At 37.5% G+C, this 72,089-nt stretch overlaps 1 protein-coding gene across 1 annotated transcript; it reads right to left on the minus strand.

Annotated features, from left to right (window-relative positions):
- Window positions 1–17,098: 17,098 nt before the first annotated feature.
- LOC149812783 (ferredoxin-thioredoxin reductase catalytic chain, chloroplastic-like) lies at window positions 17,099–45,673 on the minus strand. The gene is made up of 6 exons (XM_089991666.1): window positions 45,299–45,673; window positions 40,507–40,619; window positions 21,890–21,939; window positions 21,710–21,781; window positions 18,996–19,056; window positions 17,099–17,449 (listed from the first exon to the last, which is right to left on the minus strand). The coding sequence occupies exons 1-6, from the start codon at window positions 45,420–45,422 to the stop codon at window positions 17,405–17,407; spliced, it is 465 nt and encodes a 154-aa protein (XP_089847792.1). The 5' UTR covers window positions 45,423–45,673; the 3' UTR covers window positions 17,099–17,404.
- Between the last annotated feature and the right edge of the window lie 26,416 nt (window positions 45,674–72,089).

A 72,089-nucleotide genomic window follows, 5' to 3' on the forward strand; every position in this document is an offset into this window, starting at 1 on the left:
CTATCCATCGCTAATCTATCTCCAATCCATCGCTAAACAGTTTAACGATGGATTAGTGATGGATATCGTCTGTCGCTAGTCTACGATTTTCTTGTAGTGTGCCCACATACCAGTTTTTGAATATTTTTTACCTCGATAGCTCCCTATTTGCCTTCTTGATCAAGACTTTTAGGCATTATTTTTCCTTGCCGTTTGACCAGCCTTGGCCATTCATTGCTAGCCATTTGGACATTCTAATTGCTCTTTATGGGCCTTGATTACTAGTTGTTGGGTTGGGGCCTTTATATACCCCAACACTCTCCCATTCTCTCTATCATTACGGCCTCTCCTCTCCTCTCCTCTTCACTCTTTTTCTTATGAGTTTGCTCTTTCTCTTTTCATTTTTCTCTCATGTACTCCATAGAACTCCAAGCTATCTCTCATCTCTCCTAGTTCTATACTTTCCTCTGCTCCACTTATACAAGCTTTCTCCCTAGTGCCCATGGCACACCATCTTGAGGGCAATGCTTGAAACTTGATTTATTTGCTTCATGTATTTTGTCCTCAAGTGCCAACACAAATAGGCCCACTTTGGATTGATATGCATATAAGTCTGCCATGTCTCAACATAACAAACACGAGAAAGAGAATATGTGTAACATTGTGATTTTGAACTTCTCGAGTTTGGGTTTGTAGGTATTACTTCTCAGAGGAAAAAATATAAAGTGAGTGCAAAGTAAACATGATATAATTTTTTTTCAAAATTAAAACATTATCATTTCATAATCAAGGTCATATCAACTATATCATCTAACTCAAAAGCACATATTTACATAAGATTCAATAAATAAAGACAATAAAGTAAAAGTCTCTACACAACTTTCTGGCTGCTTGCAAACATCTGTGGATGAAAGCAACTACGTTGACCTGTCTTAGGTAGATCTCCTAAAACCTACAATTGTAATTATTAAGGTGAGTTTAAAACTCAATAAGAAGTAATTATAAATCATTTAAGACTCTAACTTACAACAATAGTGGGCTCTAAGCCTCTAGTCTTAGTTTAATTTTTATCACAGAACACACAAGTTTATCTCTTTTATTTTTTTTCCATTAACTTTATAAAACTCACAAGTTAACATTCAATTAATGCTAACTAATATACTAGATTGGCTATAACAGTAATAACCTACTATAAGCATGTCAACCCATGTAGAATATCCAAATTCTATGATGTTAGTCAAACAACGAATCACTCTAAGCGATTTTGACATGAATTACTAGGCATTGCAATGAAAAATGACCAATTTATAGCTAGCAAAAGAGTCAAACTGAGGAGTTATATCTGCCTCTATGGTTTATAGTTTATACTATATTATGATCTGCCTAGAATCCCACTCACTGTGAAAATAACTCCTAAGATATTTTATGCAACTCTTACTTTCCCACGTAAACTATCTCAAGTTTGTTTTCTCTCTATCTCAATTAAATTTCTTAGAATATTCCTAGAGTTATGATATTACAAATATCTAAGCATGCAGAAGGTGTAGTATCTATACATTGATGTAGTGTCTCTACATCAATAAATCATCGATGGCCCATGCTTATGGCGGCTCTCGCTCTTATGGCTATCAAGTAGCCCTTTCCATCTGTCACCACTTTCAGGATTTATGTGATCAAGTCTAGCATGGTAAGATAACTCGAATCTCATAATAAACATAACTGAAAGAATGGACCCAAGAAAATTACTCAAATACTTAATTATATTTTTATGTATATAATTCTAAGTTTTTAAGTTCAATATATGTATTTTTGTCTAAAATATAATATTTTTTTAATCATGCATATCATATTGAAACTCAAGAGTACATAGAATGATTTTTTACACGATAGCTAACTCATATGTATTCATTCTATTTCTCAACGATGCATAATTTCTAGAAATACAACTACATAACATGCAAGGTAAAGACTGCATTATCAAGTATATATAATTTCATGTAATTATCTCATAAATTCAGACAAAAACCTTGTTCATTATTAACTATACATGCTTATAATATCTTTAATTTTGAATGCAAACGCTGCACTCTAGCATGCAGTCGAATCTCACATAGCTCTAATAGTAGAATATGATTATCACACAAGTATGTTTATATTAATAAACATAAATTATTTATATTTTATCAAAATTACCAAAATATTCCTTCTGAGGTGGTCTATCAGACCTTGATATATGTGCCCATAATTTGATCATAACCATAAGATATGCAGATTCCTCTCAGCGATAAGAATCAAATGCACCAAACCTCACTCAATTATGAGTTTAAGATGCAAAGTTATGCTCATTTTCCTAACTTGATATCGAGTCATACATACAAGGATAATTTTGTGATTTCAACTCACTGCGATTCAACCTGATTTAGCCCTAGTCAAATTGGGCTCGATCTAAGCTTAGAATATTGGATTTACTAAACTTAATCTGGATCCAACTGGGTTTGGGTTCAGACTGATCTATACTCTAAATTCCATATAAGATTCGCTCACTAAATGGTGCAGATCCATATTCAGTTTGGTGTGACTGGACTGGACCCAAACTATTTCAACTGGAAATAAACTAGACCAATTCAGTTATATTTTAGTCAAAAATATACTGCACAAAATCCAGTTTAATCCCAGTCAGAAATAGACTCAACTGGATCGAGTTCAGTTCTAGTCAAGATCTAGAATTGGTTCAGTCTAGGACAGACTGGACTAGATCTAGTTCAATTCCAGTCGGGATCCAGAACTAAACCACTCACTAACTAGATCTAGACCCAAATTTGATTTATATCTAGAATCGATCTGCTTAGTTGTAGACTGGATCCATACCCAATTTAAATTGGATCCAAAATAAATCTAACTAGTCATAGACTGAATCCAGATCCAATTCTGATATGGATCCAAAGCTGATCCAACTAGTCGCAGATCGTAGAGACTCTAGCAATGGTGCACTCTTGATCTAACTAGTCATAAACTCATTAATAATGGCAACCCACTGCACCATTTTTCTCGAACTGAGGCTAATTTTTAGAGACTCTAGCAATGGTGCACTCTTGAGAATATGTTTTACAAACTTCAGCTCAAGCATTGTCCCCTTGAAGGAGCCGATGGGCTCCGACTCAAGCAATGATAAGAGTCACGTGAATGTACAAAGCTATTTATGGGAGGACATTTCTGTCAAACGAATATCTATTTTATGGGAGAACATTTTCGTCAAACGCATATCTACCTTTTTTATAAGTTATTTTATTATAAAATCATCATGAGTAACATTGGCATATGAATTATCATGGGTCTCAAGATATTCCTTCGTACACACTGGAACACCCAAATTTGTCATCGAGGGAGAACACACAACACCCTCCCGAGAGTGAGGGGGGTTTATATAGGAAAAAAGAAAGAGGGGGAAACCAAAGCGTTTAAGAGGAAAAATAAGGGGGGGAAAGGCTTTGTGATTCAAAATTTTTGGTTTAAAGGGGAAAAAACAAATAGTGGGTTTGGTGAGACACTTGGGTCTAATTGGACCCTAATCCAATTCACTTTATATATATAGTGAGGTTCATTTGGTTTTAAGGAAAAAAATCAAATGCGTTTAGATTTGGATTTTGGTGAGACCCATTTGTGTCTCATAAAATTTAAATTCAACCTATTATATATATATATATATATATATATATATATATATACTACAAGAAAAAAGCATATCAGCGACGAACGCTATTCGCCGCTAATCCGTAGCTACTAATCCATCGCTAACGTGTTTCGCGACGGATGGAGTCCGTCGCATAATCTTAGTCACTAAATTGCGATGAAATTTATCTATCACTAATCCGTCGCTATTTAGCGGCGGATTAGTGATGACTTTACTTTGTCACTAAGTCATCGCTAATTAGCGACAGACTGGCGATGAAGTATATTCAAATATAATCTGTGGCTAACTTTTGGTCGGCAGGTTAGCAATGAATTAGCGACGGGTTAAAGTCCGTCGCAAACCATCGCCTGATAGAAATTGGCGACGGATACAATCCATCGCTAATCCATTGCTAATTTAAAAAAAAAATGAATTATGAAACTCGAAAAAAAATTCTCGTAATACAATTCATATAACCTGCTTATAAAAAACAAAATACATATACAAGTGAAACAAAATTAACACATGTTCTAAGTTAAATAATAAAATACAGTCTTTGTCAAGTTATAATTAATTACAAGTACGTCAAACAAATTAAATACATGACACTAATCGTCGTCAAGATCCGAGGCATCATCCTCTTCATTTTCTCGATCTACCCCTCTCTCCATACCTCCGTCAGCTCCTCTACGTTGATCATCTCCAACATCCTACAAGAGAACCAAACTGTTAATATTTATAAACAATATATAAACAAAATGCTCATATGTGTTATAAAACAGTCAAAAAATTGCATATTAATTCAATCATGCTCATATGTGTTCTAAGGCAGTAAAAAAACTTTATATGTGATTCTATCATGCTCAAATATGTTCTAAGGCAGTAAAAAAACTTTATATGTGATTCTATCATGCTCAAATGTGTTCTAAGGCAGTAAAAAAACCTTATATGTGATTTTATCATGCTCATATGTGTTATAAGGCAGTAAAAAAAACTTTATATGTGATTCTATCATGCTCATATGTGTTCTAAGGCGGTAAAAACCTTATATGTGATTCTATCATGCTCATATGTGTTCCAAGGCAGTAAAAAAACTTTATATGTGATTCTATCATGCTCATATGTGTTCTAAGACAGTAAAAAAACATTATATGTGATTCTATCATTTTTGTTCTCTGATTTACTTAATTGTGCACCAACAACTTATCTAGAGCTCAAAGCTATAAACTAAATATTGAATAGGACTTACAAGCAAACCAACATACTATATCGGGCCCTTGGTTCTTGCAATACTTTATCAAAACAACAACCAGTCAACCATTTAATGAAGAATAATTTAAAAATCACAAAAATTTGATGTTGTGTGAGGATACTTTCATAAGAATGCCGTTTGAACATCAACATAACATTAAACAAGTCCCAACTTAGTAATACAGAAAATTAGTAGCATATTTTTAGGATATCTTTTTGGAAAATCCCTCTGAAAATACTACCGTTAAACAAGATCGTTTCATACATGATTGAAGATGCAGTTCACAATTCATGGAAAAGGATGGACTATAATTGAGGACCAGGCCACTGTGTCCAAAGGTAACAATTTACATTGGATTATGGAACATCACATTAAACAGGGGAAAACAATAAAACTCTAAAAAACTGATCAAAGAATATCTTTGATCCAAGTTAAAATTTTCATTCCATATTGACGGACCATACAACTTCAAAGCTCTCCAAGCCTTGTCATATCTACAGTTCACCACTTCACAACACATTAACGTGCGATGGTAAAAATTTTGACAAGGAGAGCCAGGCATGAAACAGTCTCCACAAAGTGACAACCACCACAAAGAAATGCAAATAAGCCAACAAAAAATCAACATGTAGCACTCAATTTCTGGATCAGACATGGGAAACGTCTCACAGAAAAGGGGCAAAAGAAAAAGAAAGAAAGAAGAAAAGGCATAAAAGCACAAAACAATCAATATTTAGCAATTAATTAACATACGAGTAAATCAGGATGAGACAAGACTAAAAAGCCATGCACACCAATGAAAAATCACAAAACAGAGACGAGAAACCAAAACCTACGAGAAATTCCCATGTAAATAAATCACGATCAGGCTTCTTACCTTATGCAAATCGTCAGTAATTCCACCACCACAGCCACCTATCAGCCTCAAACTCAGGAACGAACTCCGCACCTCTCTTCTCGGTACAACACCCTAACAGGCACCCAATACAGGAGTCAAAATAAAACCCATCCTTAAAACCAAAAAAAGGGAAAAAAACTAAACAGAAGGCGGAGCCATCTTCTACAACCGATCGTTGCCGCCATCGGTTTCACCAGAGCCATCTTCTGCAACCGAGAAGGTGGCGGCTCTGTTTTTACAACATCAAAAGGGGATTTCTTCCCTTTTGCTTCCGCTGGGAGGCCGGTGGTGCAGGCTGACGGCAGTTGCCATCGCTATCGACCGACCGTCAGGGCCAACTGCCCAAGTTGGCGATCGACAGCCATGATCGATCGCTGGTGGAGGGAGCAACCTCGACAAAAACAAAAACAAAATGTGCTAACCCTTACCTTTGCTGAGGTTTCCGTCGTGGGTCATCCTCCGGACAGGAGGGTGACCTTCATCGAGGGTCGCCGATTCACTGGCAGCCTAGCGTTTCACCAGAGAGAGGGAGGGGGCGGTCGACGGAGAGCGGCGCGAGTGAGAGAGAGAGAGAGAGCGGTGCAGGTGAGAGCAAAAAAAAAAATTCATGTCGTAGGGCGTTTTACATTGACATTTAGCGACAGATGGGCGACATAATGTTTTCATCGCAAACGTTGTCGCTAACTAGTGACGAAAAACAATATGTCGCTACATCCGTCGTTAAGTATGATGGGTTTTGCGACATAAAACTTTGGTCGCGAATCCGTCGCTACTTAGCGACAGATTTGGCGACAAAATGTTTTCCGTCGTTAATTTTATAAATATTTATGAAATCAGCGACAGATGGTTTGCTCTCGCTAATCCATCGCAACGTTGCGATGAAAAAAATCTGTCACAAAGTTCCGTTGCTAATTAGCATTTTTCTTGTAGTGATATATATTATTAGATTCATTTAGGTTCTAGTTGACTCAAATCCTATTTATTTAAGTGTGATTCATTTGGGTCTTAAATAGATAAAAAAAAACTTATTTACTTAGTGAGATCAAATTGGGTCTCTAAGTGAATTCAAAATTATGCTATTTAGTAAGATTTATTTGATTTTTTAAATAAATTTAAAATACCTTTTTCTTAGTAGAATCTATTTGAGTGTCCAAATAGATCTAAAACAATTTTTATTTTAGAGAGAGATTAATTTGGGTTTCAAATGAATCCAAATCTCTTCTATATCCCGTTTAAACCTTGATATGAGTCTAAACTTTACCCAAATTCATTTGAGTTGACCCAAATCATTCAAATAGTTCAAACTTTAATTGGTGTGGTTGATTCTCGTAGATCTCTACTGAAGTCCAAATCCAAATACCTCATGCACGACTTTATAAAATTTTTAATTAAATATCAAATAACTTACATAAATGTTAGAATATTATCAATAAATAATCACCAATTAATCAAACTATATTAGCTAATTAATTTGCCAAAAAATAATATTTAATTCAAGCTAATTACCAGAATAATTCACAAAAGTTTTTCTTTTATTGATTTAAAAAATCTGAAAAATTTGCAAACCTTACAAATTGTCTTGGCAAAAAAAAACCTTTACTGGTACCGTCGCTAAAGGTCCTTTTTCTTTTTAATGCACGCACGCCACTGATTGCAAGCGGGATCAGCAACACCCGTGCGTCCTATATAACGTCGAACTCTTTGTGAGTTCACTACACCCTACTAACTCTCTCTCTCTCTCTCTCTCTCTCTCTCTATCTCTCTCTCTCTCTCTCTCTATATATATATATATATATAGAGAGAGAGAGAGAGAGATGCACGGATGACCACAGTAAAAAATCTGTCGGTAACTACTGCAGACGTTGAATAGCTTGAATTGGCAGTGTCCTTCATAGTACTGCATTGTGCCGAGTAATTCCTCACCATTTCTTTTTTATCTAAAAAAATTTCTCACCTACTTTCTGCAGCCATGCAGTCAACTCATGATGCTCCTGCACGTATATACCAGCTCCCGCTTTGCTTCTTCTAATGCTAAAAATGAAATCGATAGCATTTCTTTTCTTGCTTGACACGCTGTGTCAGGGCAAGATAGAAAAGGATAATATCCTATGATATATTATACTGCACATAATATGTCAATCCTGTCTGTCCAATTAACACGTCCTGGATGATTAGGATCATACATACGAATGGGTGAGAATGTGAACAGCCAGGATGCATTTGATTGGATGGCTAGGATCAACATATGACACTGAGCATCATAAGTCATATTATACATTAATCTTTTTCTACCTGAAAGTAGGGGTGTCGTTTGGTTTGGACCCAGGTGGAACCAGACTTGGATCAGATTTTTGGGTATGGTATGGGTCCAGCAGACCCAGGTCTAATCAGGTCTAATATAAGAGAAACCATTTCCAGACCCGATAAGAACTGCATGAACCAGACCCAGTAAAATAATATATTTGAGCATTTTTACATTGAAAATTTGCAGGTCTTAATTGGAACTTGGGTCGGGCCCGGTCTGGTATAAAATTTCATAAACTACACCAGGGTCCATGTATTGATCGGACCTTTGAGTCTAGATCCGGGTCTCAATTGGATCTTTTTATTTGTCACCATACCCAGATCCTATAGAGTTTGGTTCAGGTCAGGTCCAGGTAAACCCGACCCGTTGAGACCCCTAGGGGTGACATAATGGTTCTTGAGATGATGAATGGGATCATGATGACTCACTTGACTTGGAATGGATGTTGAGAATCAAAGAAGGTGCATATTGATAGCATGTATCATGTTAAAGGACACATATTCTTCAAGAGGTATCAAATCTGTTGGGAATATTTTCTGCAACGTGGTATGGACCATATTGAAGCAGGACCCACAACATGACTAGAGGACATCCTATTCTATTAATGCTAAATAACTCAAAAAAAAAGCATCATTTATCAGGTGCAGGGGGAATCATTATGGGACTGAACTGGCAGGTAGAAACATATTTAACGTTACATTTCAACACGAGAAATAGGAGATCAGATTCGGTCAAAACCATGACCAAGTCCAACTATGTACACCTCATTCCTGGGTCTGTATCACAAAAGATCCAAAATATCCAGATTACTGCAATTGGACTTGTTTGTTGGAGTTTTTGGGGTTTGGGTTTGGTTTCAGATAAGTATTTTTTTTGCAGGTTCTGTCCTCGGATCCACCTCAAACCTTATTTGCTTGTACATTTCGCATACAAAGCTCTTGTATTCATTTACTTTTGGATGGATCCATTCTTACCCTGATCCGGGTTTGAATTAACTATGATCTTGCCCTTGTTGGCTTGTTTGCAACCTAATGGGAAATCATGTATTCTCACACTCAACTTGAGACTAGATCAAATGTGAAAGAGCATTCTAACTATCCTGCCCAGTAAAAAAGAACAAAGTAAATTTCTAATCCATACTTCTCACAGACATGGTTGGTGCCTTATGTTATTTTGAAGCAATACCCAGAATGCACCCATAGAATGTGAAAGAGGGCATGCAGGTATCATATGCCTCTGAAAATCCAGAAAATCATGGATTCCACATATTTAGTTCCTATAGAAATGCCTAAAATCCAAAAAACTGTGGATTTGTAATGGCCCTGGAATCACAGAAAATCCTAAGATTCCTAAAGTTTTACACTGTAGAAAATTTGAACTTCCAGGAAATCAATGAGCGCTTCTGGCATCCAAAAAGGTGCCCTAGTAAATGTACATTGATATGGAGGACACTCAAAAAGTTGGGTTGTCTGCATTAGAAGTGAACCAATTATGTCAAGTTGGAGACACCTTTTTTTCAAAATGATATTTTGACTAGAAAAATGCCACTCCTATCAAGTGGCAATACAGAGAGATTCAAAATGATTATTTGAAACAATTGATAATGAATATTTTAGGCCACATATTTTTGCTAGGCCAGATTTAATCTTAACAGAATATGTGAGTAACCAAAACACTGATAGATATCTAGCTATGGATTCTCTGAACTAAACTTCAGGTAGATGGCTATAATTACCCCACTCATGAATTGGTTTTGATCAGAAGCAACAGATAACAACTAAATAGGCCTCAAGAAAATATCAGTATTACAATTTTTGTCTTGAGTAAAGAAAATTCACTAAATAAGAACGTTAGATTGGTATTACAAATATTAACATCCATGTTATAACCAATATGACCCAAACCAATTCATGAATCATTCATGTATTTAATGGTTGCATATAAATTATGCATGTTGAGCATCCTAATGCACAAGCAGAAAATCAAGATGCTGTGATCATGTACCAAGTACTCTTTTGAAGCCATAAGCACCATTCACCATTATGTATGATCCAGTCTACAAGGCCTCTAGGCACCTGGCTAGGTGGGTTGGCTTAAGGTGTTCAAGTCAAAGGACATCACGAGTTCGGTATCCAAGGCACACATCTCTTGCTACATGGTCAAAGCAAACATACTCGTAGAGTTTTACATTGCATATACTGAAACAGGGCCACGGTCAATATGGCACCTCTCCCTCTGTAATAGGATGTTCAAACCATAACAGTGCTTTCTCTTGGTTTCTCTGTTGTCACCGAAAAATAAGAACAACTTTGATACATGATATATATATATTCATGTGCAAAGTAGTATTCTCTGATCATGCTGGGGACAGAGATAGTGAGAACACTTGAATTGTACAAACCAAATGGTGGACATTTTAGCACATGAACACCCAATAGCAAGGTGGTGTCATCTCAATTTGCTGAGTGCTCATCGTCAAGAGGTTTTGATAGACTACCAACCTTTAAGGTGATAAACCCCAAAGATCAAATTGCCTTCATGACGTGTATTCTACGTAATACCTACCTCATAAAGACTTCATGACGTGTATTCTACGTAATACCTACCTCATAAAGACTTAGACACTAACCAGGACTCCATGCGATTGCTAGACACAAATTCACATATATTTTGAAAAATAGAACACAAAGACATGGATTTTTAGTTATTTGACTGATAAAAGATAATTTTGATGCATCACGTGTCGTGTCCCCATGACAAGGGACCCTAAGTGGCGTGTTCCTGTGACATAGCCTGAGGTTTTATGACTGTTCGGTAGAAATTTGCATGAAGATTCTTCAAATATTTGTTTTCAAAATGACTTATTAGAATTGAGACTCGGTAACTGTTAGGTGAAGACATAAGTTCTATCAATTCTTACTTCCCCTTATCTACCATGTCTACATGTTTAATAGTGGAAATGTTGGCTCTATACACTCGTGTGTTCTAAACCTCAAGTGAAAAACATTATTTTTTTTTTCATTTTTTTAGATTAGACCGTTCAAATATGATCTACATATTTGGTTAAGTAGGGACTGACCCTTGGATTATGATCTTATGATGTGTATGCAAGTTTTTTCTGAGGGTTGAAAAATCAACAATCTATAATGTATCGACATTTCACCCCTCAAAAAATTATGTTCAAGAGTCAATCTACACTAAATTGAATATGCTCAACATATCCGTAAGGCCAGATCTGGTTAACATGACCTGTCCCTAACCTACGTCTATCCTGTGAGTTCCAACTAGAGGGTTTGAAACCACAAGTGTAGCCAATATTTTTCATCATTTTTTTTTCGACAAAGAAAGCTGGGGTTAGTCAGACCCCCTACCAGTTATACAACCATACCATTTGGGGTTCGAACTTGCAACCTCCCAACACAAGGTGACGTGCACTAACTGCTCCTGCCAGACAAGCAAGCAGAGCCCTGCGTTGGTATTTTTTCACAATTCAATACAACATTATAGCACCCTGAATTGGACTATAAAGTTTGAACCAAGTTTGGAGACCTTTACCTGATCCAAAGGTGATTAGATTACAGCTCTTCTCAAGGCAAAATATACATGTTTATTCTTTTTTATATTTACATGGAGAAACCACGTCCAAGATCAGAGACCTACTCACACTGAATTAGCTTGTCGTACGACCACTGTCCAGGCAGAGTAAAACCCCTTGGGCTAAAGCCTTACCCCAAGTTAATGTTTTTTTAATATTTATGCGGATAAACTGCCCTCATGATCAGAGACCTAGCCGCACTGGCTATGCCTGCCATGCTTACGATTATTGCTGTCTTGGCAGCATAAAACTTCGTGGGCTTATCCCTTACCCCCAAAGAGTCGTCACACTTAGATTTGTGCAAGGGGTGACACCCATGGTATTTAAACTTAGACCGCCTGCCTAGCAGCCTAAGCCCCATCCCACTATGCCAAACCCCTTTAGGGCAATGTCACACGGAGAAACCACCCCCAAGATCAGAGACCTAGTGCCGTTGGCTCCGCCTACCTTGCTTACGATTATTGTCCTGACAATGTAAAACTCTGTGGGCTTACCCCTTACCTTCATATGGAGTCATCAAGCTTCGACTTGCTCAAGGGGTGACACCCATGGGATTTGAACCTAGATCGCCTGCCCAACTGCCTAGACCCCATCCCACTATCCCAAAACCCCTTTGCAGCAAATATTTAAATATTTGCAGCTTGAATTTTTAATCATAGAACTTTTTCCAGCTTGATTTTTTTTTATCTTGCCTGACAAGACCCATACCAGATCAAATATTTTCTAACTTTATGCATTAGGCTCTTACGAAATCTCACTAAACATATTAGGTTTGTTTACCTAACCTACGCCTGCATTATTGTCCTGTTTTGTGATCAAGAAGACAATGCACCAAACACCTTGGTGATCCACTTGGGCAAGGTGCCCAACATTAACACAAGAATAACCATTGACAAAGTATTCAGCATCCATGTTACAATTATTGCCCAGGAACATCTCTCACAGGACCTATTTGGATCCACCTAATCCAATGCATAGTAGTTCAGATATATCTTATTTGTCTGTACCATGTGAAAACTGCTTCAGTTTTATAAATGAAAAATAATCGTACTGTATGACTAATTTGACATGTTTTTTGAAATACTTTAATTTTTGCTACTCTGTATCCAAAATCTTAATGTGAATTACCTCTCAAATATGTAATTATTTTTGCAGAACAATCTATGTTCTCAAATCTATATCTCTCTGATCCGACCTCAAAAACTTGTATTTTTATAGTTGTTGAAAAGCTGATAGAGCGGCCTATAACTTTTCTTTTTTAAGTTAGAATAAAAAACCCTCTAGGGTTTCCATTTTTTACTTCTAAAATCAAAATAGAAGCATGCTCTGCAGACTAAAACATGCATGGTTGTGCCTTTTCTGTTTGTTATATACTGTTTTTTGATCAGCTACGCTAAATTTCTTTTTATCATCTATGTTGAAAATCGCAAAAAATAGAAAAAAAAAAGACAAATCGATTCATTAGCTTTCCAATGCAACTAAGATCACCTTGATCTGATGAGTGATTTGGGAAAAAACATTCTTTGGAAGATATACTATTCGACTATTTCAGTATGCAGAGCATGCTTCTATTTCATTTTTAGAATTCAAAACGAGTACCTTAGAGAGGTTTTCGCTCTGACTTAAAACAAGAAAATGATAAGCATGTGTCTCAACTTTCCAACGACTATAAAAACATAGGTTTTTGATGTTGGATCAAAGAGATACAGATCTGAGAATAGAAACTATTCTGCATAAAATTTATATACAATTTTCTCCTACATATATATAATTTTTCTCATATATATGCATTTTTTCTCTTAAAATATATACGATTTTCTTTCTATATATGCGATTTTTCTCCTAAACATGTATTTTTCTACTAAATATGTGATTTTCTCTTAAATATATATGGATTTCCTCCTATACATGTGGTTTTTTCCTAAATATATGTAGTTTCTCCTATATATTTGATTTTCCTCCTAAACATGCAATTTTCTCTTACATACATAAAATTTTCTAAGTTTAATATGATGTTCACACCTATTTTTATGCGAACTTTTGAGGTATATGCAAACTTCATCAGATATTTGTAAAGTTTTGAAGTTTGAATTTAACAGGATATTCACACTTTTTTTTATGCAGACTTCCTCATTTTATGCATATATTTTGTGCAGACTTCTTCATTTTATGCAGACTTCTTTATCCTCCCATATATTCTATGCGAACTTTCTCATCCTTGCATATATTGTATGCAAACTTTCTCACTTATGTAGAATTTCTGATCATCCTTGCCTATATTGAATACACTATCTTAAAAAAGACATTTCTCCCCAATCACTCATCATATCACAGAGATCTTGGTGGCATTGAAAAGCTAACATTCCGGTCTGTCTTTTTTCTTTTTATTGTTTTTCATAACTTTAGTGCACGTGGCAAAAAAATATCATAGAACAGACAAAAAAGGTGCAGTTGCTTCAGTTCTTCTCTTGTTTAAGGAGCATTGTCAGTGTTATATCTTAGCCCTCGTCCATCAATTTTCAGCAAATCAGGTGTTGTTGAAAAGATATTTCTATCTAAATTATTTTTTATTTTTTATATTTTTTTAGAATCTTTCATTTTATTAGTCAAAACATCCTCTAAAGATGGATTGTTTGGTTGTTTTCGTCTGGAGAGTATGTTTCTATTCTGGTTTTAAAACTCAGAAACAAAAACCCTAGAATGGTTTTCGATTCTGACCCAAAATATGAAAGTTATAGTCCTGTGTCTCAACTTTCCAACAATTATAAAAACACAAGTTTTTAACATAAGATCAAAGAGATATAGCTATGAGAAGAATGATTGTTTTAAAAAAAAGTCATTTGGGAGGAAGTTTGCATGTGCGAAGGGTAAAAAGGTCCTTTCAAATATAGATATTTATGATTTTTGACTTGAAAAGAATATAAAAATTTATAGGGTATTTTAAAAAATGTATCAAATTAGCCATGCAATACGATCATTTTCCATTTTATAAACAACCAAACTTTGCATTATTTCCATATACCTTTTCTCCCAAAATATCCAGAACTTGACTTGGAGTTGTATATGTGAATACATGACAATGGTGACTCACTTTGTAATTGGGTGCAAGCTTATTATAATACAACTCATTAAAATTATGAAAAATAACCATATTATACAACAAAAAGCATGTGTTTCCCAAAAGACCTACAATTTGTCAAAGTCTATGTTCAAAATTGCAATTAGCCAATTGTAAAAGAACCTTTTTAGCTTTCGCATATGCGAAATTCATGAAGTTTGCATGATATATCCCTCCGCTCATTGGGTATCACAAAGGAGGTCTGCACATTTTTCTTTGAACATCACAAAGTTCTTATAATTATATTTGCAAACATCCTACTAAACTCAAACCTTGAAACTTCACAAATATTCATACTAAGTTCACATATATATCCTCCTCAATATGTGAATTTTCTCCCAAAAATGTGAAATTTCTCCCATAAAACGACACTTTGATATTTTACTGAACAACATTTTAGGACTTGTTTTCACCTTTAAAAAGCGACGGTGAAGAAGATTTTGGAACAACAAGGGGAGGATTTCATGACTGAGGTGGAGAAGACATGAAGTACAAATGCTGAGGTGGTAAATGATATTGATGGTCCTTAGCAAAAGGAGAAGGTCTCGATTGTAGAAAATGCATAGAAGAGATAGTTTTACCTCAAACATTTGTTTGAAAGAAGAGAGGGTCCGTGTATAAAAATAATAATCTAATTATCATTAAGAAGCTAAAGATCAAACCTAAAATGTGACGTAGAGCTATGTCGGATTGAAAATGAGCTCTTAGATAAATAAGTACATGCTTTGGGGTTGAATTGCAACATTTGTTGGCTCAAAAGTTAGATTCCAGAGGAGAAAATTTCACCCCAATCATTTGATCGAGAAAAAAGAGGGTTTACAGATAAAAACAATAACCCGACTAGCATTAAGTAGCCAAAGACCGAACCCCCTGATATTAAGTCTTTCCATATTTCATCAATTAATGACCCTCTGACGTAATCTGTCGAACCCAAGTAGAGCACTTCAGAATTCAAGATGCATACCTTCCAATTACATTAAGAAGTTAAAGATTAAACTTTATAATGTTGAGTTATGTAACGTGAATGTTTGTAACATGTTAATTTTTTGAATGAATGAAATGAATATATGTATATGCAAGTTTACTTTTGAATGGCTGAAATGAATATATATGTATGAACATATTCATTTTTGAATGAATGAATATATGTATACAGTTTTCTTATAAAATAAATTTGAGTCTCTCTGCACCATTAGATATATAATCTTCTTATAAAATATATAATTTTAATGCATTATTTTAGAAGTCACGATTAAAGGAGGTTCACATAAATTATATTGGCATGCTTCGTAAGAATCACAAAAAATAAGGTGCAAATATATATTTAAGTGAATGTTACAGAAAAAAAATTGCATAGTCAATAATGACTTTGATATAAAATATATGATTTTACTAAGGTATTTACAAAGTTATGATAATAAAGAAGTTCACAAAACTTGTTTTTGCACGCTTCGTGAAGGCCACAAACAAATATGTGTGAACATACATTTAAGTGACGGTTAAAAAAAACAAAAGATGTTCGCAAGGTTTCCCGCAACTTTGGTATAAAATATGCAATTTTACTAAGGTATTTTTCATTTTATGATTAACAAAAAAAAACCCATAAATAACATAATTTTTATGCGCTTCTTGAAGACTACAAAAAGAAATGTGCGAATATACATTTAAGTAAAGTTTTGTCTTAGCCAATGGGTAAAACAATATATCGCACAAACTTCATGACATTCAGTTGTGTGAAAGGTAAAAAGGTCCTTAAAAATTACCTATTTACGGTTTTGGACAGCAGGTGGATTTTGAAAATTTTAGGGCATTTGAGAAAATGCATCATATTTGTAGTTCAGTGTGGTAATTTTTCATTGAAATTATGTAAATGCAACTCCTAGACTGCACTTTCTGGACCTGTAAAAGAAGAAAAACTAGAAAGCAGCACACAAAGTTTTGACATTTCAGAGCAACACTAACAGAATTCATGTGAGACTCACCAATTCCAATGGGACAGATTCTTGTTGGTAGGATATTCCGTACAAAATGTAGGGTTGACATCCATGGGCACAATGGGACTCACCTAAGTGAGACCTTCAGACCTTCATGGAAATGTCAAGATTGACGTCTTATACTAACTGGTTAACCAAAATCAGCAGGTAACCAAATACCAACCTGATAGCAGGATCTAGTTGTTTATCCGCGAGTAGAACTCAATTCAAAAAATGCTGTAATGGAATCAGAATGCATAAAGAGAAGGCAGTCAGCAATTTCAGAGCCAGCCAGGCATAATAGAATTGGAACAAAACTCATTACAATTGCAACCAGAAACCATATAATTTCTGTTCAAGCCCACATTTCCTTTTTCCATAGGATGAGAATATAAATGATTGCATTAGAAAATTTTACTAGCAGATTTGACTAGGAAGGAATATGGAAAAAGAATACTGACTGTGTCCAGCAAATATCATGCACCTTCCAGCAATTGCTTGTGTAACATGACACTACATTCTTACATCTTTGGCCTCATATAGTGACACTAAGAACCGTAAGCACAAATTATACAAGAATACTCAAGGATGATGACAAGATAGAAAATGAAAGGTCAGATTTTGGAAGTAGCTTCCCTGATTTCTTCCAGTGAAATGGCCTGCATCATAAAGACAACAAAAATAAGAGGCGCTCAACATAGAGACGACAATTACATGCTAACAAGTACTACTTCAGTGACATTTTAGAAACATCAATTGATATTTCTGCAAGTAGCATATATCGTGAAATGATGCTAGCAATGAAGAAACACTTCAGCATGCAAAAATATGGGGGTTGCTACCAGTTATAATATTGTGAACTTCAAGCCCTTGTTATCACAGACTGTACAAAATTCATGGAATATACTTGCAAGAAATTGGGAGCTGGAAATTTGATGCAGGTGGAAGTACATTGCACCTCATAGAACACTTCAAAGCAGCTTTATATCATGAAATATTTTATGCTGGCCTATTATGATTATGCACTACAAAAGCTACAAGCATGGAGGTACATGTTTAAAATCCTTGGAAGCATTAAACACAGTATTTAGCAGATGCATGAAAATGTTTGATGAGAGAAGGAAGACCAACCAAAACCAACAACATCAAGTTCTAGGTTCCACAAGTTTTTCATAATGTTTATTAGATGTTCAAAAGGATTTCAGACAAGCCTGTAGTAAGTTGAAGCAACACATAAAAGAGGAATAGACAGAATGTTCCACCACCAAAATAACAATGTCAAAAGATGAGGCTTTCACAAGTAAATAGTGGAAGATATTTAGAAGAATTTGTTACATCTACATGTTAAATTACTTAATGTCAACTAAATACTTCTAATAAGAACATCAGTTAGAAATTTAAAACAGTGAAAGTGCATGCCCAAATCATTATGCAATGCAGTCACCCATCTAACAAAAAAATGGACGCCATAGAATGCACAAGTATGTCCATAGATGCACCTATGTGCATTTACATCCTTCTTTCCTATGCTACAATTGCACCTGAGTGCTTACAAAATGAAAAAAGAATGCAAGGCGACATTATTGAAAGACAAAGCCCAAGACTATGTCGCCACATTTAAGGCTATGCCTACTTTCCCAAAAAGTCTTGTTTTATCTTATTTGTCCCCAAATACCACTGATTTTAAGTGGGAACATTTAATGGTTGGCATGATTTTGCAATTCTATTAGTGGTTACCGTCTCACTAGTTGAAAGCAAACCCTGCAGGCACCAGTTGGCACCAATCCTGCAAGGATGTCCAAGCAATAGCTCATCTTGGAGGTGAGGAGCACAATGAAAGTAGTAGACACCTGCTTTCAGACAAAGTCTACGAGAAGATTGTGTTCTTTTACATGTGGGTTTCAACATATTTTTCTATATGTGCACTTCTGCAGTCTATTACAGGATTTAGGTGCATACACGTGTATGAATCTAGGAATTTGGTTGTGTTGATGTCATGCCTGTGCCTACTTTGACATTAGCAGAAAGACTTCAGCATGCCAAATTAAAATTTTAACTTTTAGAACAGCCATTCAATGACAATGGTTGATGAATGCACAATCTTCCATACTAAAATCCAATTTGATCATGAACCAATTTTCATCCAAGGCCAGAATTGATTTGGACGTCAGATTCTTGAACATGCATCTGAATAGAAAGCTGTACCTGATCTTTTCCAGCAAAGTCATTATCAGGAGTAAGAAACAGCATACAATGACACTCCTTTCTGCCAAAGGGAATTGCTTATTAGTATATCTAGAAACGGTGTAAGAGGGAAAAAATGTAATCAGATGATACATGAAATGCATCACACCAAAACTTATATTAAAAAGAGTTTTCCAACATGGTTAATATAGTCACTACATATGGAAAGAAGAAAAGGGAGATAAGGAAATGATACTTCAAAATATATTTAAAAAACTCTAGCTTAGAAAATTTTGCTGCTAACACAATCCTAGGAGATTAACAATGGGAACATCTCTCAATATTATCATACATTCTTCCTTTTCTGCAACTAACTTTATTTGTCTGGCTTTGGTCAAGTTGTTTTAATCACTTTGCACATCTATTTGGTCCTCCCTTCTTGCTTCATAAAGCTCCAAGTGGCAGTCCAATTTGAATAGGTAATGATTCTCACCTGGTACTTTCACAAGGAGGGTAACAGCTAAAATTTTAAAAATTGTCCCTATTGAAGCTGTTAGCAAAACACTTGGCAAAGCATGACTAATTGGATTGAAATCAGATATTAAGGTTCTCAGTTGGATGCGTCTTTGGGTGGTTGGATACTGCATGACAAACTGTGTTAGATTCTTGTTTTTGTGTTTTTTCTTCAAAACCCCACCTTTTGTATCAACCTATTTAGCCATTCTTTCCTTAGGAATCCCTTTTCATGTACTTTTCTCATATAACTAGTCTTCATTTCTTTTGTTATTTAATATTGGAATATTATCAATTACCCAAACACAAAGGTATCAGATTCTTCAAGAAATACACCCAAAACCTATTGATTCTCCACAACCTTCAGGAATGCACTCATTGCTTTTAAGGATGTGGCAGGAGATTTTAAACATAAGTGCATAAAAATGAGATCGGTTATTCATGTTACTTAATGAGGGGACAAGATAGTAAAATGACTAAATTAGTTATTGCCATCAAAATTGTGCAAAAGACTAGCAGACCCTTGTCAAATTTTATGCTTTATATACTATATACAGAGTGGACAAAGTGCATAACTTCACACTCTGCGAATGATGAGTGACATAAAAATAACACGCTATAAGATGTGAGCATATGAAAGCAAGCCATAAAATAAGAGATCGTAAGAGTATCCACACACTCGTTTTAGAAAATGTTATGAAAATTTTTGAATTGCAAACATGTTGACCATAGAGGTGCATGTCAATATATTTGGACCACTGATGGCCTTGCCATAATAATTCAAAGAAATGGCCTAAAGCTGAGTACTTGTACCAGCAGTAGTCACTTAAGTCAAGAATACCAGTGTTTCTATTTGCCAGAATATCATATTTGCCTTTGGTAGCGAGCTGTGGATAGTGATACTTTATATCAAGAGTGTAAGGCATATCAAAACACAAATCTAGTAGAAGGTTCCTACCAAAGAGCATCAGCACATTTGGTTAGTGAAGGCTCAAACAAGCCATGTGAGTTGATAAATTTTGCATGCTACTTATTAAATGTTTCAAAGATGGTTCCACTGTACAAACCTAAAACTTTTAGCTCTTTCAACAGAAAAGGAGTTGACAGTAGACAGCTTATTCAAAAATGCCGTTCTTGGAAAATTTATTTATACGAGTATATCCAAAGATCTTTAAAAACATATTTCTCAAAAAAAAAGGAAATTATTAGAAAATTCAAAATGCAAGTATAAATGATAGAACATAAATAAAAGGTCATTACAAGCAACTGGGCAATATAAGGATATAGCCTTGTAATACTACCAACTTATCATTCTAAAATTTTTGCAGTATCATACACAAGCTTAGCAGTATTTTGAAAATATAGAGATTCTTTCGTTCTGGAAAGTCCCTTCAAAACGTTGAGGTATTTAATTTTTGGGATTTACATGAAAGAGAGAACAATTTTGAGTTTTATCTCGAAAAGTAAAACATTACAATAGCTTTGATGAACAATTATTCATTTAGCGAAATTGAGGATTGTCCTGGCATAGCATACAACGTGCAATTGATAGTCACAAGACCTACATGGATAACCCATGAAAAAAGGGACTGGCCAATTTTTTAAATAGACCTGTTTTTAAGCTAAAAACAAAAAATCTAACTTTCTTAAATTATGCAGTAATTAGATTCATCCCCATTGGACTTGTAATCCAAAAACTAAAACTACATGAAAGTTTTAGGGCATTATGGAAAAGCAACAAATTATTCTTAATGATGGGAAGAACTGCAAAGCTAAGCTTAGCCAGAGGAGGTTTAAGAATTAGACACAAGATAATTAATCAGATGCAATAGGCAGAAAGTTTTCCACAGTTATGTACTTTATTGTCCTTTTGTTCTCATGGCTGAAAAATCTTGCCTCCCATGTTTCCCAGCCAAAACAAGAAAATCACATTCTTCAGTGCCTCGAGATTTTCATCAAGGATGTGAACAGAAATCATAAATAACCATGAAGGTGAAAATTTTGGCGTCTGCCAAACTATTTAATGTTCAATGAATGATTTATGGAAAGACATCACATTTAGCTTAGCTAAAAGCTGAAAACAATCCCTTGGAAATGGTGATCACCATCCAGTTTAACTTGTGAATAACTAGAGAAATATGTTGAAGACAATATTCACAGATGTGGACAATTCATCTTGAAAGAATCTTGATTAGAAGACGACATCAGAACAGGAGATTTACCTTTCTCTCATGGGTACGCATGGGCAGTTCCAAAATCCTTGACCAACCTCAGCTGCTTTATCATCATAATGCCTGAAAGTTGGAACAACTATAAATTCAGAAAATTCTAAATGTGAATATGTAGAAAGAATTATCAAACAAATATCAAATGGACATTTCATAAGGGAATCATGTACTTACCTACAAGGGCACAAAGGTGCTCCTACTGAATCTTTGTGGTCAGCCAAACCCTGTTTGTCACAAGATAAAATTTCCCCATTCAGAAACAAAAATAATCCACGAAACCAAGTCCTGGGATAGACATTAAAGTAAATAAGCACAAAGGTAGACTAAAAAGCTATTGCATGATTCCTAATCCAGCAATTATGAATTAAAAGTGATGGAGAAAAAGATATTTAAAGTTGATCTTGGGGAAGATCATAGAAATGCATTAGTTGAATTCATTTTTTATGCATCCTATCTATCCAAGATTTGCAATATACAAAATCCACAACCAACAGATCTACAGGAAAGATATACCACCAAGAAAGCCATATTAACTTGCAGGCCAGAATATTGAAATTGCCTAGTAAAATCAAGAATCTAACAAACTTGCAAATAATGCATCAAGAGAGATCCAGAAAAGCTGACTGGATGCATTTCCAAGTCAAGATTTGAGTTCTAATAGTGCCATGTTCAAACACAATAATATTCCACACAAAAAAAGAGAATAGCCACTGGCAGTCAATGAAGGATCTTGTGAAGCAAACAGACACAGAAATATCCAGTTACTTGTCCTTCACTATTTTTGACAGCCAACTACAGATCTCTATTATAATTATGCTGCACACTTTCCTAACATTATGTGTGGCTCCCTCAATTCATTTGATAAGGACAGCAACAAACAAAGAGGTTCCTCCCTAGTTCAGAATTTTAATGAAAGTCCTTTATTGCTATGAGTCAAGAATAGTGCAGCCCAAGGAAGTGGCTATATCCAGTGTTGTACGTCTCGTGCAGTATCGTGTGATACAGCATGATACATATTGTTACTTTTTGGTTTTACAATACGATACACACTCGTATCGTAGCCATATCAGGTGTATCGTATGATACACTCCTGTATCATGCCATATCGTACGATACGATGAGTGCACTTAAAAAATTCTGGAAGTTGTCTTTTTTCATTTTGGATTTTAAAGGCCTCTTGAAGGCTGACTTCTCCATTATTCTAGAGGCTGTTAGAAGGGAACCCACACATCCTAGGAGTCGTGAGATCGATTTGAGGGCAAGGGATAGGACTTTTATGATTTTCTCAAGAGTGCATTTTCACACATTTTCCCACTCAAGGAAGTGTGTTAAGGTAAAAAATCTCTATTCTTTGATTGTTATCGAGTATTTTTTGAGGAAGATAGCATCGGAAGATATGACATGGCAATGGGGCACTCAAGTAACGAGTGAAAACCGATTAAAAATCAAGTGCAACTATTGCCAAAATTATTTTTTGAGTGGTATCCCTCGGTTGAAGCATCATTTAGTCGAGACACATCATAATGTGCAAACATGCACATCAAGAAAATTTTCGAATGCCGTGAAATGGTAATGCCAACAATTACTTGATGATCTGAGAGGAAAAGACAAGAAAAAGATGAATGAGGCAGAAATGGGGTATGCAGAGCCTTGAGAGGATGTGTATTATGAAGATGAGCTCTCTATTCCTGATCGTACAACCCATAGCATAGGATCAAAAGTAAGAATTCTGCAGCGAAGGAGAAAGGTATGGCTAGTGCCAGTAGTAATGCCACCACAGGCACAAAAAGAAGAGGGAGATCTTTAGAGAAAGTAGAGCTAAAGGCTCTATTAAGAGATTTTTTCCTTCTAGGACTACCTCTGGGACGCAACCCGACATTCGTACTGCTATGACTCCTCAACATTTAGTCAAACAAACTGATGTTACAGTTGAGAGATGGTTCTATGATACCCGCATTCCTTTTAATGTGGTAAATTCCTTTTATTTTCAGGTCATAACCAACATCGAGCCTGGCTACAAAATGCCTTCATATCATGCTTTGAGAGAAAAAGTTTTAGATGTTAATGTGAAAGAAGTGAAGGCATATTGTGATGAGATGAGGCAGTCATTGAGAGAAACTGGGTGTAGCATCATGGAAGATGGGTACATAGACAGAAAGTCAAAGACCTTGATAAATTTCTTTGTGTATTGCCTCAAAGGAACTATGTTTTTAAAGTAGATTGATCTGTTTGATACGCCCAAAACAACAAATGTATTGCTCAGAGTTTTTTATTAGGTTTTGCAAGATGTTGAACCTCAAAATAATGTGCAATTTATTACTGATAATGCAACAAATTATAGGGCAGCAGGTAGAGAATTGACAAAAAAATTTAAGTCATTCTTTTGGACCTCGTGTGCTGCATATTGCATCGACCTCATGCTTGAAGACATCGACAACATGAATGAGGTACAACAGACAATTGAATGATTCTAAGAAATTATTAAATTTATTTACAATCATGTATGAGTTTTGAGCATAATGAGAAAGTACCAGAGTTACCGGAAACACCTATAGAATAGGGGAAAAGCGCTTCCTCGGGACGCGCTTCGGAAGCGCGAAACGCAGCGCTTCCGAAACGCGCGGGGAAGCGCAGGTTCAATTGAGGAAGCGCATCCCCCTTTAAAGAGAAGCGCGCACCGCTTTAAAGGGGGACACATACCCCTTTAAAGGGGGACGCGTACCCCGATAAAGGGAGACATGTACCCCGATAAAGGGAGACACATACCTCTTTAAAGGGGTACGCGTACCCCTTTAAAGGGGGACACTATTGTGGAAAGGTCGAATTTGCCCTTAAAATTTTTTTTTACACATGAATATTGATGCAGTGAAGGAACCGATAACTCTCGCTAATGGATGCCGACGTCGACACTCGTTGATGCAGCGTGAAGATCAGATTCGGTGATGCACTTGAGGTGTAGCAAGTAGGGGCACAACTTCCACGATCGTGCGATGTGCCAAAATGAGTAAAGAGATCACCGTAAACTAACGGTGCTGGACTGCTGATTTTATTCAATAGGCTTTGAAACAAGCAATGGGAAATAAAACCAAAGGCAACAAAGGAAGCAATGAAAAAAAACAAAGGTGTTGCAAACTGACGTGACAGAGAAATAAAGAAATGAAAAGAAAAGCTGATGAATGAGACAAAAAGGAATAAATGCCAACAAGAAAAAATTTGCAGAAAGACAAAATAATGGAGAAAGGGGAAAACCGACTGAAAAAGAAAATGACTCAGCAAAAACCAAAAAGAACAAAAGGAAAAACCAAACTGACGGTTGCTGCAATTCTGAATTCTCTATCTCCGCACGCAACCCTAAGAGGGTCAATTTAAAAGGGTTTGACTGGATCTGGGTCTCGGGTTAAGACCCGGACCCGAGACAAACTCTGCTTGTTGTTCTTGGCCTGCTCTGCATCATTCTCCCCGGGGTGGGAAGAAGTTGGCTCTGACGACTTGTTGGCACCCACGATGTGCATATAAATCAAACACATTGACGATAGGCAACTTGTACCGATATTCCTGGACGACTCCAATTTAAAGCCTGTAAATTGGTCTTGAAATTGACCGTCTATACCATCTGTTATGGCACCCCATGGAAGCACAAGCTGAATTTCTGTCCCTCCAGCACGCGGTCTTAAGGGTTTGGCTAGAATACTAACAATACAAGCATACTTACCAAAAATCAGACCACCTTCTAAAAACTTCACTATATCTGCCCCAGATGCATAGTGGCTTTGCTCACCGTCCATAGAGGCATCCCTGTCCAGGATCTTGTTCCCCAAAGCAATCCCAAACAGAGTCAAAAGCTCATGGTAGCTGCTAACTCGAGCAATGTCTAGTGATCGCCCAACACAGCCAGATTTGTAAACCTTCACAAATGTTTGGTCAGGTGGGTCAAGTCCCGAATTTTGGAGAATTCCTGGTGAGTCACTTGAATCGTCTTGCAACTGTTGTTCACTGAATGGTTGAAACAATTTCTGATGCAAAAGGCGACTCTCAGATTGGTTATCAAACATTGCTTGTGCCTCTTGTTGGAGCATCGTGCAGCCGACATCCCTGTGCAGGCTCGCTTCGATGAACTCCGATGGCATAGTTGGCAGTTGGAGGTTTGTTGGGCATGGGTCGACTGCCTTCGCACTCGGGAGGCCAACCACATTGATGCCCAATCCATCACTCGCTTTCAACGTGGACGTTGAGTGCGCATCCACCTTGGATTCAAGCGCATCCATCCGTGCTTCGACCCCATCCATGCGCTTTGACAGACCGGCTACCTCATTTTCTAGGCATAACATATCTTCTTGCATCTCTGTCAATTTGTTGAGTAGCCGCTTCATGATCTCCTCTCGCGCCTTTTCGCTCATAGGACCGTTCCTCACTTTTTGCGTCATGTCGTTGACGAAGGAGGAGGGGTTGTGCTCTGATACCATTTTGATGCAGTGAAGGAACCGATAACTCTCGCTAATGGATGCCGGCGTCGACACTCGTTGATGCAGCGTGAAGATCGGATTCAGTGATGCACTTGAGGTGTAGCAAGTAAGGGCACAACTTCCACGATCGTGCGATGTGCCAAAATGAGTAAAGAGATCACCGTCAACTAACGATGTTGGACTGCTGATTTTATTCAATAGGCTTTGAAACAAGCAATGGGAAATAAAACCAAAGGCAACAAAGGAAGCAATGAAAAAAAGCAAAGGTATTGCAAACTGACGTGACAGAGAAATAAAGAAATGAAAAGAAAAGTTGTTGAATGAGACAAAAAGGAATAAATGCCAACAGGAAAAAATCTGCAGAAAGACAAAATAATGGAGAAAGAGGAAAACCGACTGGAAAAGAAAATGACTCAGCAAAAACCAAAAAGAACAAAAGGAAAAACCAAACTGACGGCTGCTGCAATTCTGAATTCTCTATCCCCGCACGCAACCCTAAGAGGGTCTATTTAAAAGGGTTTGACTGGATCTGGGTCTCGAGTTAAGACCCAGACCCGAGACAAACTCTGTCTGCTGTTGTTCTTGGCATGCTTTGCATCAAATATATTTTTTACTGAGGATAAAATGGGTATTTTACAAAACCCGTGAAAAAATAAAATCGAAAGGGGCTTAGGGTTTTGTTTTTTCACTCGTATCTTCCGACTCCTCTCTCTCTCTCTCTCTCTCTCTCGAGTTTTCGGCGAGCTCCGAGTTCCGACGACCTCAAAAAAAATCCGGTGGCCTCCACCGACTTCCGACAATGAAGATGTTCAGGACCTTCAGGTACACTATCTTCTCTTACCCCCTCTCTCTCACGCTCTGTCACTCTCTCTATCTCGAATATGGATCTGTTGGGTCCTTGGTGAAAAGGGGACGGCAAGAAGCAAGGGTTTGTAACTTGGGTTGGAGGGCTCAACCAGTCCCAACACGAAGCAAGGGCACATTGGGCGTAGGGTGACCTCCGACCACAAAGATGCAAAGGGCTCGTGAGGAGTTGATGGCGGTTGGGTTCTGCCAGCTGCGAGCCCTAGGGAGAGGAGGACCTCTGTCAGACCACCTGTGTATGGCAAGTGGCTTGGGCATGGGGGGGGGGGGGGTGGCTCGACAGAGACACACAAAGAGGGAGAAGGTTGGGGGAGGAGGCTCCAACAAGGAGCACCACCGGCAGTGGCGTAGCTAGGATTCATGTGAAGGGGGGGGGGGGCAAATAGGGGTGTAGCAAGAAAAAAAATTTGGTGTGATAAGGGTTCGGGAGCAGCGTCCCCGTTTTTTTTTTGAGATAAAATAAAAAATGGCTACAATTATTAATAAAAATCCATTTCATATGGACAAATCAAACTATTTGCTGCAGTCAGGGCTAGGCTACAAAAATGGATAAAAATCTATTTCATATGGAATCGGAGCTGGGCTAGGACTGAGTTTTTAATTTTTTTTTTAATTGTGGTGTGAGGTTCAGCTCGTGAGTAGAGGTTTGATTCCTTCATTCTCTCTAGAAAGTACATTTAGGGAACAGGGGATTGTTAGAGACTATTTGTTTCATTTTCCTGTTGAAAAAAAAAATGGTCTTTATCTTTTGTGTTATCAATATGATGATCATTTCTATTCTTATTTGAGTCCCATGAATGAACAGTATATTGGTTGAGAAACATTTCATATTTTGTGGTTTATCTGAGTTTATTTGGTCGTCTTTTTTATGAATAAGGGTTAATGCAGTATTTTTTTATCATTCTTGTAGGTTTTAACTTTTAAGTCATTTTGACGATTGCTTGAATCCTGATTCCTGATCAGATTGACTGGATCACTTTTATTATTCTTTTACTGTTGGATATATGTGGATTATTGATTTATTGTTTTCAATTTCAAAGTCAATGAAAAACATGTTCTGCCTCCACAAGTTGTCTTATGGTTTCATTATGGTGTTTGATCTTGCAGACTTTCATTCTCTCCTTGATCTCTTGAAGTGACTTTGTTTTATGTGAATTCTGAACTTACATGTTGATCAAGTGAACCAAGCATGATAAAAGAAACAAAACAAAAGAGATACTTATAAGTATCCTATAATATATAAAAAATATATTATAGGAAAATTCTTGAATTCATATTATAAAAACATATTATACAAAATGTATACCAAGCATGATTGAGCTTATCATCCCTATTAAGTATGAATTCTTTGATATATCGAGCGTGGGCACACCCAGGCTCGGCTCATTTACTCTATCAGAAGAGTGGGGCAACTAGCATGCTGCAGCTAGTTGTTTTAAATATCATTATTGCTAGTAACAGTCGGCCAATATGAATTTTGCTTTTCTTCGTTGTTATGTTATCTTTCTTTAGCATTTTTTCATAAATGCAAACTTTTGAAAGAACTTCCTTTTTTTTTAAATTTTGTTTGCTTTATCATAGTATATTATAGAATCATAGATCTTTCACCTCCTTAAATGATGTTTATCTATTTGTTTTAGTAATTGGTAAATTATGAGTAATGATTTGTGTTCTTCACTCTCCATCATTTACTGCTAATAATAGCTTTTTTAAAGTGTTTTAGGCTGATTCTTATACTTTTATGATGCAGATATATTGGCATGTTCTTTGCTTCATTAATGACCATCTCAAGCTATGATCACGATAATTCTGATGACGATGACAATTCTTTGTACAATTTGGAGCATGAATCATCTAGTGGTGTTGGGAAGGGCAAGAAGAGGTCTTCTGCTTGTCCATATCAGTTTGAGAACAAAAACAAAAATTGTTTTGATGAGGAAGATGAAGAAGAATATGACTTGGATGACTACTATTCTGAAGATGACCAAGATGATGAATCACCTAGCATGCATAAAACAACAGTGCTATGGCGACATGTATTGAAACAAAAGAAGAGTGGGCAAGGAAAGTAAGGTGGAACCCAAGTTTTTATGTGCAGGCACTGCAAAAATATTTATCATGGGTCATATACTCGAGTTTTTGCACATCTCATGGGATATCCAAAGGGACAAAGTGTTGGGATTGCCTTTTGTCCTGTAGTTGCAAAAAATGCAGAATTGGCAAAAAAAATTAAGAGGCAAGTTCGTCGAGTGAAGGTTTCATCAAGTGCATTTGAGTTGAGGATATCAAGAATTGATACTCCGAAAAAGCCTATTAGTATGACTACATCATCTAGTGGAAGCCGAAAAGCAGTTGATATTCGTGATACCTTTAAAAAAGTAGAAAGAGATGTAGATTACAAAATTATCAGATTTTTGTGTGCAAATGACATACCTTTCAATGTGCTTCGATCACCATATTGGGAAGAGATGATATCTGCAGTTAGTAAAGTGCCCGGATATAAACCCCCATCATATGAAAAAGCGCGAACAACGTTGCTTGACAGTGAAAAAGAGTGCGTTTACAAGGAGTTAAATGAATTTCGAGAAAAGTTTGAGGAGTTTGAAGTTTTCATTGTCTCAGACGGTTGGACAAATATCAAGAACAAACACTTGATAAATATACTTGCCTCAAACTGTTTTGGCTCGATGTTCTTATATGCAAGCGATTTTTCTAATGTGCAACAATCAGCTGCAAACATTGCCGAGTTTTTGAAGACTGAATTTAAACTTGTGGGGCCTTCTAATGTAGTGCAAGTGATTACAGACAATGCAGCAAATTGCAAGTTAGCAGGTGAAGAATTAAAACAAACGTACAAGTATATTTTTTGGTTACCTTGTGTTGTGCACACACTTAATTTGATCTTCAAGGATTTGGCACATGAGTTTCATTGGTTGGGAGAAACATATTTGCAGAGTAAAGAAATTGTGAAGTATATCACAAATCATTCAAAAGCACTATCAATCTTTAGAAGCAATGAAAAATTAGAATTAATAAAGATTGCAAAAACAAGGTTTGCTTCACATTATACTACTTTGAAACGCTTGCTTGATGTGAGGGAGAGCTTAAGGCTCACAGTAATTTCATATAGATGGAGCGATTGGAAGCAATCATGCACGGATGAAACTATGAAAAAAGGGTTGTTACAACAGAAACAATTGTTCTTGATGAAGAATATTGGGATTCTGTATGTTTAGCATTATTGATTACAAAACCCATCTATAAGATGATTAAATTTTGTGATCAGGAAGGCCCTATAATTGGTGAAGTGTATGAAGGCATGAACAACATGTTGGGGGAAATCAAAGACAATCTAAAAAGACAACCAGATTTATATGAAAAGATTCATAAGATTGTCTCAAATAGATGGGATAGAATGAATGTGTCTCTCCATAGTCTAGCCTACATGCTTACTCTAAAATATTACGAGTCAGAGTATCTCAAAATCCCAGCAGCAGGAGGGGTCAAACGAGTTTCTCCTGATAAAAATTTTATTCTATCTATTTTGTTGAGAATAGGTGGTTTTAAGTTTAAGCCTTCTTAGATTAGAGGTTATTTGAAATTTTAATTTAATTATGGACTTAGATGTAATTTATTCTTTTTGGCCTCTCTCTATTTAACATAGAGAGTAGCTGCCCTAATTGAGATTAACGAGTTCTATTATTGTGCAACCGTCCCTCTCTCTCTCTCTCTCCCTCTCTCTCTCTCTCTCTCCACCTAGGGTTCGATGCATCTCATCTATTCTTGAACATGGTATCAGAGCCTATGATCTTAGGAGCGTGATCGATCGTGATCAATCTGCAATCGATCTACACCAACGAGAAAAAAAAATTTATTGGAACCAGGTCTGGTAGCCGTAACCCTTGAGTTCCACCTGCCGTGATTTTTGCGTCTGGCAGCTGATAACAGATTTTAGGTGCTGCTATTTGTGATCAAGATGTGCTGCTGCCGTGATTTTTTATCGTGTCCCTTGAAGAAATGAGCTTCCTTTTTTAGCTGTCGTGATTTACAGCATCTGTCAATATGGTTTTAGCAGCAGCTGTCGTGATTTCAGAATCTGTCATGATTTCAGCATCTCCCGTGATTCCTGCTGGGTGGTATCTGTCGTGATTTCAACATGACTTAAAAAAAATTCATGCTAGGTCGTGATATTTTTTTTTCATGCTGTCGTGATTTTTTTTCCATGCTGTGAAAGAAGCATGTTAGTTTCAGTTGTGCTCATGTCGTGGAAGCAACAAGCGTAAGTCTCTGCTGTGTTGAAAATTATCCTGTTTGTGTGGAAATTTTTTATGACTGTCGTTCTGTCGTGGAAACAGCAAGCGTGTTTCTCTGTTGTGTTGAAAAATATCCCTGTTTATGTGAAAGTTTTTCTGCTGACGTGGGATTCTGTGTTGGGCAGCAGGCGTGATTCCCTGCTATGTTGGAAAATGTCCCTGTTTATGTGAAAGTTTTCTGTTGTCGTGGGATTCTGTGTTGGGCAGCAGGCGTGATTCCCTGTTGTGTTGGAAAATATCCTTGTTTATGGGCTGCTGTCCATTACTGTCTTTGCATTCTGTGTTGAGTACAACTGCTGGTTGTCATATTGGCTGACGCGTGATTCTTAAATTTGTTGTTCAAGTGAGTAAATTTTTTTTCAGCTGAAATAGTAGTAAATCTTCAGTATGGCTGAAACTTCGAAATGTGAGTCCAAAATTGAACATATTGGGGAGTATAAGGCTTTTGTCAATCCCTTCTCGTACGGCTCTTCTGTAAGGTTGAATGAAACTAACTATGTCAGGTGGTCTAGAACTTTTATGATGTCGGTATCTGGACATCGTAGAAAACATATTTTGTTGGAAGACGAACCCACTGAAAAAGTGGGAAAATATGTTACTTGAGATGAAGATAATGACATAGTTATGTCATGGATCATGAACAGTGTCGAACCCCATATTGCAGATGGTTTAATTTACTATAATACAACCAAACAGATGTGGGACAATCTCCGAGATACGTACTCACAAGAGACTAATGTGAGTCGTATCCTGCAAGTTGAGCAGAAGATATATAATTTACAGTAGGGAGTTCAGACCTTGGCCCAGTATTATGCCTCTGTCAAGGCTGTGTTTGAAAGACTCAATGCTCACAGGCCTCTTTGTTGCTCGAAGCAAAAGGATCATCAAGAACAGACTATGGTTGCTCGGTTTCTTACAGGTCTATCCTCAGAATTCTCTGTTGCAAAAGTTCAAATGTTGACTGGATTAGATGTTCCTACTCTTGCTAATGATATAATCGTCTGAGTAGACTTGCGATCTCTCTTCCATAATCTCAGCATGTGACTCAGTCATCTGCTCTAGTTGTCTCCTCTGGTTATGGGCGTGAAAATCTTCAGAATATCAAAGGACGAGGTATAAGAGGCAGATGAAAGCTTCAATGTACATTCTGGGGAAAATCTGGACATCTTGAAGATCGTTGTTGGGATAAGCATGGTCGGCCAACCACTTCTTCATCAAAGTCATATGCTCCTAAAGCAAATGTAACTACTCTTGAGGCAACAAATGTACATGATAATATCTCTGCAAGTGACAGTATCACCCTCAGTCGAGCTGAATATGATGAGCTGATAGCTCTTTGCCCCTTGAACTTCGCCCCTCCTACAACCGGTGTTGCCTACTCAACAGGGAATCATCTTCCTCCAAATGACAGTAAGTGGATTATTGACTCTGGTGCATCCAGACACTTGTGTGGAAATTCACTTGTTTTTTCAGATCTAAAGGATATGACTGTTCATCGAGGAGTCTCATTAGCCGATGGGAGTTCCTCACAGGTTGTTGGTCAGGGAAACATTTCTATATCCTCCTTCTTACAGTTGAAAAATGTTCTTCATGCTCCCAACTTTCCTCAAAGTTTACTCGTTGTTAGCTGTCTTACAAAAGAATTAAATTTTAGAGTGATATTTGATCCGATGAGTTGTCATTTTCAGGATTTGCTAACGGGGAAGAAGATTGGTGGAGTCTATGAAGAAAATGGAGTCTACTACCTACATCATTCAGTGGGTAATGTTCATGCTGCAGTGGAACACTCATTCAGTCCTGTTTAGTGGCATCGTCGCCTTGGTCATCCTTCATTGTCAAAGCTTCGTTCGGTCTTCCCTCAAATTCCTTCCACTACATCATTTCAGTATGAAGCATGTCAGTTGAGCAAGCATCATCGAAGTTCGTTCCCTTCGAGTCAGAGTCAGTCTAGTAATAAAGTTTTTGAACTTCTTCATGCAGATGTATGGGGTCCTCTAGGACTCAGTGTTGTTACTATCTTGTTATTGTTGATGATTTTTCTAAGTTGTCATGGGTGTTTTTAATAAAAGAACGATCTGAAGTTCCAAGTATTATCAAATCCTTAATTCTTGAAATAAAAACTCAGTTTGAATCTATTGTTAAGATTGTTCGCACTGATAATGATCTTGAGTTTAAATCAAAAGGTCTGTTACAATTTTACCAAGATCATGGCATTCAACCCCAAACTTCCTGTGCCTATTCATCTCAACAAAATGGGGTGGCTAAGCGAAAACATCGGCACCTGCTTGATGTTGCCCGGACCATTATGATTCAATCTAATGTTCCTGCGTTATACTGGGATGATGCGATTAACACTGCTTGCTATCTTATCAATCGCATGCCTTCGTCTTCTGTGGGTTATCAAATTCCATTACATATCCTAAAACCTAATACCCCACTCTTTTCTTTCTCACCAAAAATATTTGGATGTGTTTGTTTTGTACACAAACTTGGCCCTGACCGTGATAAATTAACTGCTCAAGCTACAAAATGCATATTTATAGGTTATCCCAAAAATCAAAAGGGATATCGATGTTATGATCCTATTTTTCGCCGAGAGTATGTCACTGCGGATGTATCTTTTTTGGAATCCACTCCATATTACTCTAGTACCGGTTCCCCGCTGCAGGTTGATCCAACTGAGTCTTTTCCATTACCTATACCTCCTTTTCCTTTAGAATCTATGCCCTCATTACCGAACCAAACTTCATCCTCTTCCAGATTTAATAATCTTCCACTGGTATATGTGCGTAGAGCTCCACCTCCGCAAGTGCCTTCATCTTCTTCTTCCCCTGAGATAAGTTCTACTGACAATAGTGATCTTCATGATGATGATAACAGGCCTATTGCTCTACGCAAGGGGACACGACAATATACCTTATATCCCATATCTCATTTTGTCTCCGATGCCAGAATTGAAAATCAGATGAAAACTTTTATTTCAGCCTTATCTGCTAAAATTATTCCTCTGAACTATCAACAGGCAGAGCTTGATAACCGCTGAAAGCTGGCCATGCAAGAAGAACTGGATGCTTTAGTATCTCAACATACATGGGATCTAGTTGATTCCCCAGCAGATGCCAACATTGTTGGATGTAAATGGATATATACAATAAAGTACAAATCTGATGGTTCTATTGAAAGGTACAAGGCCAGATTAGTAGCAAAAGGGTATACTCAAACATACAGTATTGATTTCTTTGAAACCTTTTATCCTATTGCACGGATGGGTACCATTTGTCTTGTTCTCTCAGTAGTTGTTCAGCATGGTTGGAGCTTGTATCAATTAGATGTGAAAAATGCATTTTTATATGGGGATCTATCTGAGACCGTTTACATGCAACAACCTCCAGGATTCGAGGTTGAGGGGGAGTGTCAGAAGGTGTGTAGATTGAGAAAGACGATTTATGGCTTGAAACAAAGTCCTCGTGCATGGTTTCAAAAGTTGTTTGAAGTGATGCCACGCTTTGGCTTTAATAGGTCAGCAGCAGATCATACACTATTTATCAAGAAAACTAACTCTGGCATAGTTGTTATGGTGGTATATGTGGATGACATCATTCTTACAGGAGATGATGTGAAAGCTATTGAAGTCACAAAGGCTCATCTTCAAAAACACTTTGTTACAAAAGACCTTGGTTCACTTAGATATTTTCTGGGTATAGAAGTTGCCAGGAGCCGTGAAGGGATGGTTTTGTCTCAACGGAAGTATGTTCTTGACTTATTAAAGGAAACAGGAATGTTGGGAGCTAAACCAACAAATATTCCCATGGACCATAAAGTTCAGTTGTTTGAACAAGGGTCAAAACCGGTTGATAGCAAAAGCTATCGCTCCCTAGTAGGGAAGCTACTGTATGTAACTATGACCAGGCCGGATATTGCTTTAGCAGTAAGCAAAGTTAGCCAGTTTATGGACAAACCAACTGAGATACACTGGAATGCAGCTATAATGATTCTCATATATCTAAAATCTTCTCCTGAAAAGGGGTTATTGTTCAGGAAAGGTGGAACTCTGGAGATAGTGGCCTATTCTGATGCTGACTATGCAGGATCTGTAGTGGATAGAAAATCTACCACAGGATTCTGTGTGTTTCTGGGAGACAACTTGATTTCTTGGAGAAGTAAGAAACAAAATGTGGTTTCTAGGTCGAGTGCAGAATCAGAATATTAGGATATGGCCCAAACAACTGCTGAATTGATGTGGGTTCGTATTGTTCTTCATGATCTTCAGGTGAAGGTTTTCTCTCCTATGACCATGATGTGTGATAACCAGGCTGCAACATATATAGCGAACAATCCTGTCTTTCATGAGAGAACAAAGCACATTGAGGTTGATTGCCACTATATAAGAGATATGGTTCAAGCTGGTCATATCACTACCAAATATCTAAAGTCAGAAGACCAAGTTGCAGATATGTTTACAAAGCCTCTTGCTAGACCAAATTTCTCAAAATGTTGTGACAAGCTGAGCATGATTGATATCTATGCTCCAGCTTGAGGGGGAGTGTTGAGAATAGGTGGTTTTAAGTTTAAGCCTTCTTAGATTAGAGGTTATTTGAAATTTTAATTTAATTATGGACTTAGATGTAATTTATTCTTTTTGGCCTCTCTATTTAACATAGAGAGTAGCTGCCCTAATTGAGATTAACGAGTTTTATTATTGTGCAGTCGTCCCTCTCTCTCTCTCTCTCCACCTAGGGTTTGGTGCATCTCATCTATTCTTGAACATATTTAATAAAGTTTAAAGTTTAATGATTTAATTATTTTATTATTTCATTTGCATTTTCTTGTTATAGTTACTAAACATTTTTTTTTGCAGAAAAGGATAATGATATCTTAGACGGTGCAATGCTCGCGCTTGAAGTCATATCTTCTGGAAATAAAGAATTATCTACACTTTATAGGTCACAACTTGTGGCTTTTGCATCAAGAAGTGAAAGATTTAGCCGAAATGCAGCAAGAATAGATGCACTGAATCCTACAATGGCAGTGCTTAATTGGTGGCGTTTTTATGGTGGTGATATACCTGAGTTGAGAGCATTAGCCATTAAGGTTTTCTCTCAACCTATTAGCACATCTTCTGCAGAAAGAGTGTGAAACACCTATAGTTACATTCACAATGTTAAAAGAAATAGGCTCAATGAAGATCGTGTTGATACCTTAGTGTATATTCATTCCAATCTTCGATTGATTGACAGGTATAATTAAACTGTGTTGTACTTTTGTTTTGGTATTTTTTTTCTCTTTTTCTATCATTGATTGTTTATTAGCATTCATATTTTATATTTTTATTATAAAAGGTGCAACAATCGCTACAAAGAAGGGCCTAGTCGAAAATGAGATATCAATCTAGAACTTCCTATTATAGAAGGAAATACGTTGAGATTAGAGGATATGTGATGGAGAGATTTGGATGATAGTGCACAACAATCAAGCACTATTTCCAAATCCAAACATAAAGATGCACAACCAAGAACTCCATTACCTCCAATAATTATACGTACAAATGAAGTTGAAGAAGATACGAATCAATCCAACAGAACTAGTAGAACTGCAAATATACAAGAGCGACCATCAGTTCCTCATGGTCAGATTGATCGTTTCTTTAGCCGGAGACCTAGGCAAGGTATGTTGATATTGTGTTTTTTATATTTTAAATTATGGTTTTTGAACATTTTAATTTTTTAACGTATTCATTATAGGAAATGAAGAAAGGAGCAAAAGACATGGTCGTGGAGGACAAGAAGCACGTGATGATGCAGAAAGTTCGCGATTTATTACTGACTTGAAGGGGAAAAAAAAGATGACAGATTAATGAACTCTTAAATTATTATTATTTTTTATGATGTAGTTGGAGTAGTCCAATTAAAAACTTTTATGTTACTTTTTTGTCATGGTCTTGCAATCTTTTTTTGGTATACTTTTATTTTGAATCTTGCATAATGAAGTGAAGTAGTGGATTATGTTAATTTTAAGTTTAGAGTTTAGAACTTTGTAGCTTATAATTTATAATTTAGAAATTTATAGCTTAAAAATTTAACCATATTTCTATGTAATCTTTGAGTTTATTGATTTCTCATTTTCTATGTTGCAGAGATGACAAGATTTACAACATCAAATAACAAGTCATTTGATTCTTTCATTGAAAAATGTACGCTTTTTAATCAAATTTATTTGTTTTCTTAATGCATTATTTAGTGTTTGCATGCATTTGTTAAATGGTTGCAACAAGAATGTGAATTATGATCTTCTCTTGATGTATAATTTTTTAAATGCTTGACAGTTGCAATATGATGCATTTGTTAAATAATTACAACTTATATTATTTATTGTCTATATACATGTTTTATTTTGTCAATGATGACATAAATCTTAGTTTTTGATAAAATAAAAATATATAATTACATTTTCGCTTCCCTTTCGATTCTTATTCGCTTCCCTTTCGCTTCTCACTCGAATCCTATGTCGCTTCCTTCTTCGCTTCTTAGGTCGCTTCCGGTTCGCTCCCTGGGTCGCTTTCGAGACGCTTCCTAGGTCGCTTCCGAGATGCTTCCTGGTTCGCTCCTAAGTCGTCCCGCGTTTTTCGCTTCCTAAAATTTTAGAAGTGCCTCGCTTACCGCTTCTGCTTCCCGTATCGCTTCCCGCTCCCGCTTCCTCGACTGACAACTCTGGAAAGTACACTAGTGGTGCTGAGTTGATTCATAGTACAGTTACTAGATTTGCTACGATTTTTTTGACAGTGCAAAGTCTAGTAAAAAATAGAGCTGCACTAAAAAAATGTTTTCATCAGATAAGTAGAATGCATATCCCCATGCACAAAAAAGAAAGCCCAAAGAAATTGTAGATATTGTATTCAAAAGTAAATTTTGGGATTCATGCAAGAAGTTGTTAAAAATAACTATATTTTTGGTGAATGTACTTCGATTGATTGAGAGTGAAGATAAACCAATTATAGGTTATCTTTAGGAGGCCATAGATAAGGCAAAAAAGGTCATTAGAGATAATTTGAAGAAAAAAAAATTTGTACATACCTATATAGAATATCATTGATCATAGGTAGACTAGACAACTTCATTAACATCTTTATATTGCAGCATATTATTTAAATCCTGCATTTAGATACTCCCCTACGTTTAAAATGAGCAAGGAAGTCAACAAGGGACTTTTGGATTGCATCAAAAGGTTGAACCTGATTATAGCATTCAAGATCAAATTCATAAGGAAATGAAAACTTATGATAATGCATTGTATGATATGAGAAGACCTGCAACAATGCGAAACCGTGCCACGATGCGTCCAGGTAATTTATTTTGTCTATTTCAATTTTAATTTCATATTGTTATTATGTTATTGATTTGTTTTTGCCTCTTATCTGCTATTGTCTTATTGATTTCTCATTTTCTTGTTTTTTTTTCAGACATGTGGTGGACCAGGTTTGAAAGTGACACTCAAATTTGAGAGCTTTTGTAATTCGTATTCTTAGCCAAACATACAATGCAAGTGGATGCAAGAGAAACTGAAGTGTTTTTGAACAAATCCATAGAAAAAGAAGAAATAAATTGGAGCACAAAATATTCAATGACCATCTAGGTTTCGCTATAACTTACGACTGAGGTAGAGGTATATAAATTGTAAAGTTTATTTGTCATTTTCAAGTGTTTATTTAAAGTTTTTTTATATAATTTAAAACCTAACTAATTTTAATTTTTTTATGTCATCTTTTTAGGCAAATCGAAACGTTATCAACAAGGAAGCACAAAGAGCAATTTGATTCCATCAGTTTGAAACATTTGGATGAATTGAATGCATGAATTGAAGAAGAAGAGACTCTTTTGAATGAAGAGCACATTTAGTGGATCAACGTGGAAGGAGCACAGGAGGTAGATGATGAAAACCCCACATATCTTGGAGACGATATGGATGTCAAAGGAGGAGAAGAAGAAAAAAATAATGATGATGAAGATGATTATGATTATTGAGGTTTTATGTAATATGATTTAAAAAAACTTGTTTATTTAACACTTAATTGTTCATAAACTTGATTATTTTGTTTTTGTTTATGTAATATGAAAGTATGAGTCTTGTGACATGTTCTTAATTACAAGATATTTAATATTTTGCATTGTTCTTGTGAGATCTCCATGCAATATTATATATGATTCTATATTAGTTGATGTTTGATGATGTCTTATGCGGGTCATAGAGACATACATGCTTCATATGTGATTTTATGGTTGTATTTTGTGCAATTCATCATTGTTTCAAGTGATATGATTTTTTTAGATTTTTGCTAAAATTTCCTGATTTTTCTTATTTTTTTATTTTTTTATTTTATTTTTTTGATTTTTTTTATAAAAAATTTACGATATGTTTACAATACGATACGGTGTTACTATGGGCCCAACTGATAAGGGTAACAATACGATACTTACAACCTTGGATATATCCATTACCACTTCATAACAAACTTCAGAAATTGCTTAAGTCTGTATCTTGTCATATAAACATTATTTCACGATAAGATTATTAATGAAATGGAAAGATACAACATATAAATCAAGCAGTAAAAACAGAGATCAATGATGGTTCTAAATCATCTTCAGAGAAAAGGAAAAAAAAACATACTATGGAGCATGTTGATTGCTTGCTTCAACAAACTTACCAAATATCAAAGGTGAATGATGGTTCAACCTTGTTCGTTATAATGTTTGCATTATAGATGAACAAATGAAGGTTGTAAATTAGATGCAACAGTTCAACAATCACCAGGATAACAGAAAAAAGGCATGCAATATATGTATGTATACACGCACACAACAGGGAAAATATCAGCTACACTTGCTGGCTCCAAACTCATGAGTTGAAACTCCTAGGGACATGTCAATTAGGATCCATTGTTAAGGAATAAGAAGTTGGTTCATGGGAGAGGGGTGTTTTGAGTTTTGACTGTACTGCCTCCCCACAGGAAGGACCAATCAACAATGAAAGACTAGCAATAATTGCATCAAGACAAAAACACAAGCTTTTGTAAGATAAAAATTAGGATAAATAGAACTGGACTATCATGCAAGGAAGATGGGAAAAACATGGCCATATGATTTGTGCTTTCTACCTTTATAACAACAGCAGTGACTGTTTTATCCATACAAAAGTATGTCCCTGAGCGACGTGCATATTGCTCAGAAAACTTCCTCATTATCTCAATGGATTTATCCGAAGGCTCAACTGCACAAAAAATGTTTCAAGAAATTAAATGATCAAGCTTAATTCTTCCCCAACTGATCTGGAGATCAAGAAATGTGGTAAATTAATAAAAAATTGAAAATCAATGTCATCTAACAACTGCTTATATTAGGGAACAATTGCAACTACCTACTAGAAGATAATCCAAGAAAAAAACTTGAATACCACAGAAGAAAGAGAGAACAAGGGTAAAATGACAAGTAAAATAGGATGCATCATCGTCCACAAACTCAAATTCCTCTTAAAAAGATAACTCATTCATAAACATGAAATTCTTTTATTATTTGCTACCTAATAAAACACAGGGCTCACAAAATAAAATCTCATAGATAATGTAGATCACCACTTAACCACATTTTTGAGAAGTAGGTGGTATGAAAAACAAAAGGCCTAAGATAAAATAAGCATCACTAGAGAAATATACCATCTTCAACCTTGTATTTTAAAGGTTCCTCCTCAAATAATATTTTGGTTGATTCTGTACTATGTCACATGGACACTTCACCTAGCATGAGTATCCCATGTTGACACGACATGCCACTCAGACTCTTCATGGACACTATCAAGCCAGCTTCACACATAGTCAACATTGTGTCATTTGTCTTTATCTAATTCCTTTTATGATCTTATTTACTTATTTTGCAAGCACTTGAGTTTTCTTTTAAATATTTGTCGTTAATTACATTACATTTTAATTTCAACTTAATTTCATTATTCGATAGTGAATTACAATTGTTGTTTTACACACACATACATGTATGTGTGTGTAACGCCGTGTCCACGTATCCTAATTTTTGAAAATTGTTGTATTGTACCAAGCATATCTGCATCATGTCTAGTTCCCACATCTGTATCCATGTGACATAGTTGACTCACATCTTGACAATGCAATTATGGTTTTTCTTAAGTGCCATGACTTATTGGTTTATGAAGCTTTCAGTTCTGAGTAGGAAAAAGAATTTATCTCAAAAAGAGTAGCACCAAATATATGAAAAGTAACACAATTAAACTGCCTATGTAACCAAGAACTTACCCTTTGAAAAAATTAGATCTATCGGATGTTTTAACAAGTAAACTAGACATTCATCTGATTAAAACTTCCCCAAAAGGAGCACACCTCTCTAAAGGAGATAGGATGAAGAAGCTATGGAACATCTTGAGAGAGATTATCAACAATGCATTTGAAGAAAACGGGTGAAGACGAAGGTGGAAAAGGAGCCAACAGAAATCATGTTACAGTAAAACTTTGGATCTATCCCAGAGTTACCGGAAGCTTCTTAGGTAGGTGGGAAGCTCGCTTCCGAGAAACTCGCTTAAGAAGCGCGATACTCCTCGCTTCCGAAACTTCATGGGAAGCTCGATTCCCCCACGCTTCTTTTATGCTTCTCATACACATGGTGTATGCATACTATATACTTTTCTCACGTTTCTTTTCATCTTTTTCATGTATTTTCTCTCACACTTTCACTCACTTTCCATGCACTGTCTTTAAATTGGTAACCATCATTGTTAGATTTTAACAAAAATTTAACTCTTTTACAGAAAAATCATGAAATATAAGAATGATCAATTTTATTTTAGTTTTTATTTGTTTCTTGTTTGATTCCATATTGATACATTTTTTATTCATATTTCGCTTTTAAATTGAAACTTCACTTCCCGCTTCGTATAAAATTTAAAATGCCTCGCTTCTCGCTTCCGCTTCCCGTATCGTTTCCCGCTTCCGCTTCCTAGTTTGGCAACCTTGATCTATCCCAAGGAACATAAGCAAGGAGTCCATTTTACTTCAATAAACACAATTTTTTTTCAATCAAGAGAATTTTCAAACACAATTTGTGAGTCTAATTTGTTAGTCATTAATAGTAGCACGTATCAAGTGAAATTTTATCACAGCACAGTGGTATGGATATTTAGCAAAATGAATATGAATGAAAACATATGCAAGATGTAAAGGAACTAAATGAATCAACTCAATTTGGATAATCAGGAACAATTTTGAAGTTGTTTTGAACCATAAAAATATTATGAAAATTTCAAAGGTAGATATGAAAGACTTTTACAATCTTCCCTCACTAGCATATTAACATACGCAGGAAAACCATTTTAAAAGGTCTCTCAACTGACAAATTTCAGGTTGACGAAAAAAATGGAACAGAGAATTACGAGATGCATGGGAAACTTCTCATGAAAAAGCTACACATGCAAAAGTTTGGTCTCATGGCAGGTCATTACTCAGGCAAAGGTGAGAGGTGGGCTGGGGTTAAGAAGTCTAGGGCCTTTGAACAAAGCACTGTTAGGAAATTGGTGGCAGAGGATAGGCCCGATGATTTATGGACTAAGCTACTAAAACCTAGTTGTCCGCAATGGAGGAAGGCCCCTGCTTTTTGGAAAATTCAGCAAAGTTTTCTTTTTCGACAGGCAAAGTTGTCAAAGGAACTATGATCTCATTTTGGAAGGACATTTGACTCAACAACATGCCCCTTAAGGAACTATTTTCTTTGCTGTTTCCCATAGCAAAAGAACCAGACAGCTCTGTTGCTCATATCTGGACTGAGTAAGATGGATGGTTTATCACCTTCGTTAGAAACCTAAAGAAGAACAAATTCCAAGACAGGCTGACACTTGAACAAAGACTCTCTTCAAAGAAGCCCGCTGACCAGGATGACATTGCTGGCTCAAAATTTTCAAAAGACGTATCTACTCAACATATTCCTTCTATAAACCTGAGCTGGAGCTAGGTAAGGATGTATTTCCCAAGTATGTGTTGTGGGGTTGGGGACCTACACCTTGAGCTGCTATTTTCACATGGGTATTGAGCATGGGTAGAATACATACACTGGATAATATCAAAGATGTCTGGAATCCAGACGGCTAATAGATGTGAAATGTGTAGACAAGCTGGAATCAGCAACCCACCTTTTTTGGTATTTTGACTCTTTTCAGTATCTATTCAAAATGCTTGGCAGCATATTCACCTGGAAATTTGCCCAGCTTTATGCTTTAGGGAGCTCCTTCGGGGATCAGCGCACCTAAAGAAATCAAAAGATGGCAGAAAATATGGAGCTGCTGGTTGCCAGCGAGCTGGTGGAGGGTGTGATAGGAAAGGAATAGCTGAATCTTCAAATTTGCCAACAATAAGCTTAAGGCTCTTAATCAAATAATTCAATGGGATATTTATCTAATGAGCTAAATCGGTATTGGGGGGCGGTAATGTTCATTCAATTGGTACACCTGGCATTGGTCCTGAGGGCCTCTCTTGTTCTCAAAGTATGCTTATATTTTGGTGACCCCTCATCATCTTATTGGTAATAAATGTTTCTTATTCTAAAATAAAGGGAAAAAGAGCCCACCCCCCCCCCCCCCCCCCCCCAAATTAACCAAGGTCCTCAAAGCATGCATATATCCCTTAAGAAAACCATAGACAACCACAATCAGTGACAAATTTCCATAAAATCATTCTACACAAAAGCTTCGAGTGTATAGATGCCTGCCTTTAAATTTCATGTAAATAAAAATGCAGCCTTTTAGTTTCTAGAAGACTGTTTCCCTAATTCCTTTTATTGGACACAGTTGCCTTCTAAAAGCTTACCAAAAATCAAGGCCCTTTAAATTTCCTCTGTCCACACATGCATGCCTTAAGCCAAAGCAAGAAGGCCAAAAGGCCCAAAACTTTTGACCAAACATTTTGTTATTTCAGAACTCCTCTGCAGTTTCAGTCCACCTTGTTCACTGAAAACCCTTGGAAGCTAATCCATCAACAGTCCAATAGGTAAAAGGAACAGCAATGTGCTCAAGCATCAAGCATTAAAGAGCAACAAAGTCAGTTTCATTCGGAGATAAGAGTACCAGAGACAGTTACTGTAGCAGCATCTGGAAATCTATATCTCCATTACTTTCCATTTTTTAAAATTAAAGGATGGGTTAGGAATAGGATTAACAGATCCTTCCGTTTCATCAAAAGCACTAAGTCACTCTTCAGTGTCAGTAGTCTTCAGCAATCTATTAAAGAAGCTAAACAGTAAGAAAATTGCATTTCACAAATTCAACCATGTCATTTTAGCTGAATAAGTCAGCGTTACTCATAGAACATGTTTCAGAATAACGACCATTCTTATTCTAACAGTATGACAAGATTCAGTTGTCAGCCTTGTGTGAAGATTCTTTCAATCAACCAAACTAAGGTTAGCACAATGAGAACAAGATCCCCATAGAATATCTTCCCAAAATGATAATGAAAATAAGAAAGACACTCACAATCACATAAACTCTCTCAATTCCAACAAACTACAAAAGCAAAACCGCCCAATCATTTTGATCATATATCTGGTGTTTTGGATGCACCCACTTATCTGGAAAATTGGGATCATTTTTTCTGGATAAGTGGGCATGCTGATTATGGACAAAAGACACAATATCAAGAATTCTCCTACGTCTCTGGGTAAATGGGCATATCCAAAATGCCACAATAAAAAGTAAGCCATCTCTCTGTCTCTCTCTTGCAATCCATGTGGGTTGCAAAGACACTTCACAGCCATCACTAAAGGAAAACTTTTTGAGAAACAAGAATGTTTTTAACGAGATATGACCAATTTCGAGATACCCACATACCGAATTTGATGGAAATGAAAGGAGGCTAAGCAAAAACAAAGATGGGTGCTCACCTTGAGCCCGGATTCTGATGCGTCTGGAGGGAACCCTGAAACCACGCCTCGATGGCGGTGGCGTCGGGAATGGAGGTGTGCTCACGGCGTTCCCGAGTGATCGAGCATTCACCATCGCCGTCATCCTGCTCTCTCTCTCTCTCTCAGATTTCCCGGTTAAGAGGGGCGTGCACCACACAAAGAATATGTGTACCAGAGTGCGCTCATGTGTGTGATTTGAGAAGAAAATGATAAGCAACACCAACTCTCTCTCTCTCAGATTTCCCGGTTAAGAGGGGCGTGCACCACACAAAGAATATGTGTACCAGAGTGCGCTCATGTGTGTGATTTGAGAAGAAAATGATAAGCAACACCAACTCTCTCTCTCTCTCTCTCTCTCTCTCTCTCTCTCTCTCTCTTCGTGTCTCTTTCTCTATCATGCAACTTTAGGTGTGTCTTGATCCAATTTTGTTGGTGGGCACGTGACTCTGAGCCCTGCAAGAATGCTCGGTGGTGTGAGGCTGTGGCGCCCATCTGCCCTGGAAGATCAGGGCATAAATATCGCCATTATTTTGAATAATTGATAGTTTCAAAGCCGATATTATATCCGAAGATCACGAAAACAATTTAATGTTAATGTTATGGGAAGAACGGTTCGTCTAAATGACGCCGAACGGTTCCAATTAATGAATTCAACAAAATATATATATATATATATATATATATATATATATATATATATATATATATACATCCGTGCCAAACAAAATGAAATGAAACATGTTAAATAGGTTTTTCAAGTTTTTTCTTTTTATTTTTATATTCTGACCGCACAGATGTGATCTGTCTTGATTTTATAGGAATGAGCTCTTGAAGCATTCAATTTCCACATATGAGTGGGTTTTTTCAAAAAATCAAAGGTCCAAAATTTTTGTAAATTTTTTAGGCTCCAAATATCATTTTTTTCATCGAAAACACACGATCCAGATGATTCTTAGTAAATCGACTATGCCCATCACATTTATGGGGGTAGGAACTGCAAAAAAAATATCAGAAAAGCTGCAAAGCCCATTTAGCATATTTCATAGATATATTACCCTATATATATTAAACGTGGTAGCTGCCCATCACTTTTCTAGCCTACCATATGGTAACGAGTATTTTTTAGTTGTTTTTCACAAATTTGACCCTGGAGATGTGTTTGGCATGGTTAATTTGTTAGGAAATGACACTCAAATAACGTTTTCTCAATAAAAAACAAGGTTCTTTAAGCTTTAAATGTTTAACAAAATTTTAAACCATTGATTTTAAATATGTTGTAATCGTATGATCTAAGAGTAGATTCTTACAAAATCAAGCATGTAGATTACATATTAGATTTAAGAAAAATGTGAAAAAATCCTTTGAAAGTCTCAGTGGTAGGCAGATACCACCTACTCATTCATATATATATATATATATGCCAAATTACGGTATACTTACATGTGCCACCACTTATTTTGCAGCTTCCAAATCAGTCTTCATAGACATGTGTTTAGTATAGTTTATTTGATATGAATCATGCTTTGTATCATGTTTGGACATAAAATAAAAAAATTTTAATCATGAAATTCTGGTACATTGTGGGCCATTCATTTTTGAAGGTCCTAAAAAAAATATATACAAACATCACAATCACATGATTCAAATTTGTTTTTTTTTAATGATTTGATAGTTCACAAATTTTTGCTGTAATTATCATTGAGTGACACATTTTTATCTTTTTGAACATCATGATATCTTGAGAAATGACAACAGCCCTGTTAAAAGTCGTAATTTCAATCATAATATGGTGAAAATTATGGTTGATCCCTTGGAAAATTTTAGCACTATGTTATTCTTCGTCATTCTTGTTTTTTTATACATTACCTGGATTTTCCTTATGAAAACCTTGAGAAAGCTTTTGCAAATTCTTTTATAAAGCTTTTGCTTTTCACCATGTTTCTAGGCTTAAAAGCCAAGCCCGGGCCCTCTTCTAGTAAGGGTCACAGGTGTATCTTATAAGACCAAAACCCACTTAAGTATTATCTCAACAAGCCGCTAACTCGGCTACACCTGATTTTGGATTGGGTGATACCGAAATCCATGTTCATGATGCCAAACTAAACAAAAGAAGGGAGTGGGGCTCACGGGAATGTTCCCAACCACAAACTACTTAACTAGTGTACACGCCCTAAACAAAGCCTAAAAGTTAAACAACTTTACACAACCAAGTAGGGATGGCAGTGGACCGGGGGAAAGCGGGGCCCCGCCTCGCCCCGTTTAGACCGGGGATGAAGGGTATGAAACAGGGATGGAGGCGGGGATGAAGGTTAAAATCCATCCCCGTCCGGGGGTGGAGGCGGGGATGGACGTGCACTTTTCCCCGCCCCGCCCCGTCCCCGCCACGATCCCCGCCTCATCCCCACCCGGACCACTTTTCCCCGCAATATCCCCGCCCCGCCTCATCCCCGTTTGAACCGGGGATGGAGGACATGAAACGGGGATGAAGGCGGGGGTGGAGGATAAAATCTTGAGGCGGGGCGGGGGTGGAGACCTTGTCCCCCGCCCCGCCCCACTGCCATCCCTACAACTAAGGGGCTAAATTTGGGGAACCTATTTGGGACCCGAATCGGCCCGATAACAACCACCAAACGATAAATTAATTGTTGCAAAAAATAACCAAGTATGCTGCAGAAAAATCAAATTTAAAAATTCATTCATAATCATGAGAAATGTGAAATTAGAGAAGCCAAACACATATCAGTCCATAATTGTGATCATCCTGTCCTAAGCAGTTATATTTCTAAACTCTTGTCATAAACAATTAAGATCTAATTTATGCAATAGCGCAAATGGTGCAAACGAGAAGTCAATGTAAAGTGATTCTGACAATTCCAATGGGCAAACCCGTCATTCAAGAAGACATAATATTTGAACATTAAAGCAATGAGTAACAAGTGAGAAATCATAAAGTTGAAAATACGCAGCCAAAAAACAGGAATCAAAACATAGCCAGATTCCAAGTTGGGAAATTTCATGGAACGGTTGGCATGAGCCCCAAACAAAGCACAGGGTGGCCGGTTTATTCCCAACACAGTAACTCGTGAAATGTAATTTCATCGAACAACAGATGGTCATACATTCACTGTTTAATTCATAGAAAAAATCAGACTCGATAAAGACATTACATTCAATCCCAAGAATAGATTCAGTTTGAACGTCAAATGATTAGCATAATCTCACATAAATAGAAGAAAATGAAATACGAGAGAGATCACCTGCCCTAAATCAGTTTCTAAATAGATTTCAAACTCAAAGATTTTATCATTAACAACCATGTCAAACCAGGGGCGTAGCTAGGATTCATGTGGGGGGGGGGGGGGGGGCAAACAGGGGTGTAGCAAAAAAAAATTTATTTGTGCGATAGTCGGGGGTTCGGGGGCCGCTGCCCCCGAATTTTTTTTTTTGAGATAAAATAAAAAATGGCTACAATTATTAATAAAAATCTATTTCATATGGACAAATCAAACTATTTGCTGCGGTCACTGCTGGGCTAGGACTGGACTGGGCTACAAAAATGGATAAAAATCTATTTCATATGGAATCAGGGCTGGGCTAGGATTGGGCTTTAAAAAAAAAAACAAAAAAAATTAACTGTTTCGGGAGGCAGGAATGGGCTACGCCCAGTCCTGCCCCCCCTAGCTACGCCCTTGTGTCAAACAAATTTCACATCTAAGCAACAAGCAACACACACTAGGGTTAGGGAAGGGAATAAAAAACTCAAACCGTGATTTGGTTCAAGCATGAAAAAGGGAGGAGGGCGTGGCCAATGGGAATGAGGGCGACAACCCCAGCATGCTCACGCCGGCCAACAAGATTCGCTCCGACAACACTCGACACAGTACACGGGGGAGGACCTTCCCAAGGTCCACTCTTTCGACCATCTTCTCGTGTGGCGGCTCCTACACAATGTCGCGTCTACAAGAGGCACCATACGAGAGAGGGGAAACAATGCTCGTCGTCGTCTCCTTCCTTTGTCTTCACAGGGCGATTCTTCAAGGGCTTCAAAACTAGCACAAAACGAGTGTGTGTGTGTGTGTGTGTGTGTGAGAGAGAGAGAGAGAGAGAGAGAGAGAGAGAGAGAGAGTTTTAGTCCTACAGGCTTGGTTCAAGTTGGGTATGAGAGGGTCTTCGTTACATTCTCCTCGAGCTCACTGAGATGCACTGCATCAATTCTCCCAAGGTCAAAAGGCTTCGTCCTCGGATCCTGTGCCTTGTTAGTTGAATCACCATAATATGTGAAAAGACATTTAGCAATAAATACATTGAATGAAACCTACTTTGTACAATTGTGTCTAGAGTCTGTTTTGCTTTGGTTGAGTCTTGATGTAAGTGTTGAGTCACTTGTAACTTTCTCGGGGCCACCATTGCACTTTAGTTCAGGTTGATCAATGCCCTGAAGGGTTAGCCCGTAGATTTGAACTGTAATAAGCCTGTGGGCAAAATAGTGAATGAATGCAAATGCGTTGAGCTTTCTTTGTTTACCCTCATTGTGATTACCTTCAAATGATTGCAATTTCTCTCCCTCTCTTCTCTTTCACTCTCTTGTACTATTTATACTTAAAGCTTTCGCGACACCAAGCGAGCGACCAAAAAGACTTGTTGTGGTAAAGAAGGATCGTCGCGCTGCACTGGCCTATTGAAGTAAGCCTGTGACAGAAACATTCAAATTGTAAACTATTTTTGCAACTTCAAGAAGAACAATACGATAAAGCATTATTTTTCTTATTATAATAATCAAGGCACAGGGTTCAAAGATTACATTTTGTTATTTTTTTTGAAATATTTGTGAAAATTTTGGAAGTACAAAAAAGAGGCAAAATATATTTTGTTTTGTCTTCAAGGATCTTTACTATTTACTCTTGCAAAAAAACTAACATGCAAAGATAATATGAAATTTGCAAAATATTTTCTTTACAAAAGATTTCATCAAGAAGAGAGTATTTAATAATTTGTCCTTGGGATAATGCTAACAAAATCTTAGAAAAATCTAATTCATTTGTGCAATAAAAAGAGTTTATCAACTAACATAAACAAAGAATACAATGATTTTCTGTTAAATCCATCAAATGATAATTCAAACACATAATCGGGACTAACAAGTACTAACATAGAAGTAAAACACCATTTAAATTTCAACATCTCAATTGATTTATTTGTCTTTGGTGTCAACTGAAAAGATTTTTCTTTGATACAATAAGTGAGATAAACAACCATACTACTAAAAGGTTGAATAAATCTATGATGAAATGAAGCTAATCCTTGAAAACTATAAACAACTATAGAAAACTCAATATATGTGGGCCTAGCTAAGAGCACAAGAGGGGGGTTAGTTGGGCTATGCTTAGGTGTGGACAATGGAGTAGCTAGGTCTCTAAAGGGTCTTAACATGATCTTCCTACTTTCGTACTCGAATGAGCATGTGTCAACCTGACCACTATGAGTAACAAATTTATCATATTGTTGTGGAGTACTTGAAATGAGATAGCCAGTATTCATCAGATAAACAACACCAACATCAAGGACAAACACATTGAGGTTGTCCTCACTCTGCATACTCGAGTCAAATGCAATAGGAAAGGGAATTGCATCACCTGTGAGAGGCTCGACACCAAGGAGAGTGACATAGGAGCCTTCCCTTTCACCCTCATCATCTTCGAACTCATCGAAAGTTGGTTCACCATAGATATTGCGAAGAAGTTCATCGTGCGACTCTTCTGCAAAAACTATAGAAGTATGGAGAACCTCTTCTTCCTTGCCATCTCCATTAAAGATGGGTTCACTCTCAAATTCATGAAGGGGTTCTTCCTCTTTGTTGTCTCATTGCACTTGTTTGACCTTCATGAGACCTTTGCACCAACGTATCTAACCAGTGTCGAAGCTCGAGGTTCTGTTTATGCAAAACATGAGTCTCCAATATATCAATTCTCTGCATCATGTCCTTAATTTGATGTTGATGGAGATGACATTGAAGAAGTTTCTGAATAGTCTCAGAGAACTACATACCCACGCCTAGGCCGCAAACCTTTTGAGACATTATGAGCAACATGAACCATACCGAATTAGAAAATCTGGTAGGTTGCACTCTCATACCAACCTGATTCAAACTAAAGAGAAACGTTCTCACAAAAATGTTCCCAACCAAAAACTATGCAACTAGCATGCACATCCTAAGCAAAGCCTAAAAGTTAAACTTCATGCAACTAAGGGGCTAAATTTAAGGAACCTATTTGGAACCCCAAACGGCCCAAGAATAACCACCAAACGATAGATTAACTATTGCAAAAAACAACTAAGTATGTTGCAAAAAGAAATTGGATTTAAAAATTCATTCATAATCATGAGAAACACAAAATTAGAGAAGGCAAACACTTATTAGTTCACAATGATGCAAATAAGAATTCAATGTAAAGTGATTCCAATGGGCAACCGAACATTCACGAAGACATAAGATTCTAGCATTAAACCAATGAGTAACAAATGAGAAAATATGCATCAATGCATGATCATAAAGTTGGAAATACAAAAAAAAAAGAATAAAAAAGAGCGAAATCCTAGTTGGGGAATTTCGTTGAACAATTGGTGTGCACCTCAAACAATACACGGGCAACATGCAAGCAATTCATTCCCAACACAGTAACTCATGAAATGTAATCTCAAAAATATATTCAGTTTAGACATCAAATTGGTTCAACATCAAATGATTTGCGCAATCTCACAAAAAACAAAGAAAATAAAATACGAGAGAGATCACCTACCCTAAATAAGTTTCTAAACAAATTTTAAATTCAAATAAAGCTCAAATTCTAGCATTAACAACCATGTCAAATAGATTTCATGTCTAAGCAACAAGCAACACACAATAGGGTTAGGGAAGGGAATGAAAACCTTAAACTGTGAATCGGTTCAAGAAAGAAAAGGAGGGTAAGGGGGGAGGGAATTGGGTGACAGCTCTAGCGTGCTCACGTCGACCGATAAGATCTGCTCCAACAACACTCGACACAACACACGGGGGAGGACCTTCCCAAGGTCCACTCTTCTGACCGTCTTCCCATATGATGGCTCATACGCAAGGTAACGTCCACACGAGAGAGATAGGGGAAATGTTGCTCATTATCATCTCCTTCATATTGACGGGGCAATTCTTCAAGGGCTTCAAAACTAGCACAAAACAAGAGAGAGCTGCCCCAATCCCATGGCATTTGGGGGAGTTCTTAACAACATGAGAGTGGGGGAGAAATAATGTTTCTCCCCTTAGGACTTTAAGCCACTACCCAAAGACCCAATAGGGTGGGTCTTTGTGTCCAATGGTAGGGCTGGCCCAAAATAGGTTAGTTGGTTCCAAACCCGCTCAAGGGTGGATTCAGGCTGGGTAATACAAAAAAAAAAATAAATAAAAACTACCTCAAAACTAAAACAACAAAATAAAATTATATTAATTTAAAATATAGCCTAAATACCCAAAATCTAATTCCTAATCTCAAAAATAAGCCTGAAAGGGCGTTTTAGTCTTACAGGCTTGGTTCAAACCAGGTACAAGCAAGTCTTCGTTATGTTCTCTTTAAGCTCACCCATATGCACCACATCACTTTCTAGAACTCTATTTGATAGGAGGACTCAGAAGAATTTGCAAATAGTTGAAAGAATTACAAATTTGAAGAGAGTTTATGTTGGATCCTGGTATGGATCCAGTATGACCAAATAGATCTCACATGGAATCCAATGACACACTTACTGGGCTATTGAGATATGCACCACCAGAATAATGGTGAAGCCCATTACATATTGAATTCCTAACATATTTAGGAATCCAATTGGATAGTTAGGCTGGATAGCGGCTACCCAGGGGAGGTTAAATTTTCCAGCCCCTGCCTCTACAGAATAACTAAAGATGTTTAAGGATCCCCTCTGATGCATGCCGTTAATCAATCCTCAATCCTTTTTTTCTCGAGTCTTCCCATGCACACCATGATCTAAAATCCATCAGTGGTATCAGAGCTATGATTTCAGTGTGTGCAGTGGTGCCCGACAATAGCAGCAACCACAAAGAGGCTACCGCGGAAGAGAGCCCAATGCCTGAAAGGCTCGTCTACTAAACAATCGTGCCCTATAGACAGACATTGTTGCCGGTGAAGCAACGAAAGAGAAAAAAAAGTGAACCGGTGTTGTGGATAGGTTCATTGCCTCTTTGGAAGATGACATGAGTTCAAATCTCTCCACACACGGTTTTGGTAAAATTGATGGATTTTGGATCGGGGTGTGCACGAGAAGACTCTAGGAGAAGAGGATTGAAGATTGATTAACGACCTGCATCAGAGGGGATCCTTAAACCTCTTCAGTTATTTTGTAGAGGCAATGGATGAAGAATTTAACCTTCCCTGGGTAGCCGATATTCAGCCTAACCGTCTCATTGGATTCCCAAACATGCTGGGAATCCAATGTGTAATGGGCTCCACCATTATCATGGTGGTGCATATCTCAATGACCTAGTAAGTGGGTCATTGGATTCCATGTGAGATCCATTTGGCCATACTAGATCCATACTAGGATCTAACATCTCTCACTTGGTCATATGAAGCGAACACCCATATTTATGATAACCAGTGCATCATGTATTGCACTCAGGACATTATGAGGTTTACATACGTTAGCTGGATTTTTCCTTCATGATATATTCCTATCATGAGGTTATTCAAAAACTATGTTATTTTCCATCTTGTTATAAATTTCAAGTATAATCACCATATGGGATCCAATTTTGTGATTCATCAGAATAAGCCTATCACCATATGGGACATGGATCTAGTTTGATCCAGATTGGATCCAGTTGAGTGAAATATCCAGATATGAATATAGTTTGATCCAGATTAGATCTGGTTGAGTGATATATTCGGATATGGATCTAGTTTGATCCAGATTGGATCTGGTTGAGTGATATGCCCGGATATGGGATATGAATCCATAATTGATCCAGAGACAAATCTAAATAGATATACATATACTACATGGATTTAGATTTGTCCAAGTTTTATGTTGAATATTGATAGTATCAAGCTAGATATTTGGATCTAATAATGATATATATTTTTTGTATGGATTCGGGATTTACACGGTTAGATCCAGATAAGTAGAATACTGGATGTGTAATATAGATCTATTGACATTTGAAATATATGGTTTCAGATATGGATTTGGATTATGGTCAAATCCTGAGTGATCCATGGTTTTATTTAAGCCTGTATGAAGATTCGTTTTAATATGGATCGTGTTAGACTTGATAGATAACATCTCAAGTCGGTTTTGGATATAGACTCCTACAAATCTAATAAATTTGATATATATATATATATATATATATATATATATATATATGGATCTGATAATGGATATGAACTTAAATGTTCAAACTTGTAGTTTGATTAAAGCCTGGTAATGGCTTATTATATTTGGCATATCCAAATGATATAATGGATTTGGTGTATATCCAAATTAGATTTTGGTATGGATTTATGACTTCATGATAGAAAAAAAATTTAGTTTGCAAATAACCTCATGATAGGGATATATCATGAAGGAGAAATCCAACTAGTGTATGTAAAACCACATGATGTCATGGCTTAATGCGAATATTGCTTAAATGAAATGCATTAGAAAAGTGAGAGCAGAATTATAATTTTTGCACATGCATGCAAGGATATTTATCTTTAATAATGATAAATAATCATAATGCTCCCTATAGTATGCTGATATGAATACATGAAAGGATACTTTTCATGTTTTAAAGTTTTGCATGTAAACTAAATGATGTTGATCAGTTACATTTATAACTATTTGGATCCAGATATATTGATCTGAAATGATCAACATGTGATAATACACATAAAAAGTGAGAGTATTTGCTATGTTTGGCAAATCACAAATTTATGAATTAATAAATTTCATATTACTCCACTTGTGTGCATAGTCATGGAAGAGACAAAGAACCCCATGACTATGTGAGACCCACATTATGATGTATTTATGAACTGCATGTCTTAATATGCAATGAATGGTGAATACTTGAAATTTATAACATGAAAGAAAACAACCTAGTTTGTGAATAACTTCATGATAGGAAAATATCATGAAGGAAAAATCCAACTAGCGTATGTAAACCTCATAATGTCCTAGGTGTAATACACGATGCACTGATTATGATAAATATGGGTGTTCGCTCCATATGACCAAGTGAGAGAAGTTGGATCCTGATATGGATCCAGTAAAACCAAATGGATCTCACATGGAATCCAATGACCCACTTACTAGGCCATTGAGATATGTATCACCAGGATAATGGTGGGGCCCATTACACATTGGATTCCCAGTATGTTTGGGAATCCAATGGGACAATTAGGCTAGATAACGGCTAGGGGAGGTTAAATTCTTCAGCTCCTGCCTTTGTAGAATAACTGAAGAGGTTTAAGGACCCCCTCTGATGCAGGCCGCTAATCAATCCTCAATCATCTTCTTCTCGAGTCTTCCCATGCACACCCCGATCCAAAATCCATCAGTTTAAGACTCCATGCATTGTTTGAAAACATTTCCTTCAAGGATCAACTCCTCTTGATTTCTTGCCATGTAATATGACATCTTGTTAGCAGGTAACGTGGGGTAGATCCGGGTCACATGTAATGCACAAAAAATTAGTTTTGGTTCAAAATATACTAGGTTTTATTGATACATTCAACTTTAATAAATAAAAGTAAGGATAAAATTTTGAATTAGTTATGCACAAGTAGCTTTTTTTATAAAATCATGATATAATCATAACACTGTATTTAAGACCCTTAACTAATTATTTTCTCATAGTAATTCCATTCCTAATAATAGGACCAAGAGTGTTCATCTATGGCCACATTCTAACCGTTTCAAATACTAAACAGACCACTTGACTGCAAACACGTGTGTATATTAGCCTCTTAGTATCAGATCCAGTACAAAATCATCCATAGGCACAACTTGATTGTGACTATTACTCTAAAGGTTTCTCACATGTGAAAAAAAAAGAAATGTGGAAGACAAAATGTATCAAGATTTAAAATAATTGAGGGGTTACATCAAAATTTAAAGTTCCAAATCATATGCAAGACATAATAGGAATGAAATGACAAAATTTAAAAATGTTCTCATTCCAAAAAGATTACACTTCTTTAAATGTAGGGATTCAGACAAAAAGTAAAATTTACATAAGTTTTTAAATCTCTCAAAACTTTTGCCTAATCCCTTCAAAAATCGTACTAGTAAAAATGGGGCCTTCAGCTACGCAGTAACTCGCACTTTACTTTAATCCTCCATGAGGTTATCTGCAAATATTATAGGGCATCAACCACATGCCCATAGGAAATTAAAACTAATCTTGAAGAATGCAATTCAAGTTGAAATGATGCAATCAAGTGAAATTCTCATCATTTTAGAAATGAGAGTCAAGAAAATCCACATCATAATAAGAACATGATATTTAATCACATAAACCAACATTCATTGCATGACATCTATAATTATATCATTTGCATGCATGAAAACTCAAAAGCATTCTCACTTTAATTCATGGTATTAAATTTCATAATCATTCATATACATGATAACCATTTGCACAAATAAATGAAATTAACAATTTATAGCATAATCCAAAGTGAAGTAAAAGTGCAATTTACATTGCAATACCATTATTCACTTTCTTTATGCTCAAAAGAAAATATGCTCATGTCCCACTTATGACTAAGACACACATTACATATTTATATGTCATTTATCAAAATATTTATGAACTTTGCAATTCAAATATCATAGTGGAACATGGCCTATCTTGACCCTTCTCGTGTGCCTTGTACACACAAGCACCACACATGCATCAACCAAGTCTTTGGCTTGTAACAACAGGTCAAATTATGTGACCAAGTATAAATATGTCTTTTTCATTCACATGTAACAAAATTCATATGCAATAATCATGCAAACTTAAAAGTCTTTACATGTTCATAATATATGATTATGCACATGAAAGCAGTTATCTTAAAAATCTAATTAATTGTTTCTCTTGTTATTCAAACACACCTGGTACAAGAGAGGGTATAGACATCCAGAAACAAACATAAGAGTATTCATCATTCTATATATTTTTTATCATCCTTCTATAACTTGACTGAGTCTTTTTCGAGCGATTCAATTTGGCAGAGTGATACATAATAGGTAGCATAATCGATAAAAGCATTGGAAAAAGTCACTACATGGTACGAAAATTGAGCTTGAACTAGGTATGCTCAGAAGCATGCATTAGAGAAACTATCTTTCAAGCAATAGTTGCTCCACTTACGATCAAGTCCTTGATGCAATGGTTTTTTTAATACAATTTCGCTCTCAATATACAACCCAAGCTTTCGCCTACTTGCAAAGGTTAACTCATGCCCTACACTGAGTGAGAATGAACAACTCGCCATAGAAAAAAGCCATCCCACCTCACTCTTCTCATGACATCTTCGCAAAAACTGCCTAAAATCAAGTCAATTTTCTAGAAGTAGTGAAAAGAATAGTATATAATTAGAGGATCGAAACCTGCTAGCACACATGGGTGTGTTCGTAGCTTTCAGAGGAGCCCCACCCGTGGTTTTCCCTCGCTTTGGCGAGGGTTCCTTATCATAAAAAAAAGTATATAATCAGAAACCTCTTGTGACCTGGCAACATTGGAAGAAATTGAGCTTTGGCAAGAAGAGAACAAAGTTCCAAAAGCCAATTCTTGACTTTGCCTTCATCAAGCACCAGTTCTGTATTATCTTCCCCAGTGGGGCATGTTTGGCCTTGGTTCTGGTGAGGCTACCTAATGTTGCTTCTTTTTTTCATCCCACTTATTATACAATTGGATGGGTCCGATTTGCATTGACCATGGTCCATCTAGGGTTGCAAATGAATTGGATATAGTTGGATTTCTTATCCAAATCAGCATATTATTTCTGGATTCGGATCCTTATGTGCACTCAAGATTGGATTTGGATTTGCTAACTCAGATTATTTTCGGTTTTTGGATTAGATCCAAATCATTTTTTTGTCCGATCTAATTTGGATTCATATCAGAATGTGATGTAATTGCATAATTTACACGCCAAAAGCGTATTCTTGATATTCTATCACCAGATTCAGTTGTATCACCTGTACTTTTGCACCCACCTTCATCACTACCTGATTGGATATGTTACTGATCTAGATTTGAAAGGGATCCGCTGTTTGTATTTCAGATTCGGAGCTGTCATGATCAAGCCCATTTCCAATCTAATCTGTTTGCAACCATGGGTCTACCAGAGGTACCTTCACATGATCTGGAATCCACATAGCTTAGTCCAACAGAATTGCTAGGATCCGCACTCATATGGGCTCGGCAACCATGTCCAGTTTGAATCTGGACTCTGTCCCAAACCAGATGGACTTACTGCTCCCCCTTATTTTCAGTGCTAAACAGCAAATTGCTGCCCATAACTCAAAGTTAGGAACGACAATAGCTTGGTGAGCATTTATTGAAGGAGCGGGAATTACATGATACAACTGAGCCACAAGATCCATTTGGATCCATTTCTGTCATTTGGATTTTATGATACTTATTTAGTTTAGATATTGAATTTGGATTTTTTTTTTGGGATTGGATCTATCTCAAATCCATATTAGACTAGGGTTTCTTTCTTTGCCCTAGGGGTGGCAAAACCTGCTGCCAACCCGACCCGCCAACCCGCCTCTTAGGTGGGTTCGGGTTGGGCTTAAACTAACCCGTTTAATAAACAGGTCGACCCGCCTAACCCGTTTATTAAATGGGTGGGGTTCGTGTTAGGGGTATGCCAACCCACCAACCCGGCTAACCCGTTTAATAAACGTGTTAGGCGGGCGGGTCAACCCGCCAACCCGCCCGCTAACCCGCTAACCCGTTTACCCGACCCAACCCGTTTATAAATGGGTTGGCGGGTCATGTCGGGTTACCCGTTTAATAAACGGGTTGGGTTCATGTTTTCCACAGCCAACCCGTTTAATAAACGGGTCGGGTTTGGGTTGAGGCATGCTGATCCGCCAACCCACTGGGCCCCGCCAACCCGACCCGATTGCCACCCCTACTTTGCCCTATGAGGATTCATTATAGGAGCTTGTAATTAGTTTTGATGATAGATTATTCTAAACTTTGATTAATTTTCTCTCTTTCCTTCTCCCTAAAAACCCTTTTCCCTCTTAGTTTATGTTTTAAGTGTAGTTTTTCACAAATCAGGCCTATCCAATTATGCTAGCGAGGTCCAGTTAGATCTGATTTCGTTATACCTATATCAGAACTGCAGTCACAAATCTCGTTCTTGGGAAGATATTGATGAGAAAAATCTATTTTTGGAAAATCTTGAAAAAACATCAATATAAATAAATTATAAATAATATAAAGACTGCAAAAAGGTACTTTTATTGCATTAATATCATGTTAAAAAATGTGATTTGCAGAATATGTGATATTTTGAAAATAATAGTATCTGTAATGCTAATCAAAACTTAGATGTCATAGTAGATGAACATAGGCTGACCTGTGTTGATCTTAATAATAACACCTTGAAACTTGATTACTGTAACAATGAAAAATTTACAAATTTTCTGTGAAGTTGAATATATTTGGGCTTGGAGAACTGCTGGGTACAGACTGCAATCCATATCATCAGGAGCTTGGAATTATGGTGGCTTTTAACAAATCTAACACTGCAAATATGTTCGTTTGCTAGGAATCAACACTAGGATCATGGCTTTCTGATGAATAAATACGATTTTTCGAAGCTTGACTATTTACAAAAAATTTAACTATTGATTTTTAAGCCATAAAAAACCTGCTCATGTATCGTAATCAGATGATCCAGGAGTCGATACTTACAAAATCAAGCATGTAGAACACATTCACATGGTCAACATTTTCAAAGAGATCGAAAAAAGTACCAGCGATGCAAGTATGGATGGTGGTTTGTACTGACTAGTCACCCATTTGTGCTTATAATTAAGCCATGTATAAGTTGGACAAGCAAACCAAGCTGTAAGGCAGATGATCTAGGTTCAAATCCCATGGGCATCCACCACTTGAACAAGCCAAAGCGCGGGGACTCCCTGGGGGCAAGGGGTAAGTCAAGTCGACTGAGTTTTACGCTGTCAGGACAGTGATCGTAAGTACGGCAGGCAAAGCCGACGCAGATATGCCTCTGAACCTAGGGGTGGTTTTTCTGTGTAAATATAAAAAAAATGTCAAACTAACAATTGGCATGATATTTATTAAACCATATTTAAAATGTGAATAAGATTATAGAGAGAACTTTGATAATTTTACATGTGCCAGCACAGGCTAGCTGAACTTATTTTTCATACTCAACTGTCATGATAAAATCTGTGTAACGAAATCTCGTTCATGGACCAACGGGGGCTCTGCTTGTCTGGTAGGAGGAGCTAGTACAGGTCACCTTGTGTTGGGACGATGCAGGTTCAAAACCCAATGGTACAATTGCATAACCGGTAGGGTCTGCCTAACCCCTAGCTTGCTTTTCAAAAAAAAAAAAATCTCGTTCTTGGGGACTTATAGAGAGGATGGCCCACTGGTCACCATGGCTCAGTTCATCTGGTCCAGGTGTAGGCTGCGTGCACTCGAGCTCCAGCCTGACTGGTACATTTTCATTAAACCGTTTGACTGGACCATGTCCTGATAATGAACCTGACCGGGCTGGCAGTGCACATCACCTTGTGTTGGGACGTTGCAAGTTCAAAACCCAATGGTACATTGTATAACTAGTGGGGGTTTGCCTAACCCAGCTTACCTATTAAAAAAAATAAAAAATTGATGGTACTGCACAACAAAAATAACGTGTTTTTTTAAAAAACCTTACAAATTTCGAAAATCCGCCCATGTTCAAAACCATAACTTTTTTATTGTAAAATAACATTTTCACAATTTCCTCGAATATGTGAACTTTTCTCTCAAATATCTAAATATGTGAATTTTCTCTAACACATTTGTGAATGTCCTCCTGCATGCTTTTACATTTGAGAATGTCATGACCTTTGCATGAGAATGTCCTCATATTTGTGAATGTCCTCCTGCCTATGTTCTTATGCGTTTTTTAGTAAAAAGTGTATGATGAAAAAAATTGACGCTTCAAAAGCACCACTAAATCCTTTAGTGACACTTCAAAAGCACCATAAACATTTAACGATACTTCAAAAACTTCAAAAACACTACTAAAACATTAATGACACTTGAAAAGCATGATGAACATTTAACGACATTTCAAAAGTGCCACTAAATCCTTTAGTGTCGCTTCAAAAGCATGTATTTGGAGAGAAAATCACAAAATATAATATGCCATTCACATAATTTGTAAGGAAAATCACATTTTTGAGAGGACATTCACATATTCTCATATTTTGAGAGAAAATTCATAAATGTGAGAGAAAATTCACAAAATGAGGAGAAACTTCACATATTTGAATATTTGAGAGGAAAGTTCTGATATCTGAGCGAAAGGTGAAAAAGTTCTTTTACAGCAAAAAGTTTCGATTTTGAACACGGGCAGATTTTAAAAATTTATAAGGTTTTTAAAAAACACATAATTTTTGTTGTACAATACATTCAATTTTTTTAGAAAACAAAAAATCATGAACTTGGTCACGTTTTCACATGATAAGAACATCTTTAAGGCCTTTAACATTAAAAAGAAGCGTTTGGCAAAATCAGATCATGACATAGTTCATATCATAAAGCTGGCTTAGGGATGGTTAAAACGGAAGAAGAAATGAAGACATCAATTAAACCAGACTCAACTATATTAAATGTAGAACCCACTGCCACAGTAGAGGGGTGAAGGTCATAGTCTTGAAGCATTTTTAGGCAGATGAGCTGGATCTGAATGTGACTTCAAAGTTACATCTCGTAACATGGTTGTAGATTCAACCATAGGTTTCTAATCACTAACAAGATCTCACCTACCTACAGCCATGCTAAAGTTACTTGATTTATGTAATAATATGATTGATATAGGTACAAGTCTGTCAACAGGTTGGATTTAAGTCGACCCAACCCATATCTTGGACCCACAGATTTCAGTTATTTTCTTTTTAAATTCCAACCCTAGATGTGTTCAGCTTGATTGATTTACTAAAAATCAATAATTGGATTATGCATTTTGGATGAAAAAATGATATCTAGAGTCTCAAAAAATTGTAGGCCGTTGATTTTTGAAACCTTATAAAAAACTATCCATGCATCATTTAGTAGGATTCCTATAAAAACAAGCATATGGATCACATCTAAGGTCAAAATTTCGAAAACAAAAACTGCAAATCCAATAGCATGTTTCATTTAACATGATGCCTGTTTTGTAGGATTTCATTTTGCTATATATATATATATATATATATATATATAGAGAGAGAGAGAGAGAGAGAGAGAGAGAGACTAAATGTTATTTTTCGACAAAAAAACAATTTTTTTGAGCCGAGAAAAACTAATACCTTTATAGCCATTGATTTTGGATTACCAAAAAAACTGGTATATACGTCAAATTTCGACGATCCAAAAGCTGGTTCACGCTAAACAAAACCTATAGATCACATCTATTGTGTTAAACGTGAGAAAAAATACACTTAAAACTATGATTTTTGAAAAGACCTAACTAGACCTAAGGAACACATTTTATATATATATATATATATAATGTTCGAGTCATGACCACTTTGTGCAAAAGGCAGAATCTTAGGACCATCTCTAGTCTGCTCCCTCCTCACCACCCTATAATGCAAATATGATATCCAACCTAGGCATTAATTTTTTTTTGCTTTTCTGATGGTCAAGCTGGGGGATACCTGCTATGGGATTCGAACCCATGACATCTCGGGATTATACCAGCTGATAAGGTCAGATTTGGTTATATTTGACAGCATGCACGATGTGACCTATGTCTAAATAGGACATGGTATGGCTCTATTTGTTCATTATCCATGCATGTCCATCCATTTCTGACCCCTTTTGAATTAAATATGATAAACCAACTAAAATGATTGGCTTGGAGTACTTGAATTGCGTCCAAATTGAGTAGCTTGTTAGTTTTGAGCACTGGGAATATCATAATTTGGGGGACCATTCCTGCTCAATCTTTATCAGGGGATATGTGACTCAAGGGTTTCATCAATCCATTAGGTTTGTCTTTTTCTTGATTCAAATTTCACAAAAATCTGAAGTCAAAATCAAGAACAAAGGGGGTACAGGTCATGTTTGGTTCATAGGAAAAAGTGACCGAGATCACGAACAATGGAATCCAAGAAATTGATGCCCTTCAGGACGATGCCACAAGCAGCAGCAGTGAAGCCTGTTCGGTTATGGAGTTGAAACTCGATTGCTTGGAATTGGAATTTTCTTTGGCCATCAAGGGAAGGGTGCTTATGGATAATTCATGTGAATCCAATTCCTCAACATGGCCAAAATTAGGGATGGCAGTGGACTGGGGCGGGGGACAAGGTCTCCACCCCCGCCCCGTTTCAAAATCCAAACCTCCATCCCCACCTCCATCCTTGCAGGGGGATGGATTTTAACCTCCACCCCCACCTTCATCCACGGTCCAAAAGGATGTGAGGCGGGGAGGGGCGGAGCAAGGCGGGGATTGAGACGGGGACGGGGTAGGGCGGGGGAAAGCATAAGTCCATCCCCTCCTCCATCCCGGCACAGGGATAAATTTTAACCTTCATCCCCGTTTCATGCCCTTCATCCCCGGTCCAAACGGGGCGAGGCGGGGCCCATTGTCCCCCGGTCCACTGCCATCCCTAGCCAAAATAGCTAAAAGTGTTGGAGATGATCATGAACTTGGTGTCTATCTTGCTGATGCCCAAACGCAATCTTCAGTGTCACGTCAAGATGCCATGATCAAAGATGGAGAGAGAAACAAAACGGTTGTCCTAACACCTTTCTAAGCCATATCTTAACCAAATTTTACACGCAACAATTGCATTATTGATGTTCAATCAACATCATGAGTTTATGGAATAGTCAATTGCATGATTTTGGACATTCTGATCCGGGCACTAAAATAGGTAACATGGATTAGGAAGGGTTTAGCTATTTCATTTGCAGTTTTTGCAATGGTCCTTAATCCCCTAATTCTACTTAATTAGGGCGCGTTTGCCCGCCGCAGATGCACTCTCTGCCATAGTAGCCAAACTCGTCCTCGGCAACTCCTGGGGGTTTTCCTTCATCGGCAAATCACGATTAATCGTGAAAGAAATGGTCAGTCTTGACATGCAAATTCCTTGCCAAGTTGTGATTAATAGGCAAAAGCGTACAAAATTGTGATTAATCAGTAAAACAATAAATTTTATATTAATAAATTATAAATAATTTAAAATTTAAAGAATAAATGAAAGTTTATGTCGCTAGTCATGCTCTTAAAATGGATAGCATGATAATATCCTAATTATATATTAAAATATTGTCAAAATATGCTACAGTTTCATACATATATAAAAGCAATCAGCCTATAAATCGATGATAATAAAAATGCGGAAATTAATGAAGTTTAAACATAATATATAGTTTAACATATTAAATGAATATTATCTTATAAAAAAGATAAATATACATGAAATACTTTTGTTGTTCACTATATCTATTTTTAAAATTTTTATTTTTCTACAGATATTTTCTCATTTTATTAACAAATTAAAAATTCAATTTTATTACTATCTCATAAAATAATATACTTTTTAATTCGTATTACTTTTTTGTTAAAAAAAGTTGACACTACTAGGGTCTCTCTCTCTCTCATTGCTCTCTCTCTCTGGAAACCAAATGCCCCAAAATCGAGCTTAGGGCTTTGCTCCTTCATCCATGGAAGAATGGAATCCTGTGTCCAGCGACATCTGAGATACATATAGTTTCTCTGTGCCGCAAGCAGCCCCTTCATGCCGTGAAGACTCTCTCTCTCTCTCTCGATTGACACTCTCGATCCCTCCATCTCCGGTGCATTGTGATCTTTTGCGATAGAAGCCGTTGCCGACTAGTCGTGGCAGTGGAATCATCTCCCGGTGCACGGCCGCCCTAAGCAGCAGCCACCAGCCGACAACCCCAACTCCGCTCCATTTTCTGTTTTGCTGCAGACACCAACTCGGCGACGCTCGACATCCACCATGCCTGAGCTGCCTCCCTCGGCTCACGATGTCTTCTTCTTCCCCTGATTTTTTCCACTGACGATGCACCACCACTGCCACCATTTCGGCGACCTCACTGTTTTCCTTTTCTTCTCTAACCCAAGTCGATCCTCACGGTGGGAGCTCGTGTTTGCTTGAGCCGTGTAGCCACTCATTCAGCCGCATCAGCCTCCCTCCAGTTTTGGGATTGGCGAGCAGCGCGGTGCCTATTGTTGCAAAACCCGTGGGAGCCACAAATTCATTTCTCTCTTTTCTCAGGTGCCGAAGGGAAGGCCAATGCTGCCATTCTAAGCCCAGGAACCGTCGACGTTTGCCTCCGGTGGTTTTTCAGTTTCATCGGACGTGGGTTTTCTCCCTCCTCTGCTATCTATCTTCTTCTTCAAGTTGTTGGCAATCTGACTGCAAGTCTGCAACTGCAAAGCTTCAGTCTGACGAAGGCATCAAAGTCTGCATTTCAAGCTGCAGGCTCGAACGGAGGTTGCCCTATCTTGTGCTGCGTTGGTTGGTTGTGCCGATCACCGCCGGAGCCCCCGACCCTCGCAGGTGTGCCTCTATCTTGTTTATTTCCTTTTTCAGAGTTTCGTAGGCTCCTTCATCGGTGTCTTTCATCTTTCGGTTATGCGTCCCTCTTCTAGCCATTTTTGGGGACTTGCTCCCGATCTCCCATTGAGGGTTAACATGCGAGCCCTACATTTCATCAAGGAAGCAGTGAACGACTGGGGTGCAACCTTTGTGCTTCGCCGATGGGGATTGGATGTCGTCTTGCCTTTCAGACTCAATCGTTGGTTTTTCTCTAAGCTTTCGGAGTCCCTCCGATCATGCCTAGATGTGGGCTCTCTTCGTATTTCGGACATTAGGGTTTTCCTGCGAGCTATTAGACGGGAGCCTCTCGAAGCGTGCTCTGTTAAGGCTTTGCTTGTTTCTCCTTTCTTCATTCGTGAGCTTCCAGAATGGGTTGCCGATCGAGGATGGAAGCAGGTCCCATCTACTTGGCAAAGCTCCTTCCATGCTATTCGTTATAGATCCCAGTTGAGTCATGCCAGGCCGGGGGATTGGTGGTGTGCTAATTGTTTTTCTTTGAACTTCCACAAACGCTGTAATTGTCATAAGTGCGGCTTATCTTTTCTCTCTCGTCGGCACCCAGTCTGAAAGCGAAGACGATCTAACCCCTCACATTCTCATTCATCGGGGATGAATCTAGTCTCTAAAGATTTTTCTGGGGTGGTGCGTCATCCGGCAAGTCAGAATCCTGAACGACCTTTAGGGGCTTAAATTGTCCCACTAAACGCCTGTTTCTGGCTAATTGGTTAGGGAGCAAAAGCCTGACCTTCTTGCTTTATGTGAAACTAAAATGGAGATCATCTCGCTCGTGGTCGTTTCTAGCATCTGGCAGGGAGCTGACTATTTCTATAAGCCAGCGGTAAATCATGCAGGAGGTATCCTTATCTTGGGAAAGCAGTCTTTAAATTTATCACAACTGGATGTGAGTCTTTTCTCTTTGTCTGTTGCTTTCAATTTGCAGGCAGTTGATAGAAGAGCAGTGGTTTCTGTTGTTTATGGACCTAATCTCGCTGCCATGAGGCTCGCTTTTTGGGATGATTTGGATAGGGTTGTCGTTTTCAGCGCGGATTGTCACCTTCTTATGGGGGATTTCAATTGTTTGTTATCTATCAATGACTCTAATAACCTCGTAATTCCTAATCTCTCTATGCGAGGTTTCCAAGACTTTGTTCACCGTCATTTTCTCTACCCTATTCCTTTAACCGGGGAGCGCTTCTCTTGGTCGAATATGCGGTCTCGTCCGTGTTGTGGGGTCCTTGATAGGGTCTTTGTCACACCTAATTTATTGGACCTCATTCCCGAGGTTAAGTGTGTGTTGTTTGCTCCCTCTATCTCGGATCATGGGCAGATCATCACTCATTGGGGGGATGACTTTCAACCCACTAGGAGCTTTGCGTTTGAAGAATGGTGGCTTCAGGAGCCAGATTTTCTCACGGTTATTACTAATTCTTGGAACAAAACTGTTGATGAGCATTGGGCCGCGCTACGTGTTCAAAATAAGCTTTCTCGTCTAGCTAAGGATATCAAAGCTTGGCTTCATAGTCATAAGGTGGAGAAATTTCAGCAAATAGCTGCATGGGATCAAGAGCTTTCTGAGTTGTATCAGTCTATGTCTTCTCCTGACTCTCTTTCTGATTTGCAACTTCTCAATCTTCAGGCTAGGTCCTTAGAATTAACTATGCTCTTGAAAAACTAGAGGATCAAAGAGGAAATTCGTTGGAAGCAAAGGTCTAGGGTGAAATGGCTTGCGACTGGTGATGGCAACACTAAATTTTTTCACTCATATGCTTCACATCGTCATAGGAGGAAGGTTGTTCCTTCTATCTCCATTGAGGGTGTTTCTTATCTCAATCAGCACGTTAATCCGGCAGTCTCGCTATACTTTAAGGACTTATATTCTGCTTTATTAACTGCGTAGGGTGTCTTTGGTAATATCCTAGTTGGCTTAATTCAGCCAGAGCAATCCAGATCTATGCAAAGAAGGTTCTCTGAAGATGAGTTTTTTTCGGCCATTAAGGATCTGTCGGGTTGGAAAGCGCCTGACATTGACGGGTTTCATGTCGACTTTTTTAGAATCTTTTGGGACTGTGTTAAATCAGACGTGGTGAGTATGTTTGATGAGTTTCATCGTAACTCCAGACTGCCTTATCATTTGCATGTTGCTATTATTTCGCTCATTCCGAAAGATGATGAGGCCAATGATATTTCTCGATTCCGACCAATCTCAGTTATGAGTGCTCTCTATCGGATGTTTGCCAAAGTTTTGGCGAATATGCTGAAATCGGTGGCTAACTAGATTTTTTCAGACTCTCACTTCACCTTTATCCGTAATAAGAGGGTCCAACACTCGTTCATCATGGCATCCGAGGTGGTCCATTCCTTGCAGCATAGCGGTCAACCTTACTTTGTCCTTAAATTAGACTTTCATAAAGCTTTTGACTCTATGCATTGGCCATTCTTATTTCAAATGTTAGCAAATTTCGGTATTGGTCATCATTTTTCTGGTTAGGTGAGAGAGCTGGTCTCAAATGCCCAGTCCATGTTAAATATCAATGGTATTAGAGGAGACCGGTTCAAGCTAGGGCGGGGTTTGCGGCAAGGGTGCCCCCTATCACCTTTGTTGTTCAATGCAGTTGCTGAGGGTCTTGTGGTCTTGCTTAAGCGGGTTGTTGTATCGGGTTTCATTGATCCTTTGCAGGTTTCCGACGTTCCGAGTCATATTCTTACTTATGCTGATGATATGATCATTTTTGGTCGTGCAAATGTTCAACAGATGCTTAGGTTCAAGCTTATCATTCAATTCTTTCTCTCCATGTCCGGGCTTTCTCTAAATGAGACCAAATACTCTATTACCATGTTCAATGTTAATGCCAATATGCTTGCAACTGGAAAGAAAATTTTTAATTGCACTACTTTTGACTTGCCTATTATGTACCTTGGTTTGCCGTTACAAGTGAAGCCCCTCTCTTCAGCGACTTGAGCTCCGACACTTCAAAAAGTGAAGCGCAAATTGCTTTCGTGGCAGTCGTCTTATCTCTCTAGCGCTGGACGTCTAACCTTAGTCAGACATGTTCTTTCAACTATTCCAGAATTTTTCATGTCTCTGTATGAGATGCCTGTGGGAGTAGAGAAGCAGCTGACGCGCTTGCTGGCATGCTTTCTATGGTCTGGGTGTAAACTCAAAGGTAAGCGTCACTTGATTGGTTGGCGTTCGGTGGTACTACCTTGGCGTATGGGTGGTTTAGGCATTCCGGTGCCCAGACTGCGAAGCATTGTTCTTGTCGCCAAGCAATGTTAGTTGGCCCACCAACCGGATAACCCTTGTGCTAGTTTTCTTCTTGCTAAATATGGGGATCCAACTCTTATTCTGGTTCGTCTGGGAACCCGAGGTTTGGCGCTCTCGCACTTGCGTAAATCATGGTTGAGGGCTTTAGCCTGCTTTAGAGACCATTTTGAGGTCTCCGGAAATTTTGGTCAGTGGTTGCAATGGGCGTTGGCACCAAGCGGAGAGTTTCTCACCAAAAAAAGTCTATAGATCGTTGCTACCGCCAGGGGCTGATTGGTTGCCCGAGGATGTGCTTTGGGTGAAGAGTCTTTCCCCCCATTCTCGAGTCCTGGCTTGGTTAATTTTGCACGATAGGATCCAGACCCACCGTAATTTAAAGAAGTGGGGCATTCAACTCCCGAGTTGGTGTGTGCTTTGTCAAGCTGCAGAAGAATCTACGTTTCACTTGTTCCGGTCTTGCCCAATATTTATGGAAATCTTTAGCAGGACCTGGAGGCATCCAGAAGTATTTGTTAAGGAGGAGTCCTTTGCGCTAGATCTGATCTTGGGGCCGGTTTGTATTAGGCGCAACAAGAGGTGGAGGTTCATCTGGCAGACGTGGTTGCTTACTTCTTGGTGGTTTGTTTAGATGGCGCGAAACAATGCTCATTTTCGTCATATTCGAGTTAACATTCAAAACCTGGTGCATAAAATCTTGGCAGATGTTTATGCGATCTTGCGTATGCATCTTAGTGATCTTCCACTCCCTCCTGCTAATGCTACCTATCCTTTGTCACAATCTGGGCAAGCGGCTCCGACATGAGCCCATTTTATCTGTCTAATGTTCTTTTCTCTTGTGCTTTCTTTATTTATTTTGACTTTTGTTCTTGTTCAGTTCATGGGTTCAACATTTTGTTGATCTTCATGAGTGGTAATGTTGAATTACTTTTGGCTCTCTCTCTCTCATTACCGTCATTAATGCATCTCTTCCTCTGGTCAGGCGATATATCGGGTTTGGTAAACAAAAATAGCCTGAATCTGATTCAGGTGGTTACTGCAATTCAATCAGATGCAGAGACTGCCTTTCAACCAGTTGCCATCCATCCACTTTTAAAATTATGATAACTACTAGAAATTATATTTTGGTAAACACTAAAAGCGGATCTGATCCAAACTTGAAACTTGCAATCGGGTTTGAGTTCTTCCATAACTCCAAATTCCAATCCGACTCCTATTAATTAGGACAGATCTGATTAATAGGATTTGGTAATAGCCTGGTAGGATCCAATTTGCTTTTGTTGTGAGAGATGAATTTCCAAGTTCCCATCTTGTGTAGGGTGAGTGAATCCTTGATTCCATGTTGAGCTGTTCCTAATTAACCAACTTGGGCCAGTGTTAATGGTCCCTAGTCCATGGTAACTGATCAGGTCCAATCAGATTCACCTAGGCTGGGTCCTACTTGATTCCCCTTCATGGTAACTAGAACCGAGACGAGATCCAGTGCTCCGGACATCTGATCCATTTGGTGACAAAACGATCGTTCTCAATTGAAAAAGAACGGCAAGGATTTTTCCATGGGGATGGGTCCCTCATAGGAGGGATGATGGTATGTCCCTCACAACCGTTGGATGCAACTTATTGTGACCATCCATGGGACGTCACTCATCACCGTACGCAAGTCTGACATCCGTTAACGGCAAATGCCATTCTACCATTCAAAGGCAAAATAATGATACAAAATGGCATCCTTCCCGCTCTACCCCTTTGTGTGCATCTTCCTAGCCCCTACATCGAAGCAGGTTATATGTTAACCCCCCCCCCCCCCCGAACAGGGCGGGTAGCTCCATCTCATGTTCGGGGGTTCCCAAAGAGCTCCACGTATAAGATGCAGACCGGCTAGTATCCCCATGTGTGTCCGCATCCCATTGCATCATAATTTGGTGCCATCGCAAAGACATAAGTACCCCCCCCCGCCGCGAACACAAACATGGGATTTAGTGAATCATCGGGGGAGAACATACACCACCCTCCCCCCCTACATGATCTGCACCTCTCTCCCAACCTTCTCTTCTCCCTCTCCTCCCCCCACACCTTCCATCCTCCCTCTTCCCTTTTCTAAGTTTATTTTGATTTTTTAAAATCTTTTTTCAAATTTGTTTTTTGTTTTTCTTGGGTTGGGTTTTTCTCTAATTTAAGCACATCTCAATTGGATATGGTGAGATTACTTTTTCTCATGTGTTTCAAATTCTTTTATGATATTGATATTAATTAAAAAGGATGCAATGCATTCTTTGCTCTTTACTTAGTTTTGCAAAAAATAGGTTTTTTTTTATTGTCAATTTTGTGCTTTCATACGAGTTTATGGCTTTAGACAAAAAATCATTGAGATCATTCTTTTATCTTATTCTTTGGATTTGCTTTAGTCATTGATCGATTGATGAGTCTCTCCGGTGAAACACATAAATTTGAAAGTTACATTAATTTAGAGATTTACATTTTCCTTTGATTGCCAATATTGAATTTGCTTTAGCCATTTGAACTTGCTTTATGATCCTCTATCATTCCTTGAAGAGGGACAATACATCATTATATTTGATGGCAAGGACCTCAGATTCATAGAAGAAGGATAAAAAAAAATACAAGAAAAGAAGACCAAAAATCAGACAAGAAAAGAAGACCAAAAAC

The sequence above is a fragment of the Nuphar pumila genome, chromosome 16, assembly GCF_984573655.1.
Source record: "Nuphar pumila chromosome 16, dmNupPumi1.hap1.1, whole genome shotgun sequence".
Classification (NCBI taxonomy): domain Eukaryota; kingdom Viridiplantae; phylum Streptophyta; class Magnoliopsida; order Nymphaeales; family Nymphaeaceae; genus Nuphar; species Nuphar pumila.

What these genes read in the sequence shown, in the direction of transcription:
- LOC149812783 (XM_089991666.1), bottom strand. Translation starts at nt 45,422, where the DNA reads ATGACGGCGATGGTGAATGCTCGATCACTCGGGAACGCCGTGAGCACA. An exon ending in CATCAGAATCCGGGCTCAAG is followed by an intron (nt 40,620 to 45,298) that starts GTGAGCACCCAT and finishes TTTTTTGTGCAG; the next exon opens with TTGAGCCTTCGGATAAATCC. An exon ending in GCACCTTTGTGCCCTTGTAG is followed by an intron (nt 21,782 to 21,889) that starts GTAAGTACATGA and finishes TCCAACTTTCAG; the next exon opens with GCATTATGATGATAAAGCAG.